The sequence below is a fragment of the Gymnoscopelus microlampas genome (assembly GCF_963454915.1).
Source record: "Gymnoscopelus microlampas genome assembly, chromosome: 20".
Lineage (NCBI taxonomy): Eukaryota > Metazoa > Chordata > Actinopteri > Myctophiformes > Myctophidae > Gymnoscopelus > Gymnoscopelus microlampas.
In genome coordinates, this window is record NC_139957.1 from 25,001,293 (window position 1) to 25,073,381 (window position 72,089).

Consider the following 72,089-nt stretch of genomic DNA (forward strand, 5'->3'; position numbering starts at 1 on the left):
AAACAGGGCATGAGTTGTACCTGTTCAAAGTTGGCATTTTCAATTGAGTGCTATAGCGCCACCTTTGGACGAAAGATTGTGAGAATTATTTATTGATTGTTTTTCATGACCATCTACCATATGGCCGAGTTTCGTAAAAAGCGACTGCACGGTTCAGCCAGAACTGCGAAAAGTGGCAGAAGAAGAAGAAGAAGTGACAGAATAATGCGAATAACAATACGTGTCCAGAGCAGAGCTCTGGCCCCGTAAAAAGAGGAAGATTTATAGACGGAGATTAAGAAAATCTATTTTTGTTTTATTAGTTTCATGATCATAAAGTGATCAAGTGCTCAAAGTGAAAAGTGCAGCAACACACATTTAGGTCATAGGACCATCGTCAGTGCTATATCATCAGATCTAATCATTTGCGGTTAAAGCTTCATTACGTCAGTCCACATCACATAATGACCATAGTGTATGTCTGGTGTAGTGTAGTGTAGTGTAGTATGTGATGTGGATTTATGTCTTGTATCATTTTGCGTAATTTGATTTGCGTCTCGTCATATCATTTCACGTCACATCACATATGACCATAGGCGCTGTATGTGATGTGGATTTATGTGTTGTCATTTGCGGGTAAAGCTTCATTATTCACGGCGGTCAGTAGGCGAGGCACTGACGATGGTCCTTTGACCCAAAAGTTTGCTGCTGCACTTTTCACTTAGCTCTTGGAGCGCTTTATGAGCATGAACAAATAAAATGCAAATATATTTTCTTAATCTCTGTCTAAGGAGTTTTCCTTAAAGTTTGTGTGGAGTGAAAACATGGCTACCTATTTATGGCCTGTTCATGAATTTTCCATGGCCAGTCATTTGGGATCAATAAAAGTAGGACAAAAGTCTGTTATTCTAGTCCGGACTTGTCCTTTAACATGGCAACCTTGTTAAGTGGATAAACTAAATTGGTAAATGGATGAACTGTGACGGGATAGATGAGGGAGGTCAGCGAGAGTTTGTTTTTGTGCAAATATTAATTTGAATATCTGTTAGTTTATTGTATCTTATCTGTATTTTGTTTTAGTTTTTCTCCTTTTTTATTGTAATGTTAATTATTGACATGTATTTTGGGTTATTGTTTTCCTGTTTTCTTCTTGGTCGTCATGACTTCATAGGCTTGTCAAAATTACATAATAGCATTAGTCTTGGATATGGATAATATCATTGGAAATTATGTAATATTTGCACAAAAAATATTTCAGTTGTAATGTATGTTTTGTTTTAACTTCCATTTACTGTATTTGAATGTGATTGTATTCTATGTATGTGTTTACCTTGTTTATTGTGAGTCACTCTGGACAAAGAGTATAGATGAATATCTACATTGAAAATTGATAAGTGACTTTACTGTTGAAATGTAAATGAGTGAATGTTACCATGATTTGTAAATAACAACATAAAAACAAAGGCTCTGGTGTGGTTCTCCTGGTTTACTGGGATGGGGTTCAATTCCCTGCAGTGCCCTACTCATAGTGTTGTATTTACCATTTTATATTGTCTGTTTTATTTATGTTCATAGTGTTGTATTTACCCTTTATGGTTTTATGTTTTATTCTTTGTATTTACCCTTACATGGTTTGTTTAATTCTTTGTTCATAGTGTTGTATTTCCCCTTATGTGGTTTATTTTATCTTTATGTTCATAATGTTGTATTTACCCTTACATGGTTTGTTTTATTCTTTATGTTCATTGTGTAGGGTTGGGATCCTTCATTATCATTATAATTGTTGATGACCAAATAGACCATTACAGGTCTGTAACTCTTTAGTGTACAAATGGAACCAAATGGACCCGTTATGGTGGTCCTTGAAACGTAAAAGTTTGAGGACCACTGGTATTGTAATGGTTTATCAGACGTGAAGTCCACACACCAGCTCTTACAGTGTGATGGATACGGTTCCAAATGCTAATGCAGCTACAAGCTCTTAGCCTGTCTCAAAGTGGGGTCCTTGGGGGGATTTCAGGGGGTTCCCAGCTAGAGTAGTTAAGGTAGCATCATAAACATTTTAACCACTTTATCCATTTACTAGAGTCTCGGGGGACTACGCCCCCCGAGACCCCAGCCGTTGCGCGGGGCTTTGCGTTCGCTGGTGCCTACGTGTGTCTGTCTTTTGTTAGTGTCGCTGTAGCACAGAGTGGGCATTAAGATGGGATGTATGCTCCTTTAAGGGAGGTGGAGATAATTAACTTAATCAATATAGTTGCAGCCCTACAATTTGTACCTATTTTTCAGAATGTTACATGTTGTTACACGTGTTGTTACACAATAATATATTAATATATTTACCAGGAGCTTGCTTGATCCCCTTTTTTAACAAATCGGTCGGTGCAAGAATTTTTTCCCCGTGCACTCCTAAATTGGCTGAAATAGGAGGCGGGTTTTTTGCTTCACCCTGGAAAATATTGAATTTACTTAAAAGTTAGAATATAATTTTGGATAATAACAGTAATAGTAGTAATAATAATGATTATAGCATCAACAATATATCTGTCAATAATAAACTGTTTACAGGCATTGTAATAGTTACCATAATATATAATTGTATAATTATCACTAATAACCATAATTAACCTATATATAGAATAAAATATAACCATACTATTATTACATATATAATCATAATAACAACAACTATAATAACAATAATTGATAGGACATTATACCAAATATATTGACGGTGTTGCTTACAGTAAAGGTACCAATAATACAATTGTGTTAATAAATACTTTAAACTATATCTGCTCTGCTTTGTCTCTACTTATTATTCTTTTTACCATGTGTTTGAAAAGTGAATCTATATGTTTGGTAATGTATTTAGTCACATGTATTTAACATTTACAATGAATACAGATGTGTGTTTTTTGGAATTACTATTCATAATCAGAAGGGTTCTTCACTACTAAAGCTGAACAAAAAATGAAACTTTGGAATGTAACATCTCTTAATACCTAAGCCCATACACATATGAACATAATACACAAAAGTTGTTTGTTTAACTGACAATAATTTTTGCCTTCTACAATCTGGTGTTTTAATTTATTTGACCAACTTATCCACTTAACGGTTTGATCCATGCAAGAGTCAAAGCTTGTAATTGAAAGTGTTGTCAGACTATAATCTCTGCCTGCTGGACAAAATGGACTTCATTCCCTCTACTGTGTGTAAAACTGTGAAGCAATCTACATGGACATTAGAGCTTAACCAAAACTCCTGCCTGGTGATGACAAGTCTGTCACAATGTAGGCTAAACAATAGTTTTTCATTGTGGTATTGACGCCATTCAGTAACATTGATGTGCCTGATATGCTGGGGAGTATCTATTTTACAATATACAAAATGGTATGTCTTCAACCCAGCTACTAGCCAGGTCGACATGTATCGTAATGGTTCCACATGTATTATTTGGTGAGACATTCCCAAGTACATTACAAGGTATTTAATATCTATTATCAGGCTGGGGAAAATAGGTGCTGAATCTTATACTCACAAAACATGACATCATAATATAAGGAAAACGTGAAATGTCTTCTGAGTATTTACAACTTGTTTGCAAATAGCAGATATGCCATTTACTCTATATACACAGGGTATTGTCTCCTCTCAATATCTCAGATCAGAACAATAAGGTAAAAAAAAAAAAGGCAAGTTTGCTTTAACAATAATTTATTTTGAGATCTTCAACACCACTGGGGACTGGACTGTGAACTACTATGTGACGATGGATTCCTTGGACCCCCATGGCCGCAACCCAGAACTCTGCGTCGGCGCAACCACACTTTGCAATTGCCCTGAATTGTGAAAATTCTAGTTGATCATTGTTTTGATTGATATGCTGCATGCCATGAGTGCGAAGTGGTATTTTCTTAAACTTAATTCAGTTAATCATAGAGGATCTGTGGTCATAATACAGCACTGTTTGAGGAACTATAGTTGAAAACTTAAGACATATTTTTTAATGTCCAGTCCAAAGTGAGAACAATGTAGCCTACTTGATTTAACACCAAAACTGCTATAGTTTTGATCATCTGAAACTAAGGAATTTATAAATGAGAAAAAGGGTATGAATTTGTATGACATTACAAAACATCTCTCTGTTTGCTTTCAATGAAAGTGTAAATCTGGGTTCAGACTCAGTCAGAGTAAACGTTTTCTAACAGATGGTTTTAAACAACCTAAATCTCAGTTGTGTCATAATGAACCCTTTCCCTGATCATCAGAGGGTGTATCTAGTAGATTCAGTCATTCTGTCAGGGGTAGAGGTGTTTGCTCTAGATTTTCATCTTTTGACCCGTCACCTCTTGCTTTAACTTTAAATATAACGTCAAAATCCTTATTAATGTGAAAGGCCTAGTGGTGCACGTGAAAAGCATAGGCTTCACAAGCGGATGGTTGTGGGTTTGAATCTTGGTCAGGGAAGATCTCAATTTTCGGTCTTTTTAAGGCGAGAAGCATGGATGTAGCCCGCCTCCCTCCTCACGCCCTCTTTTAGCTCCGGCAGGAGAGGGAGGAGCATGGAGGGAGCCCACCTCCAGGGGGAGGAGCTTAAGAATCCGGGAGGAGAGGGAGGAGCTTGGAGGGAACGCTCTTAAACTAGCATAAAAAAAAGACAAGCATGCACACAGGGAATTGAACCCAGGTCTTTCATGTCACTGGCAGCAGCACTAACCTGTTGTCTATAAGTCAAGGCCCACTGATGGGTTTGTTATACATCTTATACTTATACCAAGCTCATGGATACAATGTCATTGGGGAGCCAGGTGTCAATCAACTATAATCAAGGTTCTGAGAGGGGGTGGGACTAAAAAGGGAGGAAGAGGGACAGTCTGTGAGAGTGAGAGAAACAGGTCAAAACAGTGATCAATATTCTGGTAAATTCCAGGGTGAGGATATATCAGCGTGTGACCCTGTTAAAACAAGGTTAGTGTGTTTGCAGCTGGGTTTTCACTCAGTATTTGTACCACCACCAGCTGACATTAATACTACAAGGTTAACTAACTAACACACTAGCCTGGAGGAGAAGAGAGTGTGTTAGGCATTTCAACAGGTTTCTGAGTGAGTATGGATGCTATCTGAGTCTGAGAACTGTAGTTGAAGGACAGGATGTTTAGTAGTGTTGTTGTGTTTTGGATAGTGTGCTTCAAGGCCCTGCTACCAAAGCTGTTAGAGTAGAGGTGCTCAGGACTTCATACCAGAGGATCTAGGTGCACACAGACAGACGGGTGGGGCATTGGGTTCTCCTGCACACAGACTGTCTGTGATGATAACACAGTGGTTCTCAACCTGTGGGTCGGGACCCACAGGTTGGTTTTGAGGGGGGGATTTTTTTTAGACGTAGCCCAAAGATAGAGATACCATTTGATTAGACAACCTCAGGTTTCCAATGGGACCTTGTCATGCTACCTTGTCGGGAAGGGGGCTAAATACCTAGTTAAGACAACATTTTGGCGAGGGAAAAACGTCCATCACCATTTTCCAAATGGTCCCTTGAGCTGTCACCTCAATATATGGAAAAGGAAATGGGTTACATGGATACCTACAAGCCTCCCCTGTACAGACATGTCAAATGTATGCCAATCTCAGAAAGTTTTGGGCAAGAACCATGCAGTTTTTTGCATGCAGTACAAATATGTAATTTCCGCCTATTGTAAAAAGGAGACCACTTTACTGCATCTATAGCTGTATGAGACCATTTAGTTCCATGCTCACAATACTGTACAGCTATACAATAAGCTAACTGGGTCTTTCTGCAGGGTAACCGTCTTCCATCCCGACATCTCGCCACTCCGACTAGTGGCTTCCGCGTGCGGTTAGGGTTAGGGTGAGGGTTAGGTATAGGGTTCGTTAACGTCGGAAAGGCGACATGTCGGAAAGGCGCCATGTAACCTTTCTGCAGAATTGATTGATTTTATTAGGATTCAATTTCAAACAGACAAAATCCTGAGGATAGCACTTAACAACACTTACACTTAACACTTACTGTATTTCCAAAGTGATCCTCAAGTGTAAAACAGGCAAACATTGCAAACGCATGGAACTAAATAAATACATAAAATGCATATAATAAACAAAGAAAACCCCTCCATTGTCACTTAAAATAACACAATTTCACCTAAAACGTAATTAAACAGAACTAAAGCAATAAAACAGTCTACAATGTAGATTTCAAAAGAATAACATTATTAGATGCATGCTAAATTAGAGCATGCATATAATCTTAATCATATGTACATTTTTTTTGTAACCAAATTCAGTTGGTGGACTGAAGCTCTGAAGGTCGCTGCCATCCAAGCATCATCCCAGGCGTCTAAGGTGAAGATGGCGCTGAAAGTTTGACTACTACAAGGTTAACTAACACACTAGACTGGAGGAGAAGAGAGTGTGTGAGGCATTTCAACAGGTTTCTGAGTGAGTATGGATGCTATCTGAGTCTGAGAACTGTAATGACATTGGACATTTATAGTCGAAGGATAGGATGTTTAGTAGTGTTGCAGTGTTTTGGATAGTGTCCTTCAAGGAACAACAAACTATACTATAAAAACTGGTCAAACATTGGCCAAATTGTCAAATGATATAAGAAAGAGGCACAGACTGACTGACAGGTCGGGGTACTGGGTTCTCCAGCACTCCCATCATGTTGTAAAACTGCAGCAGCTTTCTACCGTTTTCAAAGCAACTGTGATAGTAGAGGCCCTAGGAGGAGTCCACGCGCGACTGATTATTCTTTTTTCTAGTTTGGATGTTTGGCATCCACAGGACCTCTAATATAGGGATGTTGATGATCCCAAGAAAAAAAGTGGTCCAAAGTGTGTTGTTTTCAATGTTTTATTACGCCTATGAGACCTGAAGGATGGCTGGCTGGAACGCCGGCGAGACTGTCTTTCGGAGACTGTGGAACGCTCAAATTTAGACGTAGCCCAAAGATAGAGATACCATTTGATTAGACAACCTCAGGTTTCCAATGGGACCTTGTCATGCTACCTTGTCGGGAAGGGGGCTAAATACCTAATGATTCAAAGTTAAGACATTTTGGCGAGGGAAAAACATCCATCACCATTTTCCAAATGGTCCCTTGAGCTGTCACCTCAATATATGTAAATGGAAATACATGGATACCTACAAGCCTCCCCTGTACACACATGTCAAATGTATGCCAATCTCATAAAGTTTTGGCCAAGAACCATGCAGTTTTTTGCATGCAGTACAAATATGTAATTTCCGCCTGTTGTAAAAAGGAGACCACTTTACTGCATATATAGCTGTATGAGACCATTTAGTTCCATGCTCACAATACTGTACAGCTATACAATAAGCTAACTGGGTCTTTCTGCAGAATTGATTGATTTTATTATGATTCAATTTCAAACAGACACAATCCTGAGGATAGCACTTAACACACTTACTGCATTTCCAAAGTGGTCCTCAAGTGTAAAACAGACAAACATTACAAACGCATGGAACTAAATAAATAAATAAAATGTATATAATAAACAAAGAAAACCACTCTAGTCTAGTGTCACTTAAAATAACCCAAATGCACCTAAAACCTAATTAAACAGAACTAAAGCAATAAAACAGTCTACAATGTAGATTTCAAAAGAATAACATTATTAGATGCATGCTAAATACCTTTCTGTTGTTACATTCGATGATGTTTGTTGGGCTATTCATGTTTGATAGTAATGTGGTTTATGTGGTAAAAATACGTTGTTTAAATATGATGCCTGGGGGTTTCAAGTTCACAATACTGTACAGCTATACAATAAGCTAACTGGGTCTTTCTGCAAAATTGATTGATTCTATTAGGACTTAAATTTCAAACAGACAAAATCCTGAGGATAGCACTTAACACACTTACTGTATTTCCAAAGTGATCCTCAAGTGTAAAACAGGCAAACATTGCAAACGCATGGAACCAAATAAATAAATAAAATGTATATAATAAACAAAGAAAACCCCTCCATTGTCACTTAAAATAACACAATTTCACCTAAAACGTAATTAAACAGAACTAAAGCAATAAAACAGTCTACAATGTAGATTTCAAAAGAATAACATTATTAGATGCATGCTAAATTAGAGCATGCCTATAATCTTAATCATATGTACATTTTTTTGTAACCTAATTCAGTTGGTGGGCTGAAGCTCTGAAGGTCGCTGCCATCCAAGCATCATCACAGGCGTCTAAGGTGAAGATGGCGCTGAAAGTTTGACTACTACAAGGTTAACTAACACACTAGACTGGTGGAGAAGAGAGTGTGTGAGGCATTTCAACAGGTTTCTGAGTGAGTATGGATGCTATCTATAGTCTGAGAACTGTAATGACATTGGACATTTATAGTCGAAGGATAGGATGTTTAGTAGTGTTGCAGTGTGCTTCAAGGAACAACAAACTATACTATAAAAACTGGTCAAACATTGGCCAAATTGTCAAATTATATAAGAAAGAGGCACAGACTGACTGACAGGTGGGGGTACTGGGTTCTCCAGCACTCCCATCATGTTGTAAAACTGAAGCAGCTTTCTACCGTTTTCAAAGCAACTGTGATAGTAGAGGCCCTAGGAGGAGTCCACGTGCGACTGATTATTCCTTTTTCTAGTTTGGATTTTTGGCATCCATGGGACCTCTAATATAGGGATTTTGATGATCCCAAGAAAAAAAAAGTGGTCCAAAGTGTGTTTTTTTCAATGTTTTATTACGCCTATGAGACCTGAGGGATGGCTGGCTGGAACACGGCGAGACTGTCTTTCGGAGACTGTGGAACGCTCAAATTTAGACGTAGCCCAAAGATAGAGATACCATTTGATTCTAGACAACCTCAGGTTGCCAATGGGACCAACCTTGTCATGCTACCTTGTCGGGAAGGGGGCTAAATACCTAATGATTCAAAGTTAAGACAACATTTTATATGTAAATATGTAATTTGTTTTTTTTATAATAGGGCGGAAATTTCATAATTTTTTACTGCATGCAAAACACTGCATGGTTCTTGCCCAAAACTGCATGAGATTTCCATTCACATATATTGAGGTGACAGCTCAAGGGACCATTTGGAAAATGGTGATGGACGTTTTTCCCTCGCCAAATTTACTCAAGTACTGTACTTAAGTACACTTTTGAGGATTTTTTACTTCCTGGCCCATTTTCAATACTTTTACTCAAAACGCGTCGCATCGCGGCGCGTTGTGAGCTTGTAGATCTGCTATTTTCAAACATCCAGTTTCATAAGTACCACCAGGGTAAAACATTTAGGTGAGCCACGATGTAGGGCACTGCTGAGAGGGTGGTGACATGTTCACAACCAATGTCCAACTGCTTGTAGAAATGGATCTGTACAATATATTTTCTTCCTCTGTGTTCAAGCACGTGCTGCATCCCGTAAGCCTGGAGCTCCTCGCCACTGCTGTGGAGTCTGGCTCTCATGGTGAGTCACACACCCTGTACGAATAGTATCATTGTGTAATGAGTTGTTGTTTCTTAGCTTGTAGATCTGCTATTTTCATTTTTTTTTTATACATTGTATAGATTTGAAACTTGTGAAATGGGACATTCTGCATAATGAGTACCTTTGTACTTTAAGTATATTTTGATACCAATACTTTTGTAATTTTACCCAACTGCTTAACTGTTTAACTGCTTTAGTAAATCGGAGACTCCTTCCAACCATGTCGTTCACTCATCTCTCCATTGCAGGTCATTTGTCTCAGGAGAGAACCTGTTCCCCTGTCGTCAGACTCCAGCACAGAGGTACGCCCAGTCAAGGAGAACTTTTATTACTGTGTGTAAGTGACAGCTCATGCTCATTGTCTGCTGTGACTTAAAGATAGGGTAAGTGATATTTTGGGGTATTTTTTTGTTAAAAAGGCTTAAGTACTATATTCTGATAGTAATCATTGCTACAGAGCATTTGTTCGGTCACAGGGGTCTCTTCAGCTCTTTAGTAAACAGAATATAGTACATGTTCAGGTAGGGGACAACATTTAAGCCAATCGGGAGAGAGCACTGAAAAAGCATCTTCTGTTTAATAAAGAGCTGGAGAGACATGGGAGACTCCTTTTACTGAACAAACACTCTATAGCAATGACTACTATCAGAATATAGAGCTATTTAACACTTATTTTAACCAAAGTAAATCACTTACCCTACCTTTTAACTGTTGAGATGTAAATCAGTGTGAATGTTAATCTGCACAAACAGGTTTTCTTTTGTTACCACTGCGCTCTGAGTCTTGACAAGGTGACTAGTGGTTATACAAGTCGACTAGTTGGTGAAATCCCTAGGCCACTCTCACAATGACAGGATCAAAGTTTATTTTCTTTTATTTCTCCATAATGCCTTAAGGTACAACAAAGGTTTCGGCTATCCAGCCTAAGTCGGTGTGTGACACGCTGAAGAAAGGCTGGATAGCCGAAACTTTTGTTGTACCTTAAGGCATTATGGAGAAATAAAAGAAAATAAACTCATTGTGAGTGTGGCCTAGGGGTTTCACCAAATAGTCCACTTGTATAACCACTAGTCGACACTGTGGAAGTAGTCAAACTAGTCAAGGTTGTAATTATTTTTAAATGTAATTATTATTAAGAAATTATAAATCAGAGCAGTATATCTACAGCAGATATGCAGCTGTGGGCCCTGAAATAATTGTTCTCTTTACACATCCATGGGTTATTGTTGTCAAACAAATCATAGTTGTCAAATTCTGTTGTGCCTTCAGTGTGCTCTTTTTCTCTAAGCACCTTAACGTCCATAAGCATATCATGCACTCATGCACAGTATACATACATTGCTGCTATGCTCAGGCACCTTAGTTTTTATTATCTCAGGTACTTTGTAAATATGTAGATACCTTGTTTAGCCTTCTGCTGTTCTCTTGTTTGATCTCCTTCCCACTTGCCCCCCACCCCTCTTCTTTCTATGGAAATTAATGTTGCGATGGGAACGATGTACAAAAACGAATTTCACCCACTTTTGTACCTTGTAAACCTGTGATGTGACAATAAGCCTGATTCTGACGTGTAAAAAAAAAGAAGAGAAGTTAACTGTTCTGTTCTGGATCAAGCTTAATCAGCCTTAGTGACTGCTCTGTGTGTGTGTGTGTGTGTGTGTGTGTGTGTGTGTGTGTGTGTGTGTGTGTGTGTGTGTGTGTGTGTGTGTGTGTGTGTGTGTGTGTGTGTGTGTGTCCTTCTGTATGACCTTCTGTATTCAGTCTTGAGCTAGACTGCATGGAACAACATTGTGGGAGTTAAGTGGCTGTCCCGCTTCTGTTCTGTCAAAAATAATTCAAAGCTGGCTTGATCTGCTGTTTGTTTGAATACTTAATTAGTCAGAAAGGTAAACGTCATGAGGTACGTTAAGGCTAAAAGGATAACACAAGTCATAACACAAGTCCTGGTGACTTGTTTCCATTGTGGTCCTATGAACTAGATTCCATTTCAGGGGGTCTAGTTCCAGTCCACAAATATTCCACAATCATATGGAATATTTGTGGAATACTGTAATTGTGGAACATTTGTTTGCGCAGCTGTGTATTCACAAGAAGAATAAAGAGATAATAAGGAAATAAGTGTGTATTGAATTGTGATTTATTTGTAAACCTCTGTGTACTGTATTCCCAGTTTTCAGAAGGTGGCATAACCATTTGATCCTGTTCATTTTCCTGTAGCTTTGTTTGATTAGCTTAGCAGCATGTTAACTACTAACTATGTTAAAGCTACAGGAAAATGAACAGGAAATGGGGATTACAGTTATGCACCGAGCCTAGAAGAAGTGTACAAAAGATGTCTATAATTAGTCTAAATTTGACGTAGAAAAGATGACCACATTTGGACTAGAATAAGCCCTTATGTAGAGGTTTGGACGTTCAGAAGACGTCAGACAAAGACGCAATTAAAACTTTCATTCTGCACCCTCCAGGGACCAAAATGGGACGTTCAAAAATTACCTCTCATTGCACAGTGGGAATAAAATAATATACTGTATATGTGAAAACATCTGTTCCATTCCTGTTGTCCCCTGAAGATGAAAAGGTCGAGCTCGTTTCCCTGACCCCCAATTGTTATAATCGATCGTTCCTTCCGACCGACCGAGAGGCATACCGGACCGAGGTGGAAGGGCAACATCCAGTTTGTACATCTAACCCAGAGTACAGAAGTCCTGACGTCACTCGTCCATCCCCTGGGTCGTAAAGTAATTTCCCTATGGAGAATAACATTGGGTCATCATAGAATCGTCTCATATAAGAATTGTGGTCCAAAAGTAAACAAACTGCCTCTGCGATATTGTCAGGGAGGAGCCTCTGCATCGTTTATGATAGTCAGTCACTCATATTTGAAACAGTCTGTTTCTGGTGAAAATTTAACTAATTCGGCAGAAGTAACATTAGCGTTTTCTCACCGTCAGTTGATGCTTCATATCCATAAGAGTTAAACCGCCGGGGTCATTTGTTTATGTTTGGAACACAGTTCTTATTTGACGCGATATTAAAGACGTCTATGGGAATTCAGAACAGGGGGGAAAAGGTTTTGAAGGTTTACGGTTCTAGAGGTTTTACATCTTCTAAAGCTCTAAGGTATTCTCTAAAATTCAAATGGTAGCCGATATGTCCTAAGTAGGCCGAACGTTGTAGAGTTGGAACGGAGTTTGTAGCTAAAAGTATGAAGGACTAGTTAGGGGTCAAAAAACGGGCCGAATACGTAGTGACAATAACGTCAGTGTGCTCGCTAAGTATATACTGTTAGGCACATACGTGAAATGTGTCCTCTGCACTTTAACAACCAACAGCCTCAAATCACTGTAAGATTGCCACATTGTTGACCTGACCTGGAATCGTACCCAGGACATCCAGGACCTCTGGTTCACCAGGCAGGCCCACTAACCACTGGCACTCTGATTAACATCATGTCAGAAAATGAATGGAAACAAAAGTCTGACTATACTGAGTCAGAGTCAAGCTTTACAAAATGTAAGTTGTGTAAAAAAAAAAGTCTGACTATACTAAGTTGTTATTTGTTTGTTTAAGTCAGGCTATACTCTACTCAGAGTCATAAGTTTACAAAATGTACTAAAGTACAGTGAACGTCTGTGCGGTTTGTCTTCATCACTGAAAATAACGTACATGTAAACAGATATAAAACTGCTGTCATGTGCAGTTGGGGTGAAGAAACACAACCATTTCACTCCTAGTAGTACCTATTTGATTTGACATCCTGACTTGCTGCTGTGGCTGAGGCTTGAACCTGTTACCTGCGGCTCACTAGTCAGTGACTCTATCCATTCACCTACAGCTGTTTCCTTGTAATCTGTGGTTCTAAAACGTTTTGTTGTCAACCCCCCAAATTGACATGTATTTGGGCAGTGGACCCCAATGTGAAAAGATGTAGTGTCAGGGCCCCCCATGAAAAAGATTTATATTTATGCTGTAACACATTTTAAAGTTATTTGTCTTGTTTGTTGTTCAAGTCAAAGCACCAGACTGGCTTCCAGAAGATCAAGTGAAAATCACCAGGAAGGCTGTATTTGTCATCCAACTGTTAGCTCAATGGGTTGAGACGCAGTATACATGATCCAGAGGCCATGAGTTCAAATCCCACTGGTGTCTTTACTGTGATGCTTTCCTTTGCAGACTAACTTCTAGAAAAACAAGTTAAAAGCACCAGGAGACCTGTAACTCTCAGCCAACAGCATAGCTCAACTGGTAGAGCGTCTGTCCAATAACATGACTTGACTTCACTTGAGTGGGTTCGATTCCCACTCGAGTGAAGTTTCCCCGGTATCTTGGGGCAACGGATAAATTGACTGATATCCTTAGTGATGCTTCCCTTTGCAGACTAACTTCCAGAAAACAAGTTAAAAGCACCAAGAAACCTGTAACTCTCAGTCGACAGCATAGCTCAACTGGTAGAGCGTCTGTCCAATAACATGACTTGACTTCACTTGAGTGGGTTCGATTCCCACTCGAGTGAAGTTTCCCCGGTATCTTGGGGCAACGGATAAATTGACTGATATCCTTAGTGATGCTTCCCTTTGCAGACTAACTTCCAGAAAACAAGTTAAAAGCACCAAGAAACCTGTAACTCTCAGTCGACAGCATAGCTCAACTGGTAGAGCGTCTGTCCAATAACATGACTTGACTTCACTTGAGTGGGTTCGATTCCCGCTCGAGTGAAGTTTCCCCGGTAACTTGGGGCAACGGATAAATTGACTGATATCCGTAGAATAACTTGTAGGAGTGTGCTGGTTCAAATCCAGTTCAACGCAGGACCGAGCGGTCCTGGGTTCGATTCCCACTAACGTCAAGTCCCCGGTAAATTGGGGCAGCGGATAAATTGACTGATATCCGTAGAATAACTTGTAGGAGTGTCCTGGTTCAAATCCAGTCACCACCTTAGTAACTGAGACCGAATCTGGCCAATTCGGTCTCAGTTACTGAGATAGATAGAGGGTGTGTAGAGTGGGCGGAGTAAAGAGGGAATGTAGTGGGAGGAGTAGGACTAGGGGGAGGAGTAGAACTAGGGGGAGGAGTAGGACTAGGAGTAGAACTAGAGTAGGGGGCCAGAGTAGGAGTAGAGGCCAGAGTAGGGGGAGGAGTAGGGCCAGAGTAGGAGAAGGGGGAGGAGTAGGGCCAGAGTAGGAGAAGGGGGAGGGCCCAGAATAGGGTGAGGAGTAGGGCCCAGAATAGGGGGAGGAGTAGGAATAGAGACCAGAGTAGGAGTAGGCCAGAGTAGGGGGAGGAGTAGGGCCAGAGTAGGAGAAGGGGGAGGAGTAGGGGGAGGGCCCAGAATAGGGGGAGGAGTAGGGCCAGAGTAGGAGAAGGGGGAGGGCCCAGAATAGGGGGAGGAGTAGGAGAAGGGTAGGACCGGGGGAGGAGTAGGGGGAGGGCCCAGAATAGTTTGGTTTCTGTATGGAGGTGAAATTTTATTAGAGATTTGCAATAAGAAGACAACTAGAGGGAAATAGGAATGTTGGCCTTAACTACCTTCACTCCTCCGGGCCCTACTCATCCCCCTACTCCTGGCCTCTATTCCTACTCTGGCCCCTATTCCTCCCCCTATTCTGGGCCCTACTCCTCCCCCTATTCTGGGCCCTCCCCCTTCTCCTACTCTGGCCCTACTCCTCCCCCTACTCTGGGCCCTACTCCTCCCCTCCTATTCTGGGCCCTCCCCCTACTCCTCCCCCTTCTCCTACTCTGGCCCTACTCCTCCTCCTATTCTGGGCCCTCCCCCTACTCTGGCCCTACTCCTCTCCCTATTCTGGGCCCTCCCCCTTTTCCTACTCTGGCCCTACTCCTCCCCCTATTCTGGGCCCTCCCCCTTCTCCTACTCTGGCCCTACTCCTCCCCCTACTCCTACTCTGACCCTACTCCTCCCCCTACTCTAGTTCTACTCCTAGTCCTACTCCTCCCCCTAGTTCTACTCCTCCCCCTAGTCCTACTCCTAATCCTCCCCCTAGTCCTACTCCTCCCACTACATTCCCTCTTTACTCCGCCCACTCTACACACTCTCTATCTATCTCAGTAACTGAGACCGAATTGGCCAGATTCGGTCTCAGTTACTAAGGTGGTGACTGGATTTGAACCAGGACACTCCTACAAGTTATTCTACGGATATCAGTCAATTTATCCGCTGCCCCAATTTACCGGGGACTTGACGTTAGTGGGAATCGAACCCAGGACCACTCGGTCCTGCGTTGAACTGGATTTGAACCAGCACACTCCTACAAGTTATTCTACGGATATCAGTCAATTTATCCGTTGCCCCAAGTTACCGGGGAAACTTCACTCGAGCGGGAATCGAACCCACTCAAGTGAAGTCAAGTCATGTTATTGGACAGACGCTCTACCAGTTGAGCTATGCTGTCGACTGAGAGTTACAGGTTTCTTGGTGCTTTTAACTTGTTTTCTGGAAGTTAGTCTGCAAAGGGAAGCATCACTAAGGATATCAGTCAATTTATCCGTTGCCCCAAGATACCGGGGAAACTTCACTCGAGTGGGAATCGAACCCACTCAAGTGAAGTCAAGTCATGTTATTGGACAGACGCTCTACCAGTTGAGCTATGCTGTCGACTGAGAGTTACAGGTTTCTTGGTGCTTTTAACTTGTTTTCTGGAAGTTAGTCTGCAAAGGGAAGCATCACTAAGGATATCAGTCAATTTATCCGTTGCCCCAAGATACCGGGGAAACTTCACTCGAGTGGGAATCGAACCCACTCAAGTGAAGTCAAGTCATGTTATTGGACAGACGCTCTACCAGTTGAGCTATGCTGTCGACTGAGAGTTACAGGTTTCTTGGTGCTTTTAACTTGTTTTCTGGAAGTTAGTCTGCAAAGGGAAGCATCACTAAGGATATCAGTCAATTTATCCGTTGCCCCAAGATACCGGGGAAACTTCACTCGAGTGGGAATCGAACCCACTCAAGTGAAGTCAAGTCATGTTATTGGACAGACGCTCTACCAGTTGAGCTATGCTGTTGGCTGAGAGTTACAGGTCTCCTGGTGCTTTTAACTTGTTTTCTGGAAGTTAGTCTGCAAAGGGAAGCATCACTAAGGATATCAGTCAATTTATCCGTTGCCCCAAGATACCGGGGAAACTTCACTCGAGTGGGAATCGAACCCACTCAAGTGAAGTCAAGTCATGTTATTGGACAGACGCTCTACCAGTTGAGCTATGCTGTTGGCTGAGAGTTACAGGTCTCCTGGTGCTTTTAACTTGTTTTTCTAGAAGTTAGTCTGCAAAGGAAAGCATCACAGTAAAGACACCAGTGGGATTTGAACTCATGGCCTCTGGAGCATGTATACTGCGTCTCAACCCATTGAGCTAACAGATGGCTGACAAGTACAGCCTTCCTGGTAGTTTTCAGTTGATCTTCTGGAAGCCAGTCTGCAAAGGAAAGAATCATAGGAAAGACATCAATGGGATTTGAACTCATGGCCTCTGGATCATGTATACTGCGTCTCAACCCATTGAGCTAACAGTTGGATGACAAATATAGCCTTCCTGGTAGTTTTCACTTGATCTTCTGGAAGCCAGTCTGCAAAGGAAAGAATCATAGGAAAGACATCAATGGGATTTGAACTCATGGCCTCTGGATCATGAATACTGCATCTCAACCCATTGAGCTAACAGATGGCTGACAAGTACAGCCTTCCTGGTAGACTTTGCTTTGACTTGAACAACAAACAAGACAAATAACTTTAAAAAAAATGTGTTACAGCATAAATATAAATCTTTTTCATGGGGGGCCCTGACACTACATCTTTTCACATTGGGGTCCACTGCCCAAATACATGTCAATTTGGGGGGTTGACAACAAAACGTTTCAGAACCACAGATTCCAAGGAAACAGCTGTAGGTGAATGGATAGAGTCACTAACTAGTGAGCCGCAGGTAACAGGTTCAAGCCTCAGCTACAGCAGCAAATCAGGATGTCAAATCAAATAGGTATTATTAGGAGTGAAATGGTTGTGTTACATGTACGTTATTTTCAGTGATGAAGACAAACCGCACAGAAGTTCACAGTACTTTAGTACATTTTGTAAACTTATGACTCTGAGTAGAGTATAGCCTGACTTAAACAAACAAATAACAACTTAGTATAGTCAGATTATTTTTTACACAACTTACATTTTGTAATCAAACTACCGAAACGAAAGTCCAGAGCTCGATGAATTTTAGCGACCAAAAAAAAAGTCACTACAAAGTACTACCAATCAACTCTAAATTGCCTGAAACGTACTCCTAAGAGGTTTTTGGGGGGACGATTTTGGCCTCCACACTTGGTGATTTTTTCGGATTTAACTTTCGTTTCGGTAGTGACAAACTTTCGTTTCGGTAGTGACACAATGGTGAAATTTTTTTTTGTAGTTTAAATTGCCTGAAACGTACTCCTAAGAGGTTTTTGGGGGGACGATTTTGGCCTCCACCCTTAGTGATTTTTTCGGATTTAACTTTCGTTTCGGTAGTGACAAACTTTCGTTTCGGTAGTGACACAACGGTGATTTTTTTTTTTACTAAGTCCAGAGCTCGATGAATTTTAGGGACCAAAAAAAAAGTCACTACAAAGTACTACCAATCAACTCTAAATTGCCTGAAACGTACTCCTAAGAGGTTTTTGGGGGGACGATTTTGGCCTCCACACTTAGTGATTTTTTCGGATTTAACTTTCGTTTCGGTAGTGACAAACTTTCGTTTCGGTAGTGACACAATGGTGAATTTTTTTTACTAAGTCCAGAGCTCGATGAATGTTAGGGACCAAAAAATAAAGTCACTACAAAGTACTACCAATCAACTCTAAATTGCCTGAAACGTACTCCTAAGAGGTTTTTGGGGGGACGATTTTGGCCTCCACACTTAGTGATTTTTTCGGATTTAACTTTCGTTTCGGTAGTGACAAACTTTCGTTTCGGTAGTGACACAATGGCGAAAAAAAAAGATTTACTAAGTCCAGAGCTCGATGAATGTTAGGGACCAAAAGAAAAAGTCACTACAAAGTACTACCAATCAACTCTAAATTGCCTGAAACGTACTCCTAACAGGTTTTTGGGGGGACGATTTTGGCCTCCACACTTAGTGATTTTTTCGGATTTAACTTTCGTTTCGGTAGTGACACTACTGAAACGGAAAAAAAATTACTAAGTCCAGAGCTCGATGAATGTTAGGGACCAAAAAAAAAGTCACTACCAATCAACTTTAAATTGCCTGAAACGTACTCCTAACAGGTTTTTGAGGGAACAATTTTTTTTTCGTTTCGGTAGTGACACCATTGTGTCACTACCGAAACGGAAAAAAAATTACGCAGACAACTACATACAACAAACAGACTGGCAGTGAAGGGCAAACAGAAACCCATTGGAGACACAGGAGCTTATCTATGGACAATCAACACACGATTGGCTAGGGCTAAACAAGACACAGGTGAACAACATTTGCAAATGACATGGTGAGACAAGACAGGTAGCAGCAAACAGGAAACACTCAGACTAGATCACTACAAAACAAAAGGTACACAAGTGTAAATTGAAACTAGAACTAAGAAGATATATTTCTAAAATATGTAAAGAAACACAACTGTATTGTAAAACACAAAGTATAACTAAGAAACAAGGAACACAACAGGAAAACACAACAGTTATTGTTAAAAAAAACATCTGTTGGAACATTTTTCTCTGCACCCAGATTTACTCTTTCATTGAGAGCAAACAGAGGGACGTTTAATGTCATCAAAATACAAATCCGTTATTGTCATATCTTATAGTCATTAAATAGAGTTGCATCTATATCAGTGTGGCTCAGGAGATATACCAGGGATCAGGGCCGGCCGCTGCTATAAGCAATATAAGCGTTTTTTGTCAAACCTGGATTTTACTTAAATCCAGGCTTATTTAATTCTCCTTTTGTGTAATAGGCCCCTGAATGGTTAGAGAGCCTGCCTGGAGGGTTTACCAGGCTAGCCTGGCAAGCCATAAATCCCAGGTTTGATCCCAGGCCTCAGCAATGTGTCAAAGTGTCCCTGAACAAGACACTTAAAAGAATAGTTCACCCAAAAATTACTAGTTTTCTATCATTTACACACTCCATGAAGCCTTGAATTCATGGTGATTTTCTTTTGTTTTTGACACATTCCTGAGCACAGACTCAGACATATTGGTTGGATCGGCGGTGCCACGTAGGTGTGAGGGGTAGTGTAGCGGCCAGAACCTGAGTCTAGTACAACATAATAACGATTCAAAGAACCACTTTTAGCACTATTTAGCACCATTTGTTTAATGTGACATGTAATTTACAGCCTGTAGATCATGTGTGTACCTGTAGACTACAGGTAAACACATTTGAACATGAAGTTGATGATCAAAGTGACCGCTTCTGTAACCTAATAACATGTTGGCGCTGTCGGATGGAAACCTTGTATGTCCAAAACCGGTACTTGAAAATGGAAAAGAGAGCCTATGTTCCAATTAATCCAATATAGTTATTAGGCTATTTAGTCACAAGCTCTTGTTGATACTTTTCATTGGCTCAATATTTATAAAACCTTAAGTACTTAAAAAAATTGTTCACGAATAGTGAAAATAGCAGATCTACAAGCTCAAAATGTGTTGATCTGTTATTTTCGAGTGACACTGTTGTATGACGTAGTAGAAAAAAACTCTCACGATAGTAGTTGAGTAAATTGGTAACTTTCCATGTAATGGATTAGAACCCCCTACTCCTGGCCTCTATTCCTACTCTGGCCCCTATTCCTCCCCCTATTCTGGGCCCTACTCCTCCCCCTATTCTGGGCCCTCCCCCTTCTCCTACTCTGGCCCTACTCCTCCCCCTACTCTGGGCCCTACTCCTCCCCTCCTATTCTGGGCCCTCCCCCTACTCCTCCCCCTTCTCCTACTCTGGCCCTACTCCTCCTCCTATTCTGGGCCCTCCCCCTACTCTGGCCCTACTCCTCTCCCTATTCTGGGCCCTCCCCCTTTTCCTACTCTGGCCCTACTCCTCCCCCTATTCTGGGCCCTCCCCCTTCTCCTACTCTGGCCCTACTCCTCCCCCTACTCCTACTCTGACCCTACTCCTCCCCCTACTCTAGTTCTACTCCTAGTCCTACTCCTCCCCCTAGTTCTACTCCTCCCCCTAGTCCTACTCCTAATCCTCCCCCTAGTCCTACTCCTCCCACTACATTCCCTCTTTACTCCGCCCACTCTACACACTCTCTATCTATCTCAGTAACTGAGACCGAATTGGCCAGATTCGGTCTCAGTTACTAAGGTGGTGACTGGATTTGAACCAGGACACTCCTACAAGTTATTCTACGGATATCAGTCAATTTATCCGCTGCCCCAATTTACCGGGGACTTGACGTTAGTGGGAATCGAACCCAGGACCACTCGGTCCTGCGTTGAACTGGATTTGAACCAGCACACTCCTACAAGTTATTCTACGGATATCAGTCAATTTATCCGTTGCCCCAAGTTACCGGGGAAACTTCACTCGAGCGGGAATCGAACCCACTCAAGTGAAGTCAAGTCATGTTATTGGACAGACGCTCTACCAGTTGAGCTATGCTGTCGACTGAGAGTTACAGGTTTCTTGGTGCTTTTAACTTGTTTTCTGGAAGTTAGTCTGCAAAGGGAAGCATCACTAAGGATATCAGTCAATTTATCCGTTGCCCCAAGATACCGGGGAAACTTCACTCGAGTGGGAATCGAACCCACTCAAGTGAAGTCAAGTCATGTTATTGGACAGACGCTCTACCAGTTGAGCTATGCTGTCGACTGAGAGTTACAGGTTTCTTGGTGCTTTTAACTTGTTTTCTGGAAGTTAGTCTGCAAAGGGAAGCATCACTAAGGATATCAGTCAATTTATCCGTTGCCCCAAGATACCGGGGAAACTTCACTCGAGTGGGAATCGAACCCACTCAAGTGAAGTCAAGTCATGTTATTGGACAGACGCTCTACCAGTTGAGCTATGCTGTCGACTGAGAGTTACAGGTTTCTTGGTGCTTTTAACTTGTTTTCTGGAAGTTAGTCTGCAAAGGGAAGCATCACTAAGGATATCAGTCAATTTATCCGTTGCCCCAAGATACCGGGGAAACTTCACTCGAGTGGGAATCGAACCCACTCAAGTGAAGTCAAGTCATGTTATTGGACAGACGCTCTACCAGTTGAGCTATGCTGTTGGCTGAGAGTTACAGGTCTCCTGGTGCTTTTAACTTGTTTTCTGGAAGTTAGTCTGCAAAGGGAAGCATCACTAAGGATATCAGTCAATTTATCCGTTGCCCCAAGATACCGGGGAAACTTCACTCGAGTGGGAATCGAACCCACTCAAGTGAAGTCAAGTCATGTTATTGGACAGACGCTCTACCAGTTGAGCTATGCTGTTGGCTGAGAGTTACAGGTCTCCTGGTGCTTTTAACTTGTTTTTCTAGAAGTTAGTCTGCAAAGGAAAGCATCACAGTAAAGACACCAGTGGGATTTGAACTCATGGCCTCTGGAGCATGTATACTGCGTCTCAACCCATTGAGCTAACAGATGGCTGACAAGTACAGCCTTCCTGGTAGTTTTCAGTTGATCTTCTGGAAGCCAGTCTGCAAAGGAAAGAATCATAGGAAAGACATCAATGGGATTTGAACTCATGGCCTCTGGATCATGTATACTGCGTCTCAACCCATTGAGCTAACAGTTGGATGACAAATATAGCCTTCCTGGTAGTTTTCACTTGATCTTCTGGAAGCCAGTCTGCAAAGGAAAGAATCATAGGAAAGACATCAATGGGATTTGAACTCATGGCCTCTGGATCATGAATACTGCATCTCAACCCATTGAGCTAACAGATGGCTGACAAGTACAGCCTTCCTGGTAGACTTTGCTTTGACTTGAACAACAAACAAGACAAATAACTTTAAAAAAAATGTGTTACAGCATAAATATAAATCTTTTTCATGGGGGGCCCTGACACTACATCTTTTCACATTGGGGTCCACTGCCCAAATACATGTCAATTTGGGGGGTTGACAACAAAACGTTTCAGAACCACAGATTCCAAGGAAACAGCTGTAGGTGAATGGATAGAGTCACTAACTAGTGAGCCGCAGGTAACAGGTTCAAGCCTCAGCTACAGCAGCAAATCAGGATGTCAAATCAAATAGGTATTATTAGGAGTGAAATGGTTGTGTTACATGTACGTTATTTTCAGTGATGAAGACAAACCGCACAGAAGTTCACAGTACTTTAGTACATTTTGTAAACTTATGACTCTGAGTAGAGTATAGCCTGACTTAAACAAACAAATAACAACTTAGTATAGTCAGATTATTTTTTACACAACTTACATTTTGTAATCAAACTACCGAAACGAAAGTCCAGAGCTCGATGAATTTTAGCGACCAAAAAAAAAGTCACTACAAAGTACTACCAATCAACTCTAAATTGCCTGAAACGTACTCCTAAGAGGTTTTTGGGGGGACGATTTTGGCCTCCACACTTGGTGATTTTTTCGGATTTAACTTTCGTTTCGGTAGTGACAAACTTTCGTTTCGGTAGTGACACAATGGTGAAATTTTTTTTTGTAGTTTAAATTGCCTGAAACGTACTCCTAAGAGGTTTTTGGGGGGACGATTTTGGCCTCCACCCTTAGTGATTTTTTCGGATTTAACTTTCGTTTCGGTAGTGACAAACTTTCGTTTCGGTAGTGACACAACGGTGATTTTTTTTTTTACTAAGTCCAGAGCTCGATGAATTTTAGGGACCAAAAAAAAAGTCACTACAAAGTACTACCAATCAACTCTAAATTGCCTGAAACGTACTCCTAAGAGGTTTTTGGGGGGACGATTTTGGCCTCCACACTTAGTGATTTTTTCGGATTTAACTTTCGTTTCGGTAGTGACAAACTTTCGTTTCGGTAGTGACACAATGGTGAATTTTTTTTACTAAGTCCAGAGCTCGATGAATGTTAGGGACCAAAAAATAAAGTCACTACAAAGTACTACCAATCAACTCTAAATTGCCTGAAACGTACTCCTAAGAGGTTTTTGGGGGGACGATTTTGGCCTCCACACTTAGTGATTTTTTCGGATTTAACTTTCGTTTCGGTAGTGACAAACTTTCGTTTCGGTAGTGACACAATGGCGAAAAAAAAAGATTTACTAAGTCCAGAGCTCGATGAATGTTAGGGACCAAAAGAAAAAGTCACTACAAAGTACTACCAATCAACTCTAAATTGCCTGAAACGTACTCCTAACAGGTTTTTGGGGGGACGATTTTGGCCTCCACACTTAGTGATTTTTTCGGATTTAACTTTCGTTTCGGTAGTGACACTACTGAAACGGAAAAAAAATTACTAAGTCCAGAGCTCGATGAATGTTAGGGACCAAAAAAAAAGTCACTACCAATCAACTTTAAATTGCCTGAAACGTACTCCTAACAGGTTTTTGAGGGAACAATTTTTTTTTCGTTTCGGTAGTGACACCATTGTGTCACTACCGAAACGGAAAAAAAATTACGCAGACAACTACATACAACAAACAGACTGGCAGTGAAGGGCAAACAGAAACCCATTGGAGACACAGGAGCTTATCTATGGACAATCAACACACGATTGGCTAGGGCTAAACAAGACACAGGTGAACAACATTTGCAAATGACATGGTGAGACAAGACAGGTAGCAGCAAACAGGAAACACTCAGACTAGATCACTACAAAACAAAAGGTACACAAGTGTAAATTGAAACTAGAACTAAGAAGATATATTTCTAAAATATGTAAAGAAACACAACTGTATTGTAAAACACAAAGTATAACTAAGAAACAAGGAACACAACAGGAAAACACAACAGTTATTGTTAAAAAAAACATCTGTTGGAACATTTTTCTCTGCACCCAGATTTACTCTTTCATTGAGAGCAAACAGAGGGACGTTTAATGTCATCAAAATACAAATCCGTTATTGTCATATCTTATAGTCATTAAATAGAGTTGCATCTATATCAGTGTGGCTCAGGAGATATACCAGGGATCAGGGCCGGCCGCTGCTATAAGCAATATAAGCGTTTTTTGTCAAACCTGGATTTTACTTAAATCCAGGCTTATTTAATTCTCCTTTTGTGTAATAGGCCCCTGAATGGTTAGAGAGCCTGCCTGGAGGGTTTACCAGGCTAGCCTGGCAAGCCATAAATCCCAGGTTTGATCCCAGGCCTCAGCAATGTGTCAAAGTGTCCCTGAACAAGACACTTAAAAGAATAGTTCACCCAAAAATTACTAGTTTTCTATCATTTACACACTCCATGAAGCCTTGAATTCATGGTGATTTTCTTTTGTTTTTGACACATTCCTGAGCACAGACTCAGACATATTGGTTGGATCGGCGGTGCCACGTAGGTGTGAGGGGTAGTGTAGCGGCCAGAACCTGAGTCTAGTACAACATAATAACGATTCAAAGAACCACTTTTAGCACTATTTAGCACCATTTGTTTAATGTGACATGTAATTTACAGCCTGTAGATCATGTGTGTACCTGTAGACTACAGGTAAACACATTTGAACATGAAGTTGATGATCAAAGTGACCGCTTCTGTAACCTAATAACATGTTGGCGCTGTCGGATGGAAACCTTGTATGTCCAAAACCGGTACTTGAAAATGGAAAAGAGAGCCTATGTTCCAATTAATCCAATATAGTTATTAGGCTATTTAGTCACAAGCTCTTGTTGATACTTTTCATTGGCTCAATATTTATAAAACCTTAAGTACTTAAAAAAATTGTTCACGAATAGTGAAAATAGCAGATCTACAAGCTCAAAATGTGTTGATCTGTTATTTTCGAGTGACACTGTTGTATGACGTAGTAGAAAAAAACTCTCACGATAGTAGTTGAGTAAATTGGTAACTTTCCATGTAATGGATTAGAAGTAAAAGTATTTAAAATTGGAAATACTCCAGTAAAGTAAAAAAATCACACCCTGTGTGAAGGAAGCGGTGCCTTTGGGGCGGGGCCTCCTGGTGGCGCTATAATAGGGCGGGGCGGGGCTTCAGCAATTAATGCTCGTCCCTATTGGTGGTGTAAGTCCACATACCAAATTTGGACTTGGTGGCATGCTGCAAACTGGAGTTATAGCTGTTTAAAGCCAGTGGCCTCCTGGTGGCGCTATAATAGGGCGGGGCGGGGTTTCAGCAGTCAATGCTCGTCCCTATTGGTGGTCTAAGTCCACATACCAAATTTGGACTTGCTGGCATGCTGCGAACTGGAGTTATAGCTGTTTAAAGCCCGTGCTCAAACGGACAAACGGACAGACGGACATACGGACGGACAAAGTCAAGTGTAGAGCGGCTGGCACCGCTAAAAAAAATCCTCAAAATTGTACTCAAGTTACAGTACTTGAGTAAATGTACTTAGTTACTTTCCACCACTGATTACCACCAGGTGGCATGCAAGACTGATATACCACTGAAGAATGTATTCCACACTGGAAAGCAAGAAAAAAACACATCCATTTCCAAATATTTATTCTTAGCTGAAAATATGTTTTCTACACTTGTCTTTTACTGTAAAACCATTTTGTTCATTGGACAGTTTATTCATAGTCTGTACAATAAACACCATTATGCTTTAAAGCTGAGAATTGTTGTGTGTATGAACTACACACGTACAGACAATCAGCATCAACTCGGTTGCACGCAGTCTGTACACTACAAGACTCAAATCACAATCCTCAGCATCATCTTAATGAAATCCTTTCATAAAACCTAAAGCAGCGTAAAAGCGCAGGCCTTAAAAGATCCAGTTCTAGGCCAACCATCTACTTGGGGCTGGTGATTTATTTCCTCCATTTTAGTAAAAGGGGGCAATGGCAATACAACTCACTCAATAAACAAACCAATTCACCTGGTAAAAACAATTACATTCCAATCACTTCCTTTGGCCAAATCGTGAATTCAGTTTGCTCATAATTTCAGAAATAGGCTCTCAATGCAAAGCATCTTTCAATGCCAAATTGAGGGTAGCTGTCTCCATGCACACGTATAAGGCATACATGTTCATGAAGGTAGCCTCATCACTATCTGTCTATGCAAAACATGTGCTGAAAGAGCAGCCACTGATGGACATGTGTGTGTATGGATGAATAATGTCAAACTCCAGTCAGACATGACGGTAGGGGTGGTCATTAGTGGTCAAGAGCCCATTTGTTACTGCAGCATGTATAAATACCTCCCTGTAGTGACAACAAGCGTGGTAACCAGGATACTGTAACTAGAGCCAGTGTGACCCTTAAACAACCCACTACCTCCGCCTGCGATATGATCCTGAGACATGCTACCTCACACAAATACTGAGCGTGGTTTAACACAGCTGACAGGTGGAAATAGGATGACATAAATCCTGGGCATTGCATTTAAATTACTTTGTGTTCTCAGACTTAAACTGGCAACCTATCCCCCTCTCTTCTCTACATTCACTAGGCCTTGCTATGGCACATGAACTTAACCATAGAATACTTTGGGGGGAAAGTAGCCGAGATCAACTAGCTTATGCGTTCAAAATGTTCATGGAAATAACACGAAAGTATATATTAGTTAAAACCACTGACTGTCTTCTCTGGGTGTTACATTACATTACATTACAGTCATTTAGCAGACGCTTTTAACCATATTATACTGTAGGTCACTGCAATCACAGTAAAGCAGAAATAAAGGATACATGTTGAATGAAAAGTAGAATCAGCATAGATTTTCATATTTCATATTATTAAAAATACATATAGAATCCTTTCAATCAGATTTGTAGATAACATTTAGGCACTTAATGCAGGCAAGCCAATAAGTGAAGGTGTCTTGCCCAATAAATACAGCACTCATTTTTGATAAGGTTGTTCAATTTCTTCCAACAAAACTCAGTTTAGAAACGTCATGAAAAAAATATATGAATATAAAATCAGTTTTCCAGTTCTACCCAAGATCACGAACCCTGCTTTTTTTTTTTACATTGAAGTCAAACTTGACCAAAACTGAACATCATCCTTCTGTTCGGATTTAGTTTTTAAATTGTGTGACAGCTTAAATTTTATTCAAAATGATAAAACTTAAGTACATAACACTGGTACCTAGGCTGTAGCTGTTATTAAAAATCGGATTGCTGCTTACTAGTGCATTGTGTCTCACCTTCCATACTCATGTATAGGCTGTTAACCAGTTGAACCCTTGCATCACTTTTCTGGGAGGGGGGAAACGTTGGCCGAAAATAGCAAGCTCACAACACGTTGCGAGCTTGTAGATCGGCTACTATCGGCATAGAGATTTGATGTATATGGGGGGAAAAGAGCGGACCAAGTACAGAGCCGATCCCGGACAGCTAAGTATAGCGGGTTTAAAAGGCACAATAACACAGCCACATCAATACACTGAACCAAAATATTGAGTCATTACACCAACTGTCATTTATGTAATACATAGTGATGCTAAAAACAAACAAAAACAAAACAGGCAGAATTTTTCTTGTGGTAAAATAAACATGTGTTGTGTGGGGATTTCCTATTCTTTGGTGATGACCTGAGAATGATGAAGTTAAGCTACTGAAACTCTCAAGTAGCCATCTATGTCCACTACAAAATACTTGGAGCACACTCTTCAAAATCACGCATACCCACGCTTAGCTACCATCCTGTAGCTAAGCGTCTCTTTGGTGACATTGTCCTAGAGGCATAAACTGGGGGATTTTAGATCTTCCGAATCAAAGTTTATGTCATTGTGTTGTAAAGATAAAAACATATCATCAACGAAGGGTAAGTCAAATACAGGGCCTAAGGACTTAGGACAAGTCCCCATTTGTACCAATTGGGGGTTGTGTGGCACAGTTACGGGTCTAATAAGACAAGATTAACCTTCATATGAGTCACATTTTTGAATAATGATATCCAACCATCATTTTGTCTTTTAAAGAAAAACTTCTTAGAAAAACCTTCATTAGAAAAGAAAAACAAACAACACCCAGTATTCAGTAACATATTCATCTTAAAAAAAGAAAAACACAATTAAATGAAATAACTCAAATTGCTTCTGATACATAATAATCATAATATAGATTTTACTTTTTCTTTTTTTACTGCAGCTTTACCTGGTTCATTATGTACAATAAGGTACTGAAAAAGTGCTGGGCTTCAAATAGCAATAATGTCATGTAAAAACCACAGTGAAACATAATACTGTTAAGAGAGGGGCATAGAAAAGTCTTTATGCTCCTTCAGGTGGCAGTGCTCTTTCACTGTACATCCATACATTATGGTTCCGTAAGTCATGCCCCCTTTAATACTCAAAGAAGGCGTTAGCTGGGGTCCAACAGAGAACGACCACCGCGCTGGGTCTGATGTCTACCTTTGTACCACCACGATGCAGTTTGGCAATTAGCTTAGAGGGAATTCCACTGTATGGCCTTCCGTGTCAACAGTGTAAACTGGGGGAGGCGGGTAGGACAGAACCTTAGATGAGCCTGGAGTTACGGAGAAACTGGATGAGAACCTTGTAGATGAAGACGTACTGAGAGATGGTCTGCACCATCATCATCCTCTGCTGACGGAGCATGCTCAGAACCGTCGGGACGTCCAGCATCTGAAGCGGAGATAGAGACATTTTGTGTGAAGGTTGGAGTAGCAATATTTAGGACAAGTGGTTCACAAAGTTGGGTCTGGGGGTCCTTGAGGGGGTTCCAGGGGGTCTCCAGCAACATTAATATAGCAATAGAGTGAGTCTAAAAAGATTAAAGATTAAATAAAAACGAATGAAAAATGAAAAACGTTAATAACCTTGATAGGGTTTAAGTGGTTAAACAGTGTACTGTTCAGATTTTTACTTCATATTCACACATAGAAGGTTACCTCGTTGTGCTCTAGACAAGCGATCATGATCTCAGACAGGACGACCACTCCGGTCCGGCCAACTCCAGCGCTACAGTGGACCAGCACAGGTAGGTTGGTGTTCTTTGGGTCACTGATGCTGTTGGTGTGTCTCCTCACTGACTGGATCTCCTCCAGGTAGGCTGGGAAAAGGACACCACATCATTCATTTCATCATACTGTAGGTTTGATTCTAAACTAATAACTTAAAGCCTGCATGCTTCTTTGACCAGGTTACCCCTAAGGCTCTATACTTGGTCCCCTCCCTTTTCCCCTCTACACTAAATTTCTTCACCAAAAATGGCCAATCTAACTGGCTAAGTGAATACTTACAGCAGACCTCCCCCTCACACATACGTACTTGACCCACCAATGTACACCAACAGTATTCAGCTACTGCACTGTATTGTTCACTTTCCACAATGGAATTACTGACTGACTCAACTCACGATTCGATACAGTTCACAATCAGGGTTCACGTTCACGATGCAATTATCTCATGATTTTCTTTTTATATAATGAGATTCCAGACAAATGACTGAAAAAGGTTTCATTATTTCTCTTTGAGTATACATTTTTTTTTGATTTATCTTATCTTTTCTATATCAAATTAAATAATGTGGTATGACAGTGTCACGCATAAAGAATAGCAGATCTACAAGCTCAGTGTGTCATGGTGAGACACCTTGTGAACTTGTAGATCTGCTTTTTTCAAGGTTTATGGTTTAGGTCACAATCTCAGGTCACACTGTGTAACTTTCACTGTTGCAGTTTTTTTGGTGATACCAGTGGTAGCTTTATGGTCCTTACAGAGATCTGTTATAACTGCAATTCGCAGAAGTCCTTTCAAAATAAAACAGTCTCTCCAGAAGCAACACCCGTATAACAAATACAGCATGGTTTTGGTTTGCTTTCAAATTGGCCTGTTATAGCACCACCATGAGGCAGATGTTTGCAAAACAGATTCTTTTGCTACCACTCCTACAGATCTTGTCAAAACCTCATGCAAATCAGTACACATGATCTCTGTAGTCATGTGATCAAGACGTATCTGTTAGATTTTTCATATTCCATTCTGAATGGCTATAATTGGCTTCGAAAGGTTGTGGGAGTCATTAATGCAACATCCGATTGCTGTGAAACACTCCAACTAGGCCAAGGAACAACTGCCACCCTGAATGTTTTGATCGGCCACATGGTGGCGCTATAACAGGTCGCAACACAGATCTGCACTCAAGAGGAGCTCACTTTTCCAGTTAAAAATCAAATCTATAGCTATCGATATGTTCTCCAATAGGTCTGTGCTCTACTACTCACAGAGAAAGCCTTTGAAGTCCTCAGGACAGCCATGGTCGGGCCAGTCCGTGTACTGCAGGTGCCAGACAGTCCTTTCTTGACCAGTTAGAAGGTGTTTGATCTTTAGCCCCGTGGTGGCGTAGCAACCCGAGTCCGTCCGGAACCGCGTGGTGATCTTAAAGCGGCCGTATGTCACGGTGTTGTGTCGCGAGCCAAGGCGGGGCCAGTATCGGAAGCTCTTCTCTCGCCCTCCCTCCTGGGGTGACAGGGAAAAGGTTAGAGAGTAGACAGGGACTAAGAAGACACACAAGCAATATGTAAGCATCTAAATAAAAACAATTAAAAAGGCACACGCCCTTCCTGGTCAACAATGTGACCGGAACCCACCTCTTCAGCGGTAACCATGGCAATGATGGAGACACCCTGTTCCCATACCATCTGCCAGAAATCCTGACAGGTGTTGGACAGGGGCCCCTGCGAGGCGATGTAGCTCCACTCATGTCCACCCACTGTTATCTACATCACATTAGGAAGAGAGAGAGAGAGAGAGAAGCACAATATAAACAATCAAGTTTTAAAATGGACGGTGTCTCACAAAACTAGCTATTTACAAGGCGATCAACAAGCTCTCGATCTACAAGCTCAGTTGTGAGCTTGTAGATCATATACACTATACATATGATATCATTAAGATATATCATGTCAGTGGAAAGTAAGGATAGGTAAGTGAAATCATGAAATGTCCCTTTCCTGTTTGCGAAGCACCGCCAAGTGTTCTTACCTGTGATCTAAATGGAATTGTGCATGTCACTGATTAGCACCTACATTGGAGGTTATCAAGGGGACAATGATTGTATGCAACATTGAGCCTATTTGAAATGAACATTTACAAGGAAGATCGAATCGTTAAACAGCCCTTTTCTCTCTGACAGGAATCAGCCAAGCAGTTAATGTTAGCCTATGAAGATTTACTAAATAAGAACTTAATTTTACCAGAAACACAGCATGCTTCTTGTCATTATTCCAAAACGGACGAATGGCTTAATGTGTTTTAGAGATCGTAGAGCTACGAATAGTCGAATCGTCTCAATCGCCTGCCTAATGAGATTAAACTTGGACAGCTATGAGTCGGATTCTATGACTCCTGCTGCTGTCATACGAACAAACTGAGCCATGCTGACGGATAGTTTTTCAGCAGCAAAGTGTTTTTCCCCATAGCCGGAGTAATTAACCATGCAATTACATACATAACCATGCAATTACAAAGGTATGCATTAGTGAGCAAACCTGGTGAAGCCTCGAGGCAAAACAATGTATCGACTGTAGCTTGAAAGAAATATCAAAGATAGAAATACTGGAACGGGTCTGACGCCTTTTATTGTCAAAAGTCTGGCAGTGGAGGGAAGACATACAACAATTGTGCTGATTTAATCATCCAAAATGTAACCAGTGTTCCGTGACAAACTACATATATACAGCCATATATTAACCCATTAAGACCTGAGGCTAATTCTATAAATGTCTTCTAATTCCTAACTGTCACAATATCAGTGGTGCTCAAACATTTTCATGTCAAGGACCCCAACCCCCACCTCAAAATATTTTGTTCCATGGACCCCCAGAAGCAAAGATTGGAGTTAAAAATGTTCGCTTTAAAAGAATATATATATATATTCAAAGATTTACACAAATTGTCACAATTTTTCAAAAATAACAGATCTACAAGCTTGTAGCGCGGCACAAAGTAACACTATGCTGAAATAATCAACCTCCTGAGACACAGTATACGATAGGTCACGATTGTCAATGTAACACGGATTCATTCACCTGCTCAAGGTAAAGGAGGAGAAGACGAACAATAAAACTGAGCTTGTACATCTGCTATTTTTGAACATTTTTGAAAAATCTTGAAAGTGTGAGAACTACTGATTTAGAGGGCATTTGTAAAATCGGCCTCAGGTCTTAAAGGGTTAAGTCAGGAGCCCTTATGCATATATTTTAGTGGCTACACAATCTAATTATTAACTCTTTCACTGCCACAATTATTGCTTTCCGTGTTTGCCCACTGCCAGAGATTTTTCATTGAAAAAAAAAAGTACTCAGGAGCCGAGATACAGAATGTTTAAGTTTTAAGTTAACAAGGAAGTGGATGGGAGTCTAGATCTTCAAAAAATCATATCTCCTTGGTCTTTGGGTAAAAAAAAAAAAGTTTTAATAATTTCGTCATTTCCGTCCGTGGCCATGATAGCCATAGTAGCATCGGACGGGAATTCCCGTTTTTGGCAATAAAAGAGTTAAGAGCCTGCAAGTATTCACTGTATATGCAAATGCATCTTACTCTGATATGGGAAGCGTTGATGTAGCCTGTGTTGTTCTCCTTAGTGGGAACCAGCTCCACCCGGGTGTCGTCGTAAGGCAGGACATCTTGGAATCGGTTCCTCTCGCCGCTCTCAGGCAGCCCGGCAATGGTGCAATCCCCTGAAGGACGGCGCTTTGGGATCTGCTCGTACTCTGTAAACACCATGCCTTGCTCCATGCGCTGCTCCAGCACCTTACACTGATAAGCACATACAATGAAACAATGGCACATACAAATCAGAGCCCTCATAGGGAAGGAAACACTGCCTGTGAGCAGGAAAGACTGAGTTTGGAAAAAGCTTTTACCAATTTCTCACCCAAAGTCTCTTGTGGTGGTGTGTGTACTCAAGATGTATAGCTTATTTGCAATAACAAAAGCAAAAGTCTACTTTATACTATCAAAAGTACAAAGAATCAAGTCCAACAAGGCTAACCTGTTCAGCTGTGTTTAAAACACATCAGCATCAAGAGTGATTCTTTATGTATCGTTCACAACCAAACCTCAGACACCAAACCTGATGCTAGCAGCGTTCACATGAAAGATTCTGTTGAAAGCTCAAATACTTTAAATACTCAGTGCAAGTTCCACCATCTCATTGCAAAGGCTTATTTTTGAATAAGGAAGCATTGACAAACCAGCAGCCCTGATGTAGATCGAGTTTCAACGGGAACTTACCCTCTCGTCGTTGGAAGCCTTTTCAGGTTCATCCTTGCCCTCATCCTGCATTGGCAGCCTGGACAGCGTTAGGCCATTGAGGGCTGCCACCTTCAAAGGGCCCATCTTCTTCACCTCTGACCTGGCTCCTTTCTTCATGCCCTGGCGTGAGAACACAGGGGGACGAAGAAAACACAGTGGGATGAGGGGACAAACTGAGAATGACTCCCGGAGAGGGAAGGAGTGGGTAGGAACATACAGCAGGGACAGCCCAGTCTCGCTGGGTGATCATGGAATGTCACCCATCCAGTTTTCTAAAGTAGCCTAATGACATTCCTTCAAGATGCAGGTGTGCAATGTGTCAAAACACTCTTGTTGACGTCATTCTGCATTGCATGCAGAAATGCACACTGGGTAATTCCAGGAGCTGAATGACGTCAACAACTGTTGATGGAAAAAAAAGAAACTCTGGTGCCAAACACACTGCTAACTTAGACACCTGACCGAAAGTGGGAGTTCTTTGTTGATTTAAACTTTTTTTCTATTGGCTACAGGTGTTTCAGTGTAATTAAGATAACGCAGGCCAGCAGAGTGGAACGCGGCAGTATGTGTGTACGTGACTGAAAATCTTCCTTGTATTTTAAAACGTTATCAGATCAAGTGACGCCTCCATTGCCAATACATTACTGTAATAGTGTGTAAATCACCTGCTGATAAGATCTACTGTACTAGGCTAACACATTGCTAAATCATTACTCATTTCGGGCTTCACCAGTTGAAATGGTTATATAAATGCTGCACTAGAGTGTTTCTATAACTGTAACTAATGTGTGTGTATGCTGTCTCTACATGTGTGTGAGGGCATAGTTGTGGGTGGGGTGGAGGGCCTTTAAGGCTACTGTTGAGTGTATGCAGCTGACATTTCGTTGTAAAAAGGGCATAACTGAAAATGTTTAAACCGCTTGACTAAGCATGCAGATTTGTAAATGTATACAAATATATCAAATGAAAATTGTCTTGTAAAAAATAGGATATCTGTGATTAAAGCTGCAATCCATAACTTTTATGTCCTACCCAGGATTCGAACCCGGGTCACTCGGATGAGCTCAACCAAGATGCAATGCCTAGATAGCTAGAATATCTGTCTAGGTGAGATAGTGCTTATGAGCTTCAGAACGTACTACTTGGCAAACAGTATACATGCTATCCAACACCAGGGTCTAAAATTCTCAATGTTAGAATAGTGAGACCACCTCCAACCACTGCAGATGTGCAAGTTATATGGTATTAACATATTCTACAATACAGATTGGTTAAAATAACATTGCATTCATTAGAACTGCATCTTTAAGAGGATATGTGGAGCAGGACTCACCGGAGGTGGCAGGCCCTCTACAGTCTTCTTCCCAGCAGGCACATCAGAAATAGGTCTCTTCTTGAAGTCTTTCTTAGCCTTCTGCTTGGCCTGACCACTCAGGTCTCCCTCTGACACACAGGGCATCCTGGGCTGTCGCAGATCTGACAACAGGTACAGTGGCTCAACTTCCTGAATGAGAGGGTGGGGCTGATAAGCTACGGAACCTGTTATGGAGGGGTCGAGGGAGGAGCCGATGGGGTATGCGGGCGGAGGTTCCATAGGAGTGTGTTGCTGGTGCGTCAGAGAGGACAGTGAGGTCAAACTGTGGTGCTGCTGCTGGTCAGGAAGAATGGCCGCGATCGCATCCTGGGAAAGGGGCGTGTGGCGTCCGCTGTCATCCTCGAACTCTTCCTCTTCCCCACTGCTGTGGACCAGCATGGTGGCGTCCGATAGAGACTTCTTGTGTCCGTAGCGCACATCCTCCTTAATGTCACCGCCATCCTCTGTCTTAATGTGTTCCATGAAAACATTGAGCTGAGAGCCCTGAGAAGGACCACCGCGGAGCGCCGGGGGCGGGGTGGCGGTTTCAGCTGCAGAAGTTGACACAGTCCTCTCTTTGACCCTCATCCCCTCTAGACTGTATGCCAAGCCGGCAATCTCGATGGAGTTGCGTTTCTGCGCATGGTGGGGGTGTCTGTGCGGGGGTCCAGCGAGGAAGAGGGGCTCCGACACCTCCTGCAGGGAGTGGGCCACCGGCAGGCTGTCCTCCTGGAAGGTCTGGACAGAGTGGTGCACGCGCCGTGTGATGATGAGGTCAGGGTTGCTGCTGCTCACGTACAGGTGGCGTGACAGGTCCGGCGTGCTGTTGGCAGGTCGGGGGTGGGCGTACGGGTAGGGAGGCGGTGGCCGGTACACCTGCGTCCTCATGATGTTGGGGGCCGGGTAGTCCTGTGCCTGTTGCAGCTGAACATTGGTGAGTTCGGGGACACTGACCGCCCCCACCACGGCCCTCCTCTCCGTGGGGTAAGGGTATGGAGAGGGGCTATGGAAGCTGGAGTTCAGGTGGAAGGGGTAGTGGTGGTGGTGGTGGTGCTGGGCACCTCCTCCGCCGCCGTGCTCGCCCCGGATCTCCGGCTGGCTATACACAAGCGGGTCAGGCCTGCTGTAGGCGTAGGAGTTACCAATGTTTAGATTCCTCATGGAGTGGCTCTGTCGGTGCTCTGCGGCTAGAACCATGCCGCCGCCACCGCCCGCACGGTTCTTCTGCCGCATGACCGTCTCATAGTCGGGCGTGGCACGATACGAGGGCGGAATGAGGGCACTGTGGCGGTGGGAGGGGACGTAGTCGGGCCGCGTGATGTCGCTGCCCGTGATGGAGGGGTTGGAGGACATGGGGGAGGGCTGGAGGTAGTGCTGGGGGTTGGTGAGGGAGCTGGTGCTGTGGGCGCTGTATACGCTGCCGTTGCGCAAGCGCCCTCCGCTGCCGTACTCCATGGGCGAGCGGTCCAGGCTGGTCTGGGAATGGTAGTAGTAGCCATTCTGATTGTTCATGTACAGGTTGTCTGCAGGACCACAGCATATCATCAACATAAAAGGCATGAAAACAGAACGAGGGACAAAATAATTTTGCAGCAAGTAATTCTTATCACATTCAAATAATTTCAAGTAAACAGTTCCGAGTCAATTTGTATCGTTACCTTGTGACGATGTGTAGGGCTCGGTGAAATGGCCATTGTAGTGCATTTGAGGTGGGGGCATCATGTACGCCTGAGGCTTTGGCTGCAGCAACATCATCAAACAAGAGAAGGATTCAGTTAGCGCACACATGACCCTAATGCTGTCCAACAGCACGGAATTATACATAAATCTAATTGTGCGCTAGCTAGAACACTGTTATGGCCCTTAGTGCGGCAGATGACATGTGTCATGTGCTGTGTTCCGCATGCCGCAGTTCAGCAGGCAAAGTGTGTGAGTGTGTCTGAGTTTAAAGCTGTGAATTACCAGAGACAGTCTCGTAGAGGATCTCCTTCTGACTGGGTTCACAACAGTGGGCTGAGTTTGGCTGAAAGATTAAAATGCTGATAAGCAAATACACTAGAAAGAGCCGATTACATTTATATAGACAGACCCTCCCTGAAAAGGTTTAACCACTTAAGAACTGAATTTCAAATTGTCGTAAATAGCCGATCTACACGCTTGCGACATGTTGGGAGCTTGCTATTTTTGCCTATAATGACATGCCCAAAATAGGGATGAAACAGGTTGAAAGTGGTCAAAAGGCAGATGCAAACTGAATTACTGGGTGGTTCAATTCAAATCCATTCTCTGAATGCTTAAAAACATAAACAGGGATTGATTTAACTAATTTGTCCAAACAGTTCAAATAGCCCAGCAAAAAAACTGCCCATACTTTTGTTTGAAAAAGAAATATGAGACTACATTGCCCCATAACAAAGATTTGCTGTAAAAATGCATATTGCTTGGATGCATGAACACTAGAGGTCCCCAGGCTAAAGCTCCATTTGAATTTGGAGAGCTAGTTTACTGGGGTGTGGCTAGCTTGTTGGTTAGGCGAGGAAAGCATGGGACCCTGGCACTGGGTTGCTAGGCGTTAACTGTAGGCGGTGGCTGGTCGTGTTGCTCACCCCTTGTTAGAAGGCAGAGAGGGACGAGAGAGCATTGGAAAACGAGGAAAGGAAAGAGTGAGAATGGACTTCTGGGAGCCCTCAGAAGGCGTGGGGTCACACTCCTCTCTGAAGAGAGAGGAGGAGAGGGGTGAGGCTATTCTGACGTGGACACACACACACACACACACACACACGTACACACCCAGATGTACACAAACATATACATGGAGGAGGGCAAGAAACAAAGAGACAGGAACTAGACTAGACATGTCAACAGAAGCACACTTACAGGCTACTCTTGTTAATCTTATAAAACTTGTGCCTGGCCAGACACATCCGGCACACATATTTGGAGGTTTCCATGTCTTCCTGCATGGAGGGAAAAGAAAGAAAGAAAACATCTCAGTCATGAGGCATTCAGTACAGTGGTGGTGCTTTATCTACAAGCAAGAAAACTGCTTCCCAGCGAATCCCCTCACATAAATCTACTGGATGTGGAATTTCAGCCAGTGGCATGTGGCTTTGTGACCGCTCATACACAACATACCTGGGCAACCACGTGCAGAAGCCCACACACAAGCTCAGACACACACACACACACACACACACACACGGGATGACTGGCTGATGGCTACCTCCATCAGAGGGCCTATTTTAAGGGTAGAGGAGCCTTATGTTAATAGTTTTACCTGAGGGCTGGTGGGACAGAGAAGCAAAATGACAGTGACTACAGTATATAGACTCACTGTCTGGAACTGAACGCTCTCCTCTTTGTTGGCCAGCTCCAGGGCATAAAAGGACTTGTTATGACTCATGTTGTTGATTTCATTCCACCTACACAGCCAATTAAAACACAGTAACAGAGAGAGACAGACAGAGAAAGTTACATGAGGCAATGGTGGTCACATTTTTAACTAGAGAAGAAAAACCTCATAGCACTTTAAAGAGACTGTGGGAACAGGGTAACCGTATCAAAATAAAAACCATATGTTTGTGGGCGTCCATATCAAATGCTTCTATTGTGCTACACAATGTCAGATGCAGTATGTGTCGGACCGAGATGGAATCACCACTGCCTTGAGGGAGACTTGACAGACACAATGCCCACACAGTTCTTAAGGTCTAGCGAGGTCTAATTGACTCACTTCCTCCAGGGCCAAATTCAGGTCTAGACAACATTAGGTGACATTTCAGCTCATTCACAGATTGCAGGAGACAACCTCACCTAAGAATAGCTGTAGACCGTACCACCAAACTCAATATGTGCTGACAGAGTCATTCAATCCAATATAATTACTGCTCAGGGCTAGGAAATGCCAGACAGGGCTTTAATTCAGGGGCTTCCTATTTAGAAGCAGATCATATTGCAAGCATTCGGCTGCATTATTTTAAGAAAATGAATAAATAAAATAAACAGTCCACGGGTTTATTTCCAGGGTTTACCTAAATACAAGCGGTGGCCTGCCGTTTTTGTGCTTCACAAAGATCCCATCCAGACAAGCTCCCAGCATGATGTCAGTGCCCGTGCTGTCCTGTAAAGACGAGGGGGGAGTGTAGAAACATTCAGAACAGCCAATCAGAGGACAGAATTAAACTGTGCAGCCTAATGTTGGGGATCTTCAGATATGTAATCCAAGCTTAGTTACATCTCAACCTCTCAGCTCAACAACAACTCTTCTACGAGTCTACTGCACTGTTCAGCATTGCTGTCCCATTGTACTAAATTAGTTCATATTACTGTGTTGCAAGTTGTGTGTTGTTGACATGTTTGGAAACAACATGCCAAGACAAATTCTTGCTGTACTTTTGCAGTCAAATTTGGCTGTTTGACTGGACAGTAGCATTAGTATATTGTTGTTTCTGCACACGTTAATATCTTTGGCTGTACTTACCTTGGCTTGATAGCTCTCCTGGCCATAACCTTCCATCTTTTCCACCTCCTGCATGTACATCATCTCTGCCTCTGGGGCTGGCAGCCCCCTGAAACAGTAGAACCGATAACATGTCAACACCTACTGATGATACATACAGCCAAAGAGACAGAACACACTATTACATCACAATACACATATCAGAGAGAGAGACACACTCATGCAATCCCTTTATGCCATCATAATTTATTTTATTGTCCCGTTGGCAAACGACAGCAACCATTTCTGAAACATGAAGATCATGATGAAATACTGTTCAACTCTTCACCTCTCACCTTCCTACCCCCTAACCTGACACCTCTGCTCCCCTCCTCCCTGCCTGCCTGCCTGTAGCCGCAGCCAAACTATGACAACTATTCCTGGGGATGTTCTGTGCTTTAATAGATCTTTCCATGGACTTGAGTAGCGCTAACACAGAACACACAGCCAACCCATATGGGGAGGATGAGTCCTTTAAAATCCTGCAGATAGGAACGGAATGGGACTGGGTGGAATGATGGGACACAGCTGCTTTCGGACTATAGAAAAAGAGAGGGAGAGATGGAGGAAATGAGAGAGATGGAGGGAGAGCGAGAGAGAGAATCGAGCTTCATACTTTTGGCCTAGTGTAAATCAAACTAGAAAGACAGGCTTATATACGGCCGACTAACTGAGACCAGATGATGAGCGTGCACCATGGATGGGCCGAATAGATGGATGGATTGAGGCTGGGCTCAATTAGAGGGAGTGCGTCAGCCTCTGTGAGAAGTGGTTGTTTGTCAGCGCAGGGAATGAAAGGCATGCCTGTGTGTCCCCCAGATGGAGAACATGTGGAGTTGACTTTGAAACGTCATCCTCACCTGTAGTTCTGGTAGAGAAGAGCCACCTTCTGAGTGGCCTCCTCCAGGACTCGCTCATCCTGGATCCAGCCCTGGGCAGACAGAAAGGAAGGTTAAATATAGCAGTATAATGTCTCCATGAGGCCGCTGACACATCTATGATCAGATGTCATTAAGAATCCCCATTCCAGAATGCATGGATTAAAGCTAAATCGAATCTCACGACAGACAAATTGTCAGGCCAAGTCCCGATATGTGATTTGTGGAACAGCGTGAAAGGATTCCCCTTTACTAGCACTCTGTGTACCAAACAATTAGCACAATATGATCTTTACACATTATCATCAGTATAAAATATGTATGTTCCCGCTGTTCTACATACAGCCAACCAGTAAAAGAAGCTAAAGGCTTTAACCTTTTCTTTTATGAAATATCTGAGACTATTAGGGTTTATGGAAGTTGCTTCTAAACATGGATTCTACTGCTAGTTTGACCAATTAAAATATTCTTTAATGTTACAAGAAATGTAATGTAATATTTAGTATTACTCTAGGGCTTGACTTTATCAGCCACTTGCTTTAGGGTTATGCCTGATGTACACTGTACTTGTTTGCATGCCATGTATTGCACTGAAAATAGCTGATCTACAAGCTCAACGCGTCGCAGCACGACACGTTGTTTGCTTGCAGATTGTCAATTTTCGTAAATTGTAAACAACACCATTATTCATGATGTGGCATCTAATGATCTATATCCATGACTATAATCAAATATCCCTTGTGTGTAGCTGAGCATGAAATGAACATGAGGTAACTAAGCACTTACAATAGGGAACAGCACAAACTTCTGGAGGAACTCCTGAGAATCATATCGGTTGAAGTCTCCAAAGTCAGCTGATACCAAGAGACAAAAAAGATAAACGAAATAAGTCAACAGGGCAACAAATGAGGGGTGTCAAAGTCGATTTAATTGATTATGAAAAATAATCTACAGTGATCGATATGGACATGCTTTTGTGCCTTTTGTCTACCCCTAAATATAGAATCCATTTAAATAAGTTAATTGATTTTGGAGGACGGAAATTAATTTCTTCTTCTTTTTTTCCCACCAGGCCAAAAGGCCAGGAGGCAGAGTTTATGTTTTCACTGCTGAACTAAAAAAATGCAGAGTTTGAGCTTATAGGGGAAAAGGAGCAGAGAAAAGTAGCGGACTTAGTTTAGAGCCCTGGGGGACTCTGGTCTATATATATATATATATATATATACACACACAGTATACAGTAGAGGATTTAAATGGAATCCTGGATATTGCATTTTTTTGTTTCCGTTTTATTCAACAGGGCTTTTTTATTTATCTTCAAAATACACAGGAAAACACTGACAGGGAGCACATTCATGTCTTTTTATTCTGTTGCTGATGGTAGCCAGCAGTGCCAGTTCACACCCTTACCAGTCTTATGCATTTATCTATTTGAGCTCAGTGTTATTTATTCATTTTAAGTCATAGCTGCCAGTTCCTGCCTGCTGTTGTGTGGGAGTCCCGACTGCTCCATAATGAATATCTGCTGGCTTGCATAATGTCTTTAGACGAAGACATTACGACATTAAGACAACTTAATTCTAAGTTGTACAGGTCATCATCTAAAGGAATGACACAATCCCCCACCATGCAACAGCACATCCAAGAAAGTCTAACAGAAAGGGCCATAACAGTTAACCACTTTCAACTCGGCATCCCTATTTTGGGCATGTCATTATTTTCACACATACCCAAGCTCGCATCACGACCCGTGAGCTTTCCATATTATGATTTTGTTAATGGAAAACACTTCCATATTTCATCTTGATCATTTGATTAACTCATTATCTGCCATAGACAAATTAATTTGTCAAAGCCCAGCCTGCCAAGGATGAGTTAGATTTTTTTCACACAGAACCAGAGATAACGCGATCCGAAGATGTGCTGCTCCATTCACTCCCCGGTTAACTTATTGCTTAAAAATGCTCTATCTTTTTTTTTACACTATATATTTTTGGCAAAACATGCTATTTTCAACTTGCCACAAGTATGGAACGGATTACCGCTATCGGATAATTTCCCCCATTCTACGAGACCCCTGTGTGTGTAATGAGGGGGTCACCGTGCAGATAGCATTCACAGAAAATATTCCATGATTTTTCAAAGGTTGATAAAATCACTCGTTTTCGCTGGCAGCAGCGTAACACTATTACACTATTACTCTGGCAGTTAAAGAGTTAATCAAGAAAGTAATCAATAGAATAATCACTAAGAAGAGTATTGATAGTTGCAGCCCTACTACAAATTCCAGTAACAAGAGCATACCACATATTCCTATTTTTGCATTCATCCTGGTCTCTGAAAAATGTGCCCAGTTCTGCAATTATAGCACGAGTCAGTCAGTCAGACTGAGGCATGCAGGTACTTTAGAATGGCATGAGGTCTTTTTGGAAAGTTGCGGTGTATGATGACAAGACAGGCTAATTTTAGGAGAGGAGGGGACCCATTTGTTATGGAAGGGAATTGCTTCAGCGTCTGAAACCGTAGTGGTCTGAAAACCGCTCACAGCAATCACAGCTATGCAGGGTATCCAAGGCATCAGCTATACGCACAAGCTACAACTACATTGCCTGGCCAGCCTGCTCTGGACACAATGAAAGAAAGAAATAAGAGTTAACTTGTCAAAGTTAATTAGTGAACCACTGAAAGGTGGGGGCTGTGTATTGGCAAGAATCTGGTGGTATATATCACAATACAGGGGTTACGATTCAATACTGCAATACATTGCGATGCTGTTAAATTAAGGTGACATATTGCCATTTTTTAAATCAAATTAAACTCTTTAGGGAAAACTATAATAACACACCACCATGTGGATGCATATTTTTTTAAGAGATTGTCTAGGCTTTTCTGCCTTTATTGGAATAGTATAGATGAGAATGACAGCCTGGAAACAGGGAGAGAGAGACAGGGAGTGACATGCAGCAAAGATCGTCGGGCTCGGGAATCGAACCCGCTACATTAGAGCCTATATGTGGTATGCAACTAAACCACTAGGCCATAGGAGCTATATTTATTACAGTCCCTGTAAAATCCAACATACGAATATTTATTGTGCAATCTGAGCAAAGGGATTAACAATGATTTGCCTATATCAGTTAAAAACAATACAGTATCACACTAATACTCCAATATTCAAGGATATCAATATCTTTTCATACCCCTATGATAAGGTAGCATGGCGCTTGAAACCGCAACTGAATGCTTTGGGAGCTTGGAATAAGCTTCTTGGGAGCTTCCCACCAAGGCTGGCCATGGCCGCAACAGTAAGTGATCTCAGTGGCTGCACTATGTTAACACCCAGCCCAGTTACTTGCACAGCCTGATATAACTTTGCCAGCAGCATCTGAGATTCTTATGGCTGGGCAAAAGCTGGAAGAGGAAATGTCAGGCAGAAAGCTCACGCAAGGGGAGTTCACATTCACTCACACACCCTTGAACAAGTTTATAGGTTGGTTTGGATTCAGTGGGACTTGTTAAGTGGTCCAATTAACAGACTCTTGGAAGAAAGTAAAAAGTAAAATAAATAAAACACAAAGATAATTGGTTCAAAAGAGGTTTAATGCAAATAATAATTTGAGAGCAGACACTCTGAAACTGACCTGAGGGTATGAACTGGAGCACTAAGAACTTGCGAAATTCCAACTTCAAATATTACAGTTGAAAGTTCACATTTTTTCTCTGTCTGTGCTTTGAGATCACATGACATGAGACAAAATTGTGTGGTTGAGAAACAAATTCTCTTGCTGTGGTGGAGTGGAAAGTCAACAGTTTGAGAATCAATAGATTTCAATCTGGAATTTACTACTATGAGTCCCATAGTCTGACGTGCTGCAAGTCTCACTCAAATCAAATAATTCAAAATTGGGGTTCTTTGACAAAGTTTCTTTTATTAGCCCAATATAGACAATTGACATTACCTTGCACTGCCAGGCCAGCCAAACGAATAGCTTGTTCTATTGAGCATGGGATCCTGCCCTCCAGAACATCCTTCTTCAGCTGCAAATAATACTGATATCTGTGAAGATACAAAGAGGTTACTCAAGATTGGGGAACAGATAAGGCCTCGGCTCTCCCTGAGCCCTACAACCGAATCTGTCAACCCTGTTCAGCAGGTGTGAAGTCATTACCGTCTGTCAAGTGTAAACAGCATTCAGAGATAAATTATCTTAGGTATGGATTGAGAATGAAGGCCTCATATGGCAGGGTTACTCAGAATCCATTTGCCAACACTGAGATGTTACTATGGAATGACAGGAATGCCAATTTGAATAACAAGAACTGATGATTACTTACAAAAGATATGCAGCTGCCTGCAGTATGACTGGTACCAAAAGGTTATCTTCTCCTTTAAGCACTACTTGCTCAATTCCTACTTTTATCTGACTGTTGTCAATTTCAAGCCTCAGTAGGATCTTTAAAAAGGTGCACACATTTTTTTTTATAAACATCAAATGAAAGCACAATGTTCCATCAGATACATACTGACTCAGTATGTGACTTTAAGCTTACATACTGTAATGAGTGGTAAAGGGCTCTTAACAGCTCTTGAAAATCTCGGCTGGTCTAAGTAAACCACTTCAAAACACACCGTTTTACACAGGCTGATGGAGATTTAGTGCCTTTGAGAGTGAGCTCCTGACACACAGAAGGCATTTGGAAATGTTATGTCAAATTTTCAGGCCCTCCTCACAATAGAATTTTTTAAGGTAGAGCCCGCACACCGGCTTCAAGGTAAAGGATCACTTTATTGAGTTCTCCTCACAATAGAACCATAGGATTTGTTTTTTTTTAATCTGCGAAGTTGCCCTTAGATTTTCCGATTATTTTAAAAGCAATTATATCAGACATGTACAAATGCAATACTGGTGACAGGATATTACTTCCATTGTCAGTATAATCCAAATAGCCCATCTTGAGTAATGTGATTTGCTGGCTGACTGAACATATGTCATCCGCATCTGCCACACTGTGTGTGCGTACCCGTTTGTAGTCTAGGGTTACAATAGGCTTAATAAGGCTTAAATGGCTTGCATGCATTTAAAAAGAAAACATGACATTACCCTGACATATATCGACGCAACCTCTATAACGATTCATTCTTAATATTTATTTTTTACACAATTATGCAATTATGGTTAAAATGTACACTTTATTGTTTATCTACTAAACTAGAATGATTGGCAATGGTTACATCAAGCAGAACATTAATTCTCCTTTTTCTTTTTTAAAGTAAGTTAAGAGAGAGCTGGGTATAAATATTTTTAAAATAATCCCAATTCATACGTAAACTCATGTGCTCCTGATCACCAACATTGTTAATGGGATCTCACCTGGTGATCTCCTGCTGGAGTTGAGTGACACTGGGTACATAAAACACAACTCCAAAGTAAACGGTGGGCTCCAGCCCATACTTGTCTAGCTGCTTCTTCAGGGGCTTCTCCAGGTCTATCCATCTCTGTTGGTTCTGCTTGTTGAAGTACCAAAGACTGAAGTATGTTATCTGTCAGAGGAAAGAAGAAAGGGTGAGACCTCAGACCTAAATCATGCTGTGATGAAGGAAACATTCTGGCTACAAGCAGTAAATCTGACAGGCCGCTTTGGGCTAAACTATTTGGGGTATACTAGAAGGAATGTTGGGTTTATCATAGTATTGATTGAATATTCCAAATGTGCCCTAAAATTATTATAGCTGAAATGTAGGATTACATGAGTAAAAACAAAAAGACGTGCTCCTATTCAGTTCAGTTCAAGTTCCAAGCCCAATTCTGAAGGTGTACTTCAGTATTTTGCAGTCGTACTGTAATTATATGAAGAAGGAAAAAGCGCTAAGCAGGTACAGTATATTCTGCATTATGCCGAGTATCAAACCATTCAAACAACTTCAGGAGAGTTACAGGCTGGTGCCACTCCCTGTGAACTGAAGTCTTGTGACTGCCTGGCTGTAACTCAGCAGAGGGCATCTGACAATGAACACTGGCTGGTAAGAGAAGTAACCTGTAGGCTTGTTTGTTGGGAGTAGAATGTGGCCACACGATTTCCATTGTAACTACAAGTGCTTTCTCACCACAAATACAAAAATTATGACCCAACATTCCTGTGTAGACAAACCGTTGAGGCTGTCTGTTAACAATATAGATACAGTACAGTTAGTATGCATTACTATGCAACCAGCAAATACATACTGTATGTCAGGTCTGTTCTTTTAAGTGAAATGTTATTACTGACCCAACTGTAACAGATGTATTGGTTCTTAACCACATAAACCCTAGCGTCTCGCTATTCTGCCGCAAACATTCAGCGAAAATAGCTGATCTACAAGCTCACAACGCATTGCAACACGTTGTGAGTTGTAGATCAGCTGTTTTTAGTGAAGATATTTGGTGTAGAAAGGAGCACACAAAGTATAGAGCCCTGGGGGACCCTGGTCAACTAAGAATACAGGGTTTAATAGCCTTGAACCAAGACTGACAAGAGATTTATTTGATCAATTTACATTTGTGTATCTCTGTCAGACTTGGATTCCACCCCCAAATATCTGGGGGATTTCTCCGGAAAATGGAAATCCGTGTTTTATGCCTGTAGTCCTCCATACATTTACAAATCCAAAATATAAAATGCTCACTCTAAAGCCACGGATGTTAGTCGCTTGTTTTTCGTATTTATTCCGTATTGTTCAAGAGAGAGATGTTTTAATCCTGTCTGTGCTTGAAGTTCACTGTATTCCTCAATGAGTGCAGTTGCTCTCTTGTAGCAGGTGAAAGCCAGCATTGTATTACACTCGATGGAAGCGAGAAAATACGGTGACATTACGGTAAATACAGGATTAAAACATCTCTTTATTGAACAATATGGAATATTATGGAAAAAAAGCGTCCCAATTCGGAGGAACAGGAACAACCGTGGCTTTAGGATAAGCACTTTATATTTTGGATTTTACATGTTCGATAAAAGAAATCAGTCAGTCTTGGTCCAAGGCTAAGGGTTTAAGTGGATAATAAAGCACCCTGATCGATGTGTCAGTAGCCTATCTCATGTTGCAGACAAGACAGTCTGAAAATGAGTTTGGGGTCATACGATATCATTTAGAAAACATTAACTTATCCATGCTGCAGAAGTTTGAAATAACATAATACACACATCAATTTCAGTGAAAGGACATGCATGCCCTTCCAGCATCTACTGAAATCATTCTAGATAAACACATGGTTGCACAAACAGTCCCTCCAGCATGAAAACGCCAAAACGGAAGGTAATTTATTACAAATTGTATATCAGTAACTGTCCTACAGGATCCCAGTAGGGTCAGATAAATCTTTTTAATGTTAAAAGGCCTTCAAAAGTCTACCGGTCCAGGTCCACCAAATATTTTAAAGTGTGATTGAGTAAACCACACTGTGCCTTATACCCTCTTGCAAATGACTCAAGACATTGTGTCAGCATTGCGTGTCACTTGGGAACAAGGCATACTTTCCCACATCACCAGCACTGTACAGTACAGGATGGCAAGCATTTGATCTGACACATATCGTGCAGCCTGCTTTGCATCTCCATTAAACAATAGACCTGTTAATTGAGTTGTAAAAAAGGAAGGAGGAAGAGAGACCCAGTCAGTTGGTAGTGGAAAGGGCAAAAAAAGTACCATACCGTGCGGGTGATGTGGAGAAGCGGCATTTGGGACCTATTCAAACCTGATTCTAAACAACATTCTCCAGGTTATCACTGGCTCCAATAATTACATGTTTGTAAATCTATCTACAGTCTTTAGTCTCATTATGACCACTGTCCACAGTGACCTGCAACATACAGTATGGTGTAATTGGTGTATGTATGCCAATGACAAACATTTAAGTTGTGTCTTGAAAATGCCATAATAGTAAAGGAATGGTTTTACAGTCTATGAAATAACAATGACACACTGATAAGGTAAGGTGGTCTTATCTTGGTTTCTGCTGCCTGTCACACACTAACCTATTCTAGTATGCATTGACCAAAACATAGCTCTGACAATCCCAAATAGGTCTACTGGTGAAAACAATCAGCACTTGTGTTTGCATGAACATACATACCTCTCTTAACTCAAGTCTCTGGGCAACTGCCTCCAAACATTCCTGTCCAGTGCTCTCCACGGAAAGTGTAAACTCAACAAACTCCCCATTTAGGAGCTGGATCCGGGTGACAAGGCAACTCTTGCTCGAGACAGTGTACCTTCGAGTCCTTTTGAGTTTTAAGCCAAATGGTAAGGGCATGTTTCCCAAACCTGCAGAAGGGCAGGTCTTCTCTTAGTCCAGAAAAACGTGTAGCGTTGCTGGTCCTCCAAGGAAAGTATGAATGTGAGGACAGGTAGTCATCAGGCTCATCATCAACAGGCAGACCTGAATGAGAGATGAGACATGGAATGAGACAAGAGGAAAAAGTCATTTTCTTTACAGCACTTCAACTCAATGTGCAATTCGTTTCTTAGAATGACTGGATCTAACAAATTAATAAATACATAAATAATAACTACTAATACAAAAACAAATCAAAACAATGTATTAGGTGCATGCATGGTGAATGGATTTACAACTGGCTTACAAACAGATGTCCCACTAGACAACCAGGATTACAGTAACATTAATCCTCTTAAATCTCTGGATTGTATTTCCATTTTATTTGGTATAATCTGCCACTACTACTAGGTTGTGAAGTTTAAACTCTTTTCCATTTCAAACATCACCAATCTGATTTAAACTTAAGTTTGAAACCACGGTCTGACTTGTTAATAAAAATGTGTCCAGCTAAACGAGTCACCCAACAATAATAATAAGGTTGGTTAATGTTCCAAGCATGCGGTAGGTAGCACTAATCCTCTTCCAGATCATAGTCTGATCCATCCAACCACAGACATCAACCCCGGGGACTCAGAGAGGCAGGATGGCGGCGTTTAACACATCACAACAACCAGTGGTGTAAAGTAACTAAGTACATTTACTCAAGTACTGTACTTGAAGTACAATTTTGAAGTCTTTTGTACTTTACTGGAGTATTTCCAGTCATCTCAGATTCAAATATTGTACTTTTTACTCCACTGCACTTATTTGAAAACTTTAGTTACTTAGTAGATTTTGATTATAATAATATTATAAATTATAATACAAAACATACATTAACCAATTCAGACCTGGCATAATTTCAGCATTTTGAAAATAGCCGATCTGCAAGCTTGTGAGCTTGTAGATCTGCTATTTCAAAAGATTTTTAGACATTTTATAAATTTAAAACCTTGTGAAATAGGACATTCTGCATAATGAGCACTTTTACTTCTGGTACTTTTAAGTACATTTTGATGCCAATACTTTTGTACTTTTACTCAACTACATTTTGAATTCCGGACATTTACTTGAAATGGAGTATTTCTATATTGTTGCAGTTTTGATACTTTTACTGAATTAAAACAATGTGAGTACTTTATCCACCACTGGTCGAACAGCGTTAGCTCGGTAGCATGTGTTCCAGCAAATAGACACGATCCTACGGTCTAGAGCTGACGTCGCCGGCTAGGTATATATTACAAATAATAACGTTCACGTTACCTGTCATATACACAATGAACTGTGCTTTATGCTTCAGTCGTTATCATCAGGTCGGCCATTGAAGTCAGACAGTCTTCATCATAACATTTAAAATAACCCCAAGCGAAGTATAACGTGTATTTATCTTCCATTTGTTGGAGGTTTTAATCCACCGTAACGCTCCATGATGCCTCCCAGAGTTCAGCTCAGTTCTTAACGTGCTGCACTTCCACCGTTGCCAGGTTTTGGGAGAGAAACAAGCAACCAAGTCTATGAAAACAAGCCCAAAAGAAGCAACATGACCACTCTAACCCTACGTTGGTTGATCGGCTATTTGAAAATAGCCGATCTACAAGCTCACTTTTTCAAAGAAAACCTTGGGGGAAAAGTGAAAATGTAGGAATATTTTCAAATCCACAAAATCTTGTATGGGGGTCTCTGGCACAAAATATTTTCAGAAGGTGAAAATGTTTGGGAAACACTGGTTAAAACAACATTAGTTAACAAGACCAAATAATCAACTACACTTTAGAAACAAGACCCAAAAACCGCAACCCGCAAATACCAATATTTACAAGCAACTTTACAGAAAACCAAAGTCGCTTATAATAAGCGAACATGGCAATCCTGGCTTCACTTCCTGGGACTGAAAGAGCAACAAGTGTATCCCATCTACATCCGCGCCGGATCTCCGTTTATAGTTATAGGGCTTTTTATTTTAAACATTTAGTAAATTGTGGAATCTTGTTACCATATTCATAATTATGTACATCTATATGTTTTTTATAAAGAGTCATTTAGATTTTGCATGCCCTCGAAAGCAGTAGAGTAGAGCCATCGAAACACATGTATAGATCCCCCGTTGCGGCGGGATACATGGCGGCTTTGAGACCATGACATCAGACAGCTGGAATGCCAGGACTGGGAGCTGAAAATGCCAGAAATGGGACAGCTGCCTAGAACTGCTGCCTGGCTGCTGTCTTGTCTGTTTACGTTTATTGCACTGTTCATTTTGTCGACAAAAATTATGACGAAAAATGTCTGTCAACTAACTTTTTTCACTGACGAAAACGAAATACAACTATTATGACTAAAACTAAGACTAAATATATTGACAATTTCGTCAACAAATAAAAACTAAACTAAAATGTTAAAGGGATAGTTCACTTTTTTCTATCGATTACACACCCCATGGTGACTTGAATTCATGGAGATTTTTTTTGTTTTTGTCGCATTCCTAGCCAATAATTTGATGACTGGCGGAGGCTCCGGTAGGAGACTAGACTCAAACCTACGGGAGACATTAGCATCTTTCGGCTGGTCCTCAATTATTGGTTTAGGAATGTGACAAAAACTAAAAAATCTCCATGAATTCAAGGCTTCATGGGGTGTGTAATTGATAGAAAATAAGATTTTTTGGGGGGTGAACTATCCCTTTGAGGACGGAATAGTGGAGAAGAGATCCAGTAGAGCGAAGATTTGTTTTCGTAATGTGTGTAAATGTGTGAAATTATTATTTCAATAATATGCCAATACAATCATGGAGCAATTTTAAGTTGGTACAAATGTATTACAAATGTAAAAACACAGCAAACTTCAACAACTAAATAGTAGAAGCACACTCAATATATAAAACACCATAGAGAAATATACATTCATAAAAATAAACATTGCCTTTGCTACAATCCTGAGTGAAAACTACATAAGGAATTTATAATTGCTCATATTTTGTTATCAATAGACTATCATGCAAAACACACAAAAATTACTTCTGTCTGGCATCAGTGCAGGTTTATGGGCAATACGTTGTCACACAGTCACAGGTAGGCCTATGTCAGTTTCAATGGGGCAATACTGAAACAAAGTATTGTGAGGCTCTCTTTGGATATCAATTGTGGTTCACCTTAACCCTGTCTCTCGGATATCAATTGTGGTTCACCCTGTGTCTCTGTACATACAGTACTAACATTCTTAGCACTTAAAAAGGCAGCAATGGCCAAGACCCAAGAGTTGCAAAACATTGCATGCTCCTATATAATTGTGCACCACAGAGCATCTGCATTACGTTTTACTATGTGTCACCTGTTGTGCTTTTAATAAAGTTAGAAAGTGTGCTTTTTAGTCTACATTTATTTAATGAAATTCAAAAACAAACACATTTGACCATGTAACAGATCCCTGAATAAAGCCTAATATACTGTATAGTTTATCACACAACAGTGAAAAGAATGGATTTTCAAGCACAAAGCAAGACACATTAGCACTTGAAAATACTGACAGTCAGAACTCATCATCACTGAGAGACACATTTGTATTCATATGTTGCTCAATAGCTGCCTCCTGGTCGTTGTTGAATGTATTACCAGACACACGCAAAGACTCCGACAAACTTCTCCCTAGATCCTCCAGATCATCCGATAATACATCGCGATTGTCTTCAGATGTGATAAGATGCAGGCTTTCATCGCCAGTCACAGTAGTGTAATCATTGTGCTGATGTTTGTATTCTTGGCTGGTCAGAGTATTGTACCCGTGGTGTGAGTGGAGGTCCTCCTCATTGACCACTGCACGTTCACTGACTCTCTCAACAAGCGAAGGAGACTCAGTGCCATTTTTCTCACATAGACCCTCAAAGTCCTCTTTACCTGCTTCAGTAGCTAAGACAGTTCTCTCCGCGGAGCAGGCATATAATTGTGTGGAAACATAGAGGGGCACAGCACCTCCTGGTGAAACATGGTCTTTGACGAGTGATGCATATGGTAGAAGGTTATTATTTTCTTTGGTCTCCATTGAGCTTGAAACCCTCCTTTCCAGGCTGAGTGGCTGTTCATACAGATTATTCTCCATGGTCTTCACATCTGCACTGCATGTGGGTGTGTTGAAATCCTTTCGTAACACTTCCAGACGGTGGCGCATTTTACCCTTAAAAAGAAAACATTGGCTGTATGACTTAAAACTTCAAGAGTACAATGCAATTCCCTGCCTGTATGTTCATGCTAATGATGGTAATTAATGAACATGAAAATCTGCAAAATGTGCCATTGTTAGTTAAAGAAGAACCTTACCTCATCCAGCCGATGCTTATTCATGTTAATGTGACGTTGAAACACACGCTCTAGCACCCTAGAAGAAGACAATGACATTTAAGGACTCATGAAGCAGTACCACATCAAGCCCGGGCCACTGTCTACACATTATGAGTAATTTAGTATGACTTTCATGAATCATTATGGGAAAAATATGAACCCATGCTGTCACCTGTGATTATTTATAGCCGTAAATAAATGGCAGATTGGGAAACCTTAAGTCAGTTGAATACAGCTCATAAAAATGGCCCACCTGTCAGAGAAGAGCCCTCTGGTCAATATGTCGTTTGTGACATCAGCGATGAATTCAAGGTACATTAATTCTTCTTCCCTTTTGAGAAATGACAGGTGAGATATTCAAATACAGTTTGGTAACATTTAGAATGCATCAGTTAGCAGATGTTTATATTTGAGCTCTATACATTTAGGTATTATTTAGGTTATTTAGGTATCATTTGTTTTAGCTCTTGCTCATTTGATTGTCCTATTTGTCTCATAAAAGGATCTTCTAAATCACTGTAATGTAATAGTATAATTCAAATGCAGGAAAAAATTACTTACTCTGCAGATACTCTCATCATAATTGGAGATTTAATGCCGTCTGGTGAGAACCTGAAAAACAATTTATTTTATATATACATATATCTATTTTTCAAAAAGAAATATCATATATATAGAAATATAATATATATAAAAAAAGAGGCTTGTATTAGAAGAGAGGCTTTTAATTGCTTGTTTCAACAACGCCCCCGGTCATTAATAGAGAGACGTTTTTTAATTGAATAGGTCACTATTAGAGGATCGATCTATCTATCTATCTATCTATCTATCTATCTATCTATCTATCTATCTATATATATATATATATATAGACACATACACACACACAATAAATCCAGGCACCACCTTTACATATATAACCTTTTACAAAGATTATGAAAAAATCTTACCTGGTCGAGGAATGAAATAAACTGCTGCTTCTGCTCTTCACGTTCTTGTTTTGTTGTCTAGATACTGAGACATTGAGGCCATTGGACTCATCCTCAGACCAATCATATTCAGTGCTGAATCCCTGCAAGTGAGAATTGTAACAAGAGGCCAAATATTGAATAGAGATACTTTATATGGAATACTATTGCAAACATTCACAGAGCCGTTTACACATTGGAGGTACAATAAAACTGCCTGTGACCTTGAACCGCAGATCATTCTCTTATTCCAATTGGAGAGATTAACTTATTGGATAGTGTTACTCGTTACAACATGCCAAATGGTGCATACAATATGATTGATAGTGCTGCCTCAATTGTGTCCCCTTATATAATTATTTTCTGGCAAGACACAGACAGCCAAGTCATCAATCACACTTGTTTCCCTATGTCCAACTACCGTATGTACAGTATCTGCTGTTTTCCTAGCATGCAAGGCTCAAACCAATTTGATGTGCGCTGATCTCATTTCTGTTAGCTGTCTATAAATTATTTTGCTCTCTCCCTCGTTCTCTTTCGCACGCGTGCACACACACACACACACACACACACACACACACTTTGTTTTACTGTTAGAGAACCCATCAAATGAACAATTTTAAAACTATTATAAAAAGAAAACATCAGATTTCAATACTTTTGCTAATTGTATTGTTTTTTAATTGTCTGTATTGTTTGTACTGCCTTGAACGTCTTCCTGCACAGGGACCACAGATGAAAATTAGCTACAGTAAATACTGTAGCTAACTCTGGACCATTTTGTGCAAGACCTGATAATAAACAAACAAATAAATCAACGTACCTGAGGTGGATCATCAAACTCAGTTGAGTATTCCCTGGTTTGTGTGCTGCATAAAAAAGAAAGAATTGAGTTGTGAACAACTTGCTGAGTGCATCTGTAGATTTGAAAGACTTCAAAAACATGACAAGCAAGCGAGAGAGAGACAGAGATTTACTGATCCTGTGGGGGAAATTTAGTTGTCAATGGCAGTACAGCAGCATACAGAAAAAAGGAGATACAGCTACTGTAAGTGAAGAAACAAGATGCTAATAATAAAGATATATATTTTTAAAGGGACAGCATGTAGCAACACACTGGGACTAGAAAAGGAGCACCAGACACCACGTATACTAGTACAGAAGGAAAAAAAAACCTTGCCTGACCCTCCGCACTTACTATAAAGTATGTACAGTAAAATAAAGTACAGTATAGTCTTGTCAATATAGCGACAGAAAGAGAGAGGAAACACACCTTCCATGGTATGTCTCCTGCCGCAAAAGTGCAGAATTTGTGCGACCTTGATTTTGTTTATTTCGTGGGGATGTGTAGTAGCGATACTGTGCAAGGTAGGAGCTTTTATCTGACTTCAGGGTCCTGGGCGTGAAGGGCTTGTCCTCCTGAGTGAAGTAGTGAGAATGTTTCTGGAGCAGGTCCCCACTATACGTCTTCTGGACAGGGTCCTGGAAACTCTTGAAGCTACTCTGGGTGCCCGGTGGAGCCGAGGAGTGTGCCGAAGGCTGCCTGTGGGAGGTTGGTTGTGGACTCCTATAGTCAAAATCTGATGAAGGCCGGACATTGTGAGGAAGGCCCTGAAAACCACCAACTGTGAATGGTGGATAAACAATCTGCTTGGCATGGAAAGAGGTGGTGAACTTCGGGGTGGAGACCATCGAACGTCCTGGGCAGAAATAGTCTTCACCTTGAACTGATCTCCATCTCTAAAAATTAAAGACAGCATTTATTAGGCTCCATTTACCTTTGCGGGCGTGCCCCCCCCCCCCCTTCTCCCCCTAATGTCTCTCCCTCCCTTTCTCTCTCACCTCCACTGTCCTGTACCCCCTCTCTCTCACTGACCAATCTCTGATCTGAGGTCACATACAACCTCCATCCCTTCCTCTCTCCCTCCCCACTAACACAGGAAGTAAATAAAAGTATAATACAGTGGGTAATGGCTCAGGGGGGGGAAATAGGTAACCAAAAGATAATCGGATTAAACTGTTATTTAAAAATCAAATGATATATTAATATTTTTCATGTTGATTAGTTGATACATGAGATAATTGATGATAATAAAAATAAAATAAAAACCTGCTTCTTGATTAATCGATTAACCTACACCGATATCTAGAACCAAATTCATTATTTTATTGGTTAATTGCCCAGCCCTAGGTTCTACTCATAATTCCTACCTGAGATGACAAGCAGGAAGCTCTGCTGTTCCTCTGTGAGAGGGAGTGGGCTGAGTGAGGACGATCACCTTTCCTCAGCTGCTCTCGCTTTATCTGGTCATTGTCTGTGAAATATGTATTCAAAATCAAATAACCACCCAGCCAGAAGATGGTAAACTAAACTGGTTTCATTTTGCAATAGATAGGGATGATATTTGATGACTGCAACTTACATTTTACACTACACATCAAGCTTTTAGGTACTGAGGCATCAACGACAGCTGTGGATGAACAAAATACGTATCTAGTGAATAAATAACAAAATGAATAACCAGCCATATGACCTTTACCCAGAAGCCAAAACCAAAGTAAAATGAATAAAGTTAATTGTGATACAACAAACATTATGAGGTTCATTTTTAATATTGGCATTTTGGATATCCTACCTTTAGCAGAGAAGACCTTTTTGTAATGAGACACCATGTGGTCTTGAATGATGGCCCGGGTCGTCCTGCTAGATGACCCCGGGCAGAAAGCTGCATAAACAGATTAACACTGTAATCAGTTGTGTTGTGCTGACAAGATAAACTGTCATCATCATCAATATTCAACTCTAGACAAAAGTAACTCTTTGATAAGCAATACTTACTGGTGCTTTTCAAACTTGTCTGTCCTCTGAGACTACTAATACTGCATCCCGATACAGGCGATGCACTCACTGCAATTTGAAGATTACATACAAGATTAATAACCAAGCCCCGTGACATTCTCTTTCTCCTTTGACAGATTATGAAATATTTTAGTTAGTAATCTATTCAGGAGGTCCCCTGCGAAATGATATACCATTATTAGCTAATACAAGAACGCTAAGTATAAGAAAGTAACTTTACAAGAACATTAAAACGCATTAAAGCTGGGAAAGAATCTGTGTCATTTTGGATTTCTTTGACTATTCAAAAATAGCAGATATACAAGCTCAATAAAGTGCCACACTATGAGCTTGTAGATCTGCTATTTTTGAAAAATCGTGAAATTTGGTGCAAGTATTTATTGTTTAAAAGCAAAAATAATTAATTAAAATCTTTGTTTCTGGGGGGTCCCTGGAACAAAATATTTTGAGATTCTGGGGGGGGGGGGGGGGGGGGGGTCCGCGGCCAATTACATATCAATTTGGGGGGTCTCAAAGTTTGAGGACCACTGATGTTATAGAAACATAGGTGTGTCAGAAAACTCTTATGTGAAACTGGATTTAGAAGACATTTGTGGAATCGGCTTCGGTTCTTAACGGGTTAAGAGTTTCACTGTGATTTCTTCATGGTAAAAAGAAAAACAAAGTCTGGACCAAATCACATCAACAATTAAAACATGTGATTTCGGTCGCAGAAGCTGAATCACCCGTGTTGTCGTGATGCATATATTATCAAACTAGTCCTCGAAATTAAAAGGATTGAGGATGACTGACTGTCCCAGTTCGCTACCTTAAGTAGCTTTAGCTTTAGCTAATGATTTATTTACCTCTCTTCGGTTCCATTATACTGCATTCAACGTATCCCATGTTCCTCAGAAATCTTCGGGTACATTAACAGTGAAGCTTGAGTGCATCCTAAAATCACAGTACGGGTAAACATTACAACTCTCTGGGTGTGAGGTTATAATGTCTTTATTAGCTAATGCTAGCTTCATGGAGATGAGATGAAAGCTTCTCCGTCGCCATGCTGGTTGCTATGATTCAGCGTTGCCACATATTGCGAGAGAAATAAGCAGCCAGGTCTAGGAAAACAAGCCCACATGAGCACTTTAAAAGTGTACTGTACTGTACGTACATTGGCTATTTGAAAATGGCAGATCTACAAGCTCACAACGCGTCGCAAAACTCGCAATGCGAGTATGCGACACGTTGTGAGCCTTGAAATAAAATTACAAATATTTGGAAGATTTTTGACAAAAACAACACAAATCTGATGCGGGGACTCCCTGGCACAAAACGTTTTCAGATGGGGGTTAAAATATTAATTTGGGGGTCCACCGTCCATGACATGAGAATATTTGATAACCCGCACCACTGGTTTAAATAATAATTCAAACATTTGGATGCAAGCCCAAATAGCAAACGCTTTTTAAACAAGCCCAAAAAACCGCCACCCAACTACCAATATTTACAAGCAAGCAACCTTACAGAAAAAGAAGCCCGAAGTCGCTTATAATATGCGGACTTGGCAACGTTGCTATGGGTGCGTCATTACGCGCATGCACACACGCACGCACGCACTCACGCACGCACGCACACACACACACACACACACACACACACACACACACACACACACACACACACACACACACACACACACACACACACACACACACACACACACACACACACACTCTGTAGTTCACAACTTTGACCATGTAGTTATCTAGAGTGTGGACTTGGTGTTGTCATTCAACATAACAAGTGGTTCTCAAACCTTTTCATGTCAAGGACCCCCATGAATTAACACGTAGAATATTTGTCTGCGGACCCCCATCTGAAAATATTCTTCTGCCAGGAACCCCCATACAATATTTGTGTTGTTAAAATGTTTCATTAATACAAGCTCACAACACTTGAGCTTGTTGATCTGCTATTTTCAAATGTTATTTTCAAAAAGTGCTATTAATAAACAAATTAGCATTAAAAATCATGAAATGTTAAAAGGTCTATCAGGTAGGCTATAGGCTATTAATTTTAATATGGCTACCATGTTTCTCTTAAATTAACCAACAACTGGAAATGAGCTAACTCTTGGATTCCATCCTGGTTTCTGAAGAATCGTGGTTGACTTTTAATTCTCCTGAAAGCATTTTGTGTAGCCTATTTACCTGAGTGATTTACATTAAGCTATTACCTCATATCCTTAACGTTAGTCATTATAAAGTTATTTTGCCAAACAAATCACTTTACTGTAAGGCCAAAAGCCTCCTCTTTCAGGAGGCCAAAAGAGGAGGTAGTACCATTTTGATGACCCCCCCCCCCCTGTTTTTTCCCCCTTGTTGTAGCCTACATAGTATTATCTTTTTATGTATCATTTGTATTGATATTGAACTGTGGTGCCACTATATATGTCTATGAATTGAATACCAAGGCCCTCATTGGAAACAAGACCGCAAGGACTTTCATGAACAGACCTGTTAGACAAAGTATTTTTAAATGTAATTGTGCTGTTTTACATTTTTTGCTCAATAAAATATTCAATCAATCATCCCGTAAGGGGTAAATGATGGCCTGGAAGTTCATGCACATTGTATACAGTCCTCATCCATTTCTGTTTACCAAGAGATGATGCTTAGGGCGATGCAGTGGCGAAGGGAATAAATGCCATAGCCACAAAGAAGTAGGCTACCATGCAATTAGCCACTTTCAATCTGACATCCATATTTATTTATTTATTATGTAAAATAATTTTCGACAATGTCAATCTACAAGCTCACAACGCATCGCAATGCAACACATTTTAAGCTAGATCAGCTATTTTCTCTATTCTTCATTCAACAAAGTATAGGGCTTAAGTGGTCAAGAGAAAATATACCTAGACTCTATGAGCCCAGGAAGCAACAAGACTGCACTGCAAATTCTCCTGCCATGTAACCTCCTGCTAGAAACATGTTCATCTGGTGCGCAGTCTGCCCACCTCATCTCCTTCATCCCTAGGCAATGATGCCGTCCCTTTCTCCTCAGTCCTCACCCTTCATCACAACTCGATGGCGGCTAATGCTGGCTCCCCCTCCCTCCTCATCCTCCTGTATTTATCGGCAGCCTTCGACACAGTCAACGACAACATCCTCCTCGTCCGTCTTCACTCCATCATAGGACTCTCCGACTCTGCACTCAACTGGTTCACCTCCTACCTCACAGACAGAACCGAGCGTGTCTCCTTGGGAGGTACAAATTCCCGGACACATCCTGTCATCTGTGGCGTCCCCCTAGGTTCCGTCCTCGGCCCCACACTCTAGTCTACATGCTTCCCCTATCCCCTTGGTCGTGTCATCAGCCGGCATGGGATATCCTTCCATTGCTATACTGAAGACACCCAACTCTATCTCAAGACTAATCTAATCCCCTCTGCCCCCCTGCCGTCACCACCTTCATCGCCATCATCCACACTGCCACACTGCCTTGAGGAGATAAAGGTGTGGATGACTCCAACTTCCTGCAACTTGACAGCTCCAAGACAGAAGCCATTCTAATCGGCACCGCACACCAGGTCATATCATCCCCAATAACCAGCATCACTTTTTCCAGCCAGAACCTCTCACCTGTAGTCACCAACCTGGGTGTAAAAATGGACCCCCATCTGACCTTTGATTCCCATATTAAAAACCAAATTCTTCCACATCAGAAACATCAAAGACCCAACCTCCATCCTGGAAATTAAAACACACTCAAACTCCACAAGACAAAGCTCCACACCGGTGCGGGACCGGTGCGGAGGAATGCCCTCCCTGACCATCTGAGTCTGAGAGCACCACAGTCCGTTGATGCTTTTAAAAGCGGACTAAAAACCTTTCTTTTTAGCAAGGCATTTGCCTAGATGGCTGATGCCTTTTGTGTTTTTAAACTTGAGAAGGGAAGGAGAGAAAGAGACAGACAGACAGATATAAGAAAGAGAGCATATTCTGTATAAAGCCATGTTGGGTTCAGGACCTCTCTCTCTCTCTCTCTCTCTCTCTCTCTCTCTCTCTCTCTCTCTCTCTCTCTCTTACTCTCTTACTCAACTTATATAGCGCCTTTCAAAAACCCAAGGACCCTTTAAATTAACAAAACAATTAACAGTAGGGGTCCTCTATCAGTGTGCAAAGATCCACAAAAAGTACCATGACAATTATAGTACAGTAATATCTTAAATTTCAAATTAAATATTGACCGTGGACATATTGGTGTACACATTTTGTATCCAAGACAATATCAATAAAATGTACCAGTCATATTCTATCCTATTGTGACCAATTTTAGATATTGCAACAAAGTAAGAAATGTATCAACATGGGAAAACAAAGTGAACCCAATAGAAAATCTGGATACATTGAGTACACTTTGTACATAGGAACATGATGTCACCAGGATGCCATGTTCGGTTGGTGTATTGTTCAACAGACCTTTTCACCCTGCATCACTTACGAGCAAAGTATTGTTTTACAGTCAATTTGCAGTTATTTTGGATTCAACACTGTCATGTGACAAAACCACATGTGAGACATTTGTACTATTATGAACCGGCTCGCACTTTTTGTTTGGGCTCTGTGTAGTATTCTATTTCAGGGATCTGGTTGTGGTTAATCATTTTTTTCAAAGCAGAAATATACATAAATCAATCTAAAAAAGGCTGTGTGCCAATATGATCCCACACAGTAAAATCTTCTGCGATCATTTATCAGTTTGTAACTCTGAGAGTGTGGTAACCAGGGGTAACATAATACATTGTTTTTGCATGCTTTTATCTTATTGACCTTGCATGCAATCTGAAAAATACCAAGCAAAACTTTGAGCAAAAAAAAGTAATTCTTTGCTAACCAGACTATTAATTTGCTATTAAATGAAATGTCAGTCTATATTTGAGACAGATGGTTATCGAGTTAGAATAGTCTACTTACTTAAAAAATCTCCACCAGGCCTGAATGGCCGAGGGGCGGGGATTATGTTTTCGCCCTGTCCGCGAGTCTGTCTGTGAACAGCTAATCTCGGGCACCGCTGGACTGTTTTCTTTTACGTGAAACGTTGCACTTCGAGGGGCCTCTAGCCCGCTACAAGAGCGCAGCTCCAAAACCACTTTCACTTCTGCGCATATCCTTCTGGGAGCCGCAAATGCGAACAGTTGTACTGTTGCACTGTCTTTCATGCAAACTCTAAAGAGTAACAAAGTTCTAATGTCAAACCCATGTCATGATTTGTTTCCGATTCAAAATATGATAGGCCTAGACATTTTTAAAATCACGTCTAAGAACTGTGTTACAAAAATGTTTAAAGAAAAAGTTTGACGATTCTGTCAGGTAGGTGGCTCTGTTGTATATGATATATGTTGTGTATGATATATTATGATATATATGATAATATCACAACACCACTAAGGCCTTAAAAGCAAGGCTCCAGACATCCCAAAACAAACTGGTAACCCATCTAACCCCTGCTCATTTTGCTAGGGTTGGATGGCTCAGGGTTGAGGACATAGTACAGCAACTTGCTATGGGTCTGGTCTACAAGATTCGACACAACATTGGGATTCCCCTGTATTTGTCAAAATACTTCCAAAACGTAAATGAAGTCCATGATCATAACACCAGAGGAAGCTCCACTGATCATGTTCAACCCAGATTTGGCACAAACAAGGGAATGAACTCTTTCTCATGCTATACAACAAAAATGTGGAATGCCCTACCAAAAGGAGTAAAGGAGTGTAAAACCCTACTCACTTTCAAAACTGCCCTAAAGAAACACCTTCAGGAGGCTGCAATTCCAAACTGGCCCCTGTCAAAGTCTTAACCTACCCCCACCCCCCTCCCCTCCTCCTAAAACTGTCTATTGTACATATTTCTTGTTTTTCATACCAGTAACCTGTAAGCTGATTGTATGACATTCTGCAGTGTATATTTGTATGTCTTCTTAAATGTCATCATGATTTCAGTGCACAGGGATCTAATTTTAAATAAGCCAAGTGCTTTATGAGCGATCCAGTTTAGAGGGTTTCCATGTCTTTCTAAATAAAGTATTCAATCAATCAATCAACCAATCAAGGAGAAAATCGAATTAATTCCGTGGTGGTACCCGGAAGTAGTGTTAGAAAACTACATCATCAAGAAAAAAACATTGATTCCTTAGATTTTGTGACATTTGTTATCAGTATGTGTTATTATTTAGTTTGTTTGATGAAACAACTGAGACCTGACAATGCTACCTACTTTGCCACATATGTGCTGTGTTATTTTCAGTCCATTATCTGTAGCTTAATACCCACCATGACACAGCCCTGTGTTGGCAATCCGGCCTGGCGGAGATCTATGGTGCGGGGAGGGCACTTTTTTTCTAGTTATTATTACTTATGGACTTTAAGAATAATTAATATTTAAAAAGATAAGAGAGAGAGAGAGAGAGAGAGAGAGAGAGAGAGAGAGAGAGAGAGAGAGAGAGAGAGAGAGAAGCCTAAGCCTACACAAGTCTACACAATAATTGCAAAAGGGCTATATCATTTATTGGGGGTCTGTCTTATAGGTATAATTAGGCTTTTTCACAGTTTAAATGAAAAACAGGAGAAATTAAACTAAAGTTGTGTTAAAAGTAGGGTAAGTGATATTTTTTGTTACTTTTGTTTTGTTTTGTTAAAAAGGTTAAAGTACTATATTCTGATAGTAATCATTGCTACAGAGCGTTTGTTCGGTCACATGGGGTCTCTCCAGCTCTTTAGTTAACAGAATATAGTACATTTTCAGGTAATCAGGAAAAAAATACAAAATCTAAGCCAATCAGGAGAGATCACTGAAAATGCATTTTCTGTTTAATAAAGAGCTGGAGAGACATGGGAGACTCCTTTTACTGAACAAACACTCTATAGTAATGAGTACTATCAGAATATAGAGCCATTTAACACTTATTTTAACCAAAGTAAATCACTTACCCTACCTTTAACTTGTGTAGCTATAAAATCGTCAAAGACAAGTGTAGAAATAAAGAGCAAGGGAATATAACCAGTCCTTATTTGACATGTTCAGGAAATAATAGGCTATGGTGTCATCCTTTGAAGCTGGCTCGTCATTCTCACAATTTGAAGGCATCACCGAGCTCTCTAGTGTTTCAAGTGGTTTGGTGAGGGTGGGAGATTAATTTTCGTTAGCTGTTCAAGTTCATAAATAATGCAGCGTCTCATCATACATGCAGAATGATGTAATGGTTAAAGTCTGCCACTGACTGAATAATAGGCGCACATCTGGACTTTCATAACGGCACCATGTGCTGCTCGGGCGCCGGTTGCCAATCGACGAGAGGATAATAGCTACTACTGTTTTTGGAGGTGATTTCGCACCCACACCTGTTAAGAGTAAGTAGCCCTGGTCTATCTATTCAAGCAGACTGGCATGCGTTGCTAACAAATATTACAATGCATCCAGTATCCTTCGCAAGCTATTGAGTTAGACTAAATGGAACGCCTGCTGCAGGGTGTGCTGGGGTGATGGATGCTCAGGGAGCGGAGAGCATCATATCGGGTTGCATGCGTAAAAGTTGGGGTTTTGGACGCACGCCACGTCTGCCTGTGGACCGGTCCACTCTATAGATGTGATGTTGGGTTGGGTGGTCCTCCAGATGGGCTGACAGCTCGGTGAAACGGCTCATAAGTAGCAATCTGTCAGGCTATAACACCATGCTGAGAGGAGAATGAGACAATGAGCGTTATGGTTCACTTCACCATTCAAGACATGATGATGATGTACAGAAGACACAAGAAAAGAGCGCCGATGGTTAATTAGTTGTTTCCTAATTTGTATATGTCGCCGGTAAATAAATAGCCTTCTTAACCCAGTGGATTGTTTATTGAGAAGAACAATAAGAGCCATGAAATTTCCACTAGAAACCCCAAGGAAACAAGTTAATTGGGACCCAGAACAAGGTTGGTAAATAGGCTCATTTTGGCATTTAGGCTCATGATGTTTTATCATCATAACATGTATGCCAATTAAAACTTGCATGTAGACTTTGCCTCAGTCAGACTACCCTTTCTGTGACACCAACCTGTCCCTCTGACACAATAAAACGCGGGTTAATTTATAGCCTATAATACCTAAATATAATTTTGTTTTTAGTTTTTTACAATATATTTATTCATATATATATATTTTTGTCAAATGTCCTTCAAGTTGCCATGTATTTTCATGCTTTCGTTACGCAAAAAAAGAGCTTTAAGAAGACAAAGCGTCTGGGTAGGAATAGGATATTTCTTTCTTCTCCATCCCTGTGGGCTCAGCTGCGATGGGCAGTGCTGCCAGGAGAGCGCGCCCCTTGTTAGGGAGAGGGTAGCCCTGATACATGACTGTCATATCATGACAGTCATGGATGAACTTCAGCCTGGTGTTTGCACTTTCTCTCTTTTTAGCCTGTACATCTACATAAACATTCGAATTTCAAATGTAAAGTGCTTACCCCATGGCCATGGATGTTACAATTATGTACGGGCCCTCAAAAGTACCCGTATCTTCCGTATTGTTCAATAAAAAGCATTTTAATCCAATCGGTTGCCAATTTTTACCGTATTTTTGCCATATGCTTTCAACTGCGTGACCCTATCGGTTAGGAGGTGTGTTGCACTCTGCTACATTATAACTCTATGAGAAAATGGTCACCAATCGGAAATGTGTTTTATTGAACAACACGGAAGATATGGGTACTTTTGTGGACCCGAACATAATTGCAAGATTTGTGGCCATGGGGTAAGCACTTTATATTTGACATTTGAACGTTTATGTAGATGTACGGACCAAAAAGGGAGTAAGTGCAAACACCAGGTTGAAGTTCATCCATGACGGTCGTGACAGACGATCGTCGTGTGATCCATGGCTACGGAGAGGGCAGCTGGAGAGATGCCCACCTCCGGGGATAACTGAACTGGGCAAAGAGCCAGAAATAAGACAATGGAAATTTACATTACAGTGCTATACTTATAGCTCTATAGGACGATCTTGTGTTATTTATTCATTTAAGAAATGCTCACATCTGGTTATGGTTCTTACGCAGTAGCCTAGACTAGTCTGTGTTTAAACCACATATTTTCCGCTGGCATCCAGAATAATAACTGAATCATTTTCAGTTATTATTCGGGATGGCAGCTGAGAATAGAGCCTTATCTCAGTAAGCTGTTTGCTCAAGGTGTGAGATGCAACACTTTTAAGTGTTTCGGCTTGAACTGTATAAACACTTGTCTTGAATAGCCTACAGTGTTTTCAAAAAATAGAACAGGTTTATTTTATGGACAACAATGTTACCAGTCAGACATTCATCTGGTATGCATGGCCAGGCTCTAGGAGGCATATAGCGTCTGGCAGAGGACTGAGACAGAGACTATCTGCTAAAAGCATTACTCTGTACAGACGTAATCTAATTGCCCAAAATCAATAAGCGGCTTCAGTGGTTTGAATACAATTTTACATGAATGCAGCATATCTCATCACATTTGAATTGAGAACTCATCAATGTTGGTGTGCCATATGGTTTGGAATGAACAGTCTATATTTATTATAGGCTACAGCTGGTCCTTTGATTAGCCCTGCACATCTGGGCTGAAAACTGAAGAATGTGATAATGTAAATACAGTTTTCTGAAGTCCTCTGCTGTGGTGTATGTTATTAGGCTATATATAGACTCTCCATGGGGTTGATTTATTCGATTTCATTCAATTTCATTCAATTGAAGTTGAGTTGAAAAGCAATTCATGTCATTGTTAGTCAGTCATGAACTTGACCCAATTTACATTTGCAATGGGTAAGGGTTGTATCAGTAAATGTTCTAGAATGTCCATCAAAATTACAGTCCTTGCTCGAGTAGAGAGGATAGTGTACTATTAGAGTACACCCCTCCTCTACTTCATGCGCTAAAAATAGCTCAGAGGCACACTATAAGCATAGAAGTTCAAAGTGCCAATGTTCGTTGAATCTTCTTTTGCTTTTGATATCAAAGCATAATTGCTTTAATTGATTCAGTTGTGATGCTAGGGACCAAGCAGTGGAACAATGAGGAAACAGGATTTGTAGCTGAAAAGCCAGGTTTTTATTTGCCCCAAAAATGAAAAAAACATTATGGACCAAGATAAATAAAACTATAAAACAGTTTTATGAAATATAACTACAGTATACTCAATATAACTACAACTAAACAAATGTCAACTGAACAAATTAACCTTGGCCAAATCAAATAACGCACAAGGGGACAGCCCACATGGTAGGGACCTCTCCCAATAACAATGGTAACAAAGGCAAAGAAACAAGTTAAGAGACAATTGCCTGTGTAACCCTATATTAGTGTTAAAATGTGTACACTTCTTCATACTGTATAGGTTAAAAGCAAATACACAGATTCCAAATCAAACACACTGAGGAATGAAAATTGGGACAATATTACCATGTATGGCTGTGGCGATCATATATCGATATAATATCGATAATCTGATATGAGACGATATATCATCTGGAAATGTGGCTGTCAAAATATATATTTTTTTATGATTATGATGATGATGATGGTTATTGTCATTCATTTTGTTATATCTGTCATGTAAAGCCTCAACCACATTATGTAAAATGCTGAATATGATCATAACTCTGAAAAACCATAATACAATAATAATAATAATAATAATAATAATAATATCGTGATATATACTGTAGCATAAATGTTGCCTTTTCCTGGTCTTAAAGCTGCATTAGATTAGATAGACGTACAACTTTCTGAACTAGACTCTTCTTACGGAAATTAACAATGAATGCCTCTACCTGTTTGATCATCATATCTGCATTACAATTTTCTCAAAATGTTCTTATATATAATTATGTACTGTAAATATCTTCTGAAAGCATCCATTGTCATCTCCAGAATAGCATCAAATTATATCAAGGTATTTGGACCAAAATATAGTAATGTTTACTTTTGTCAATATCGCCCAGCCCTAACAAGATTCATAGCTCCCGTAAGAGAATAGCAGACTTCCTGGATGTCCTTGACTCATCAGGGTGGGGCTGTATGGGGGTCTGTGTGTGTCAGGCTGTGTCTTGCTCTCTGTGAGTGCTGCTTTTTGCACTTCACATAATATCAGATGGTTGAACCCCCCCCCCCAAAAAATTGGGTTGCATCATTGTTGGCCACAACCCATCACAGTCTATCTCCATTGGCACAAAGTGCTAATCCTAATTAGCACTTTGTGCTCTTCTTTTAAGAGAGGTGGGAGCCTCACTGGTGACAACTTGTGGGCTCTGAATAGCTTATAGAATACTGTATATAAGAGGATCTAAATATGGCTACCTCCTTGGTGCTGTCCCCCACCTTGGATGACCTACGCCAGCTTGCAGGCATTTATTTCACGGGCCATTTCGGGAAACCAATGACCCAAAGTGGCACTTACCCCACTCTCATATGGCCTATTAGAGAGATTGCATCCTGGTTTCCTATGATATAGGGAGATCAAAGGTTTTTCATATTTTAAGTGTCATGTTTTTATGGGCCCGGGGCTTTCTTCTCTTGTTATGGAAAACATGATGCAAAATGAAAAGAAACGGAAACAGACAGTTTTTACAGTTTCAGAGTTGAATTAACACTCAGGATTTTGCTTTGTAGACTGTGGAATATAATATTACCTCCAAGCTAAGGACTGAGGGGCTGCAATTGACGAGACTAATGGCTTTCATCATTTGCTTGCTGGGATGTAGCCATTTCCATAATACCCTATGGTACTGTATGTTATTGAAATAATGTTTTTGCTGAGGCCATGGGGAAAATGTGGCTAGGCTACAGATCAGAGCAACAAAGAGAAATCGCGATCAGAAAACACACAATGCAGTTAGGATATCCATAATGTCGGTTTATAACACTTGTCTATAAAGCGTCATATGCTACCCACACAATAGAAGTTTGATAATAATAGTTTGCTCCCCATCTCTCCTGCCATAGTATTTGTCACTGTGCCATCCCCTACTGTTTGGTCTTAAGTTGGGTCTTTCTTATTACTGAAATATTATTGAAATATGTTAAATTGCATTGCCAAAGTGTGTTAGGAAGGTGATAAGAAGGCAGACTCAGGATGCATTGTATGATGCCAAGGTTCTCTTTCTTTTATTTACAGTGTTGGACCAAAACACTACTTAAAATACAAACAAAACCAAAAGTTCATGGATGATCAATTGAGAAAACAAACTCAGAGAATAGCAAAACAAACGGCACACGTCTCCATTGTAAAATACCCAGGGCCCTATTTTGCATGTCTTAAGTACCAGGTCTTATGTCTTAACTTAAAACCTGGAGACGTGGACAATGCTGTTTCGCTATTTTGAGTGGGCAAAAAGCATTGGCCATGCCTCCAGAGCAGGTCTAAAGTTAAGGCATAAGACCCGGTAGCCTACTTAAGATGCCCATAAGGGTCCATTTGGTTCCTATCAATCATTTTGCTGAGGCCCCCCTGAGAGGGTCCTCAAAGACCCCTGGGGAACCCTGGCCATAGAGCATGCAGAGGAACGTGTTATCCTTCCCACTGTGACTAGGGCTTCAAGATCATTTGTCCCCACAAGTATAGGACTTCTGAACAAACAGGCCCCATCTCAGTTCTGTGCATAAAATGTGTAATGTGAATGTGATGCCTCTTTAACTATGACTGGTAGCCTATTCTATTTTCCTCTCTGTAAGAGAGGAACTGTGTAGTATTGTCAATGTATTGTGTGATCTGTCTATGTATTGTGTATTTATGTGTTGTGATTTTTTGTGTCCTGATGGCTGCTTGGTGCAAAATGAATTTCCGCAAGGACAAATAAAGCATCTATCTTATCACTACCAGTTGTATTGGATAGCGTGCCCGATCAAGCCAAATGCACTGTGGACAGTGTGGAGGACTTGACCCATGCTTAATCCGGACGCTCAAGTTTAATGTTTCTTATTTTTCAATATCATTGACTTCTCAGAGTCCATATTCCTTAAATGCTGTCAGCAAGACCTCCAGTATGAATGACTGATCCACATTCACCACCTTTCCTATCTGTCTCCCTCTCTCTTCTCTCCTAGTGGCGGTTCAGACCAACTTGGTCCCTCCCAAGAAGGCCCAGGCTGGCGCGGTGAAGTCCAGCCTCGTCCAGGCCAGTGTGGCGACCATGCAGAACCCCATGGGCTGCGACCCAAAGGCCAATGGTCACTGCCCGCTGCCACGCCTCTCCATCTCGTCCCGGTCGGCCAGCCTGGTGGCCAGCATGGACACCAGCTACGATAACACAGCCGCTATGCTCCACTCAGTGATGAAGTGGAAGACGGTGCTGAAGGTGTCCGTGGTGGTGGTGCTCTACCTGGTGTGCGGAGGTTGGGCGTTCATGGCGCTGGAGCAGCCATTCGAGAGGGACCAGAAGACCAGCATCACCATGGAGAAGGCCTCCTTTCTATATAGGCATCCCTGCGTCAGCCCCAACGAGCTGGAGTCCATCATTAAGGTGAGAGGCTTTGAAAAAGAAAGATTAGCACTTTGTGCTAATGGAGAAAGACTGTGAATGTTCATTCATAACAGACATAGAAGCAGATTTCCCTTTCCTTTTGAACAGCACTGTCAACTAGTAGTTACATGTTTACCTTTATCAGATGAATCTGTTCTTCTGTTCATTGATTCGTTGGACAAGGAGAGGGCCTGTATTAATGCTACATTCCAGGTCTTATTGTATCCGCCAGGCCGCCTGTCTGTCCGTCCGTCCGTCCGTCCGTCCATGTGTCCGTCCTAATCTCCGGCATTGTTGGCCCGGTTGCTGCGAAAATGTGCACAGTCACACACATTCCCTGGATGCCAGAGTAGAACCTCTGTCCCCAATTTCAATTCAGATCGGCCGATTTGGCGCCACCATGAGGCCGATTTTTGAAAAATCAGATTCTGTCCAAAAATCACGCAAATCAATACACAGTATCTATATAGTCATGTGATCAAGACGGACCTGGCCAATATCTTATATTCCATCCTAATTGGCTAACATTGACTTCCAAAGTTTGCAGGATTGATCCGATCAAAATGCCTCTAATCATGAACGCAGAGTGCTATTTCCGTGAAAGTCTGCTTTCACATTCCCACTAGGCCGAGGACGAAATGCCACCCTTTTCACATTGGTCTGTTATAGCGCCACCAGCAGGTCGATTTTTGCAAAACACATTTTTGGAACAAAATGCCTCAAATCATGAATGCAGTGTCCGATTGCCGTGAAAGGCCTAAGAAGAAATGGCACCCTTTTCACATTGGCCTATTATAGCGCCACCAGTAGGCCACAATAACCTACCTGAACTGGCGGAGACCTGTGCCCCAAGGAGCACTTTTTCTAGTTTTAACCTCTTTCAACATGGTGTCCTTATTTTGGGCATGTTTTAAAACATGTTCAGAAATAGCAGATCTAAAAGCTCACAACACGTCGCAAATGCGACGCATTGTGAGCATGTAAATCGGCTATTTTTGGTGCGCGACTCAGTCGTATGACAACAGGGCTTAGATAAATAAAATACAAAATATAACAGGCCTATGTTAAGATATTATAACTAGCATCTGCTGTGGTTGGAGGTGGTCTCCCTACTCTTGGTTGACATTATCATCAATAAAGCCTTGAAGCAGACCTACTGTAGAACCAGATTGGACACTAGATGCATCACCATCTTCTTTACTTCGAACTTCGAACATAATTCTAATCACATCTATGTCGGGAGAGGGAGACAACGGACATAAAACGTACAGATTGTAGCTTTAAATGGATGGTATGTAATGGGATACACACAAGAGTGACAACTGTACTTTGCTCCAGTGCACCATACCACAGCTATCCATCTTAATGATCAATTGTCATGCAATACTGAGTAGGCTCTTATTGCATTACTTACATGCTGACTCCACAGCTTGTTTAAAGTGTAATGCTGTTTACATTTACATACCATTAATAATACCAATCAAACTGGTCATTAGTGCCATTCTCGCTGTTGATGAGTCACCCAATGCAATTTATAGAGAGAGGCTTTTACACCATCAGGAGACACACACACCCCCAGACCCCCTAT

General features: G+C 41.1%; 3 protein-coding genes across 4 annotated transcripts in view; 1 reads left to right on the plus strand and 2 right to left on the minus strand.

The window, feature by feature from the left end:
* Positions 1 to 27,217: 27,217 nt before the first annotated feature.
* Positions 27,218 to 50,268, minus strand: ptpn21 (protein tyrosine phosphatase non-receptor type 21). 2 transcript variants are annotated; one of them, XM_084045650.1, is made up of 20 exons: positions 50,086 to 50,268; positions 48,580 to 48,885; positions 45,844 to 46,013; positions 44,431 to 44,528; positions 41,258 to 41,325; positions 40,454 to 40,524; positions 39,576 to 39,663; positions 39,127 to 39,215; positions 38,430 to 38,517; positions 37,973 to 38,052; positions 37,702 to 37,809; positions 37,058 to 37,118; positions 36,754 to 36,835; positions 35,075 to 36,618; positions 33,721 to 33,861; positions 33,025 to 33,243; positions 31,074 to 31,202; positions 30,708 to 30,942; positions 29,373 to 29,533; positions 27,218 to 29,106 (listed from the first exon to the last, which is right to left on the minus strand). In XM_084045650.1, the coding sequence occupies exons 2-20, from the start codon at positions 48,757 to 48,759 to the stop codon at positions 28,978 to 28,980; spliced, it is 3,741 nt and encodes a 1,246-aa protein (XP_083901776.1). In that variant the 5' UTR covers positions 48,760 to 48,885; positions 50,086 to 50,268; the 3' UTR covers positions 27,218 to 28,977. The 2 variants fall into 2 exon arrangements, with proteins under 2 accessions (XP_083901776.1, XP_083901777.1); XM_084045651.1 differs by lacking the exon at positions 37,702 to 37,809.
* Positions 50,269 to 51,686: 1,418 nt separating this feature from the next.
* On the minus strand, positions 51,687 to 58,003 carry spata7 (spermatogenesis associated 7). The gene is made up of 12 exons (XM_084044110.1): positions 57,824 to 58,003; positions 56,958 to 57,026; positions 56,755 to 56,844; positions 56,542 to 56,589; positions 56,330 to 56,433; positions 55,392 to 55,858; positions 54,942 to 54,987; positions 54,101 to 54,222; positions 53,712 to 53,762; positions 53,404 to 53,481; positions 53,130 to 53,187; positions 51,687 to 52,986 (listed from the first exon to the last, which is right to left on the minus strand). The coding sequence occupies exons 1-12, from the start codon at positions 57,861 to 57,863 to the stop codon at positions 52,345 to 52,347; spliced, it is 1,815 nt and encodes a 604-aa protein (XP_083900236.1). The 5' UTR covers positions 57,864 to 58,003; the 3' UTR covers positions 51,687 to 52,344.
* A 6,883-nt stretch (positions 58,004 to 64,886) lies between these two features.
* Positions 64,887 to 72,089, plus strand: part of kcnk10b (potassium channel, subfamily K, member 10b) — a gene marked incomplete at both ends in the record, with an annotated part of 23,725 nt that continues 16,522 nt past the window's right edge. Inside the window, 2 exons of the mRNA XM_084044583.1 lie at positions 64,887 to 64,941; positions 70,086 to 70,501. Of these exons, the coding sequence (XP_083900709.1) occupies positions 64,887 to 64,941; positions 70,086 to 70,501 (471 nt within the window). The remainder of the gene's footprint in view (positions 64,942 to 70,085; positions 70,502 to 72,089) is intronic.

Coding starts and splice junctions, on each gene's coding strand:
- spata7 (XM_084044110.1), bottom strand. CDS start 57,863: ATGGGATACGTTGAATGCAGTATAATGGAACCGAAGAGAG. Junction 56,590..56,754: donor AAAGGTCTTCTCTGCTAAAG/GTAGGATATCCA, acceptor GTTCATCCACAG/CTGTCGTTGATGCCTCAGTA. Junction 53,482..53,711: donor ATGATGAGAGTATCTGCAGA/GTAAGTAATTTT, acceptor ATTTCTCAAAAG/GGAAGAAGAATTAATGTACC.
- ptpn21 (XM_084045650.1), bottom strand. CDS start 48,759: ATGCCCTTACCATTTGGCTTAAAACTCAAAAGGACTCGAAGGTACACT. Junction 37,119..37,701: donor TCTCTGCCTTCTAACAAGGG/GTGAGCAACACG, acceptor TTAATCTTTCAG/CCAAACTCAGCCCACTGTTG. Junction 31,203..33,024: donor TCAACGCTTCCCATATCAGA/GTAAGATGCATT, acceptor AATGTGATGTAG/ATAACAGTGGGTGGACATGA.